Genomic DNA, 68402 nt, shown 5'->3' on the forward strand with positions numbered 1-68402 from the left:
CGTCGACACATTCCCCTGATTTATTGCCCAGGACTCTATTTCCTGATGTGCAGCGCGACCCGTCATCCCCCGCGGTCGGCTCTGAGGCATTTGCAGACTCCATTTCCCGGCGTGCCGCGCGGTTCCCTGTGCGGACCGAGGGCGGCGACGGCGGCGCGTAGGGCAGGCGGACTGCATCTCCCGGCGTGCCCCGCGGCGGGCGCTGGGCCGGAGCCGGAGCCCGAGCGGCGCGGCCTGGAAGAGGCCAGAGCCCGGGGTAGGCGGCGGCAGCGGCGGCGGCGGGGGCAGCCCGGGCAGCCCGAGCCCCGCGACCTGGGCCTGCGCTCGGCGCCATGAGCGGCGGCGCGCCTTCAGGGGGCGGCCCTGGGGGCTCGGGCCGGGCGCGGACCAGCTCGTTCGCGGAGCCAGGCGGCGGCGGAGGCGGCGGCGGCGGCGGCCCCGGGGGCTCGGCCTCCGGCCCCGGCGGCAGCGGCGGTGGGAAGGCGTCGGTCGGAGCCATGGGTGGGGGCGTGGGGGCCTCGAGTTCCGGGGGCGGACCCAGCGGCAGCGGCGGAGGCGGCAGCGGCGGCCCCGGTGCGGGCACTAGCTTCCCGCCGCCCGGAGTGAAGCTGGGCCGTGAGTATTAGCGGCGTCCGTGGGGGGTGGAGATCAGGGTTCCTGAAGCCCTTCAGACGTCGATCAGGTTCTTCCATATGCCCAGATAGGAGCTCCAGCTCACTGGGCTTCCCAAAGATGGGATCTGAGCTCTCCCCCTCGCAGAGAAAGGGATTGAGGGGTTACCATCAATTGGAGTTTAGGATTAGAATTAGTAATCCTCAAAAAACAGAGGTCACAGATTCCTGTTCTTCCAGTACCGAGGTCTTGGATCCTTGAGCCTCAAAAACAGGAATCTGATGTTGCCATCCATTAGACAACAGGACCAGGAGTCATCGTCGCTTGCAAATGGGGCTAGAGAGTTATTGTTCCCAAAAAGAATAAGATCACCATCACCCCAAAAGGAGGGGGATCTGGATTTGCTTCCCTTTAGAGGATGGGGATTTGGAATGAATATCACATAGAAACGGATTTGGGCTTACTCTGTCCCCAAAAGATAGGGTCACGGCTTCCCAAACCTGGTATCCAGGCAGTCTGTGATTTTTAAAACGCAAGACCTGTTATCATCACCCATCTATAACAGAACTGTATGCCCAATGGTAGGAATTAATGGTTGCTGCTTTTTAGAAATAAGGACAAACTGGGAATCAGTGCATCCTGCAGATCAAGTCCATAGTCACTTTTCTTTGGCTTGGGGCACCTGGCTGGTTCAGTCGGTAGAGTATGCAACTCTTGATCTTGGGGTCATGAGTTCGAGCCCCACGTTTGGGGTAGAATTTATTAAAAAACAACCAACAAAGAAACTTGTGGTGGGTCTTTTTCCACAAAAATGAAACAGAATCAGGAAGGGTCACAGTTCCCCATAGAAGATGGATCTGAGGTTAAATCCTCTTCGTTATCTGGAGATATGGTGTCACTGGCTCTGGAAGAATAGCTATAGGATGATCTTCTTCCAAAAGACGGTGACACTGACCCCTCAAAACAGATCTGGTTTATCAGTGACCCGTTTTCTTTGGGGAACTGATGAAAGGTTCCCCAAAGAAAAGGGATCACTCTTCCCCAAGAACGCCATAAAGGTTTGCTGCTGTCTAGAGAATGGAACTGGGAATTACAACTTTCCTTCAAATGCTTGAGGCCTGGATAGCCCCTTGTTAACGGAGGTCAGGTTCACCATTCCCACCACTTAGTACTTGTCCATTGGGGGTCACCCAAATACATGAAGGGGTGTGGGGTTCTGGACCACACAGATGAGGAGGTCAGGTCAGCACCTTTTCGAACCCCGAAGTATTTGGGGAAGGGCTAACTGTCCCCCAAAAGTGAGAGCCATGGCACTGGGCACTCACACTTGGAGGAGTACTTTCTGCCACCAAAACCCAGTGGCGGTTACCAGCTCTCCCAAGTAGGACTTAGAGGTCACTATCCCCCAAGCTGTCAGAAGCAAAAGTAAAAAAGCAAAAGTACCTCAGGGTTACTGCTCCGGAAAGTGGAAGAGACTGGGTCAGGCTTTCCCCAGTCAGGAGGGGGCCCCAGCAGGCAATAAGCTCAAGAGTGGATAGTGTGAGGATGCCCTGAAACCAAGAGGGACCAGTGATTTACTGCTTACTAGCGATAGAAATTACAGCTTATCAACACTTGAACAGCAAGAGGTTTACTTGTCATTGTCCCCCCACATGAGAAATGGCAGGATTTAGGGTTCCCTGAAGGGAAGAGGAGAAAGGGCGCCTGGAGGTATCCAACACCCACCTTTGCTCAAAGACCAGGAAGGGACAAGGAGGCCCCCAGTGAGCATCCTGTAGTGATTTTCCTCCCTCCCACAGCCCTGTGTGATCGGGTGGTGGCAAGAAGGGGAAGGTCAGTGGATCGTGTGTCCCCTTTGTTCCCCAGGTGACAGCGGGAAGGTGACCACAGTGGTAGCCACTCTAGGCCAAGGCCCGGAGCGCTCCCAGGAGGTGGCTTACACAGACATCAAAGTGATTGGCAATGGCTCCTTTGGGGTCGTGTACCAGGCACGGCTGGCTGAGACCAGGGAACTGGTGGCCATCAAGAAGGTTCTCCAGGACAAGAGGTTCAAGGTAGCTTGGGGCAAATGGGGACAAGGAAGTGTGACCAGGCATGATGGGCGAGAGGGCCCTAGTGAGAGTGCTGGACTTGGGTTTCCACAGGGATCTGAACATGGGCCAGAGAAGGGAAGAAGAAGAGAGTGAATTGTGTGGAAGATGGGGGTGCGGGTTCCACGAGAGCCCAGAGCTGCTGTTTATTGGGCTTTGGGTTGGTGTGAAGTGCTTTATAGGCAAGTTCATATTTAATTCACGTGAAGATTCTTTGAGGGTAGGTATTGGTGTGTTGCTAAGACTGAGACTCGGATAAGAGAATTAACTTGAGGGCAAGACTAGACTCTGGCTTGTCTGATCCTGAAGCCTCCCACCTTACCCACTAAGTTACCCTTCTGCACAGAGAGGGAAGGACGCTGGTAGAGGTGATGAGTGTTGTTTGTGAAGGTCATGCTCTGACCCAGGTGCTTGGCAAGGCAGGGTGAAATCCAGCCTGCCCTATGCTCACCAAACCATTGTGCCTTGGTGTGGGGCTGTATCTCCCTGAGGAAGGGGTGCCCTTTCCTCCTTCATACAGCTGTGCCCTGGAACCTAGTGGAAGCCCAGGGAACAAGGAGGATGGAAAAGGTGGAGGTTGAGGGCTACTTGGCGTTGTAAGGACTGGCGTTTTGGAGCGTAGGCTAGTCTGGATATAAAGGACCCGAGCCTAGGCTGGGAGGGAACCAGGTCAGGGCCTGGGTCTTGGCAGTGAGAACCCTCGGGCAGGAGGAACTCCAGAGTGTGGGTCAGAATTTGATTAGTGTTGAGTCCCAGAAGTGAGAGGGATCTGAGGGCAGGAGTTCCCGAGGCCAGAACTCAGGGGAACAGAGAATAGGGAAGAGACCAGGACCGTGTCTCGGAGAAGAGGCTGAGGCCGGACCCCCTATGGGAAGATGGAAGTCTGGAGCCTGGGACTCAGGATCCAAGTCAGGGTTCAAGGGCCCAGATGCCTCTAGGGGAAGCAATAGAGAGGAGTGGGGACCAGGGTGAATTGGGTGGCCAGTACTTGTCTTTTGTCACTCAGGCCTTGTGTGGCCATGTCATCTGATTATTCAAGACAAGCTGGAAAACTGAATTTATATGTGAAGACATTTGATTTTCAAAGGTCAGCAATAAATCGGACACTTTTGAATGGTGGGCTGAAAAAAAAAAAACCCATCTGTAGGTTGGGTTTAGCCCATAGGCCTCCAGCTTGTGTGTAAGGGGAATGGGTTGGGGTAAGGAATTAGGGGCTGCCCCAGAGGGGCCCTGGAGCTGGGATGCGAGAAGTCAGCGCCTGGCTCCGTTGGCAGGAGCGGAGGAGCAGGGCTGTGGCAAGGGGCGCCAGGGAGGGGAGGCAGGGAGAGTCGGCTGTTGTCTGAGGCGCTTTCCGTTTGCTTCCAAGAACCGAGAGCTGCAGATTATGCGTAAGCTGGACCACTGCAATATCGTGAGGCTGAGATACTTCTTCTACTCTAGTGGGGAGAAGGTGAGACCTTGGGTGTGCGGGGGAGTCCTCCACCTGTGTTCCTGCCTGCCTTTTCCTGTGACTGCCAGTCCTTCCCCCGTTACCCCCACGAGCCTTCCCTCCCCTTCCCCACCCCGTTCCTCACAGTGCCTCACACCTCTCCTTTGCACTCTGCAGAAAGACGAGCTTTATCTAAATCTGGTGCTGGAATACGTGCCCGAGACAGTGTACCGGGTGGCCCGCCATTTCACCAAGGCCAAGTTGACCATCCCTATCATCTATGTCAAGGTGGGCAGGCAGGCAGGCAGGCTGTTGGGACCCAGGCCTACAAAGCCAGGGACCCTGGATCCTCCTGTCTTCTGTGGGTTCCCTCATTCTCCAGATTTATGTTGCTGTCTGCAGACTTTGGCGTTGCCTGTCCTTGTCTCCATAACCACCATAGACGGAGCTTGCCCAGTGCTGGGCAGGCCACCCTGAGACCTGACTGAATCAGGGAGGCAGGCTGACTGGGGTCTGGGGAGACTGCAAGGGACCTGCTCGGGTCCACCGTGGGAGCCCGGCGGCACCAGTGGTGTTGGTGGAGTTAGCTCGGAATTGGGCTGGGGCCTGAGAATGCCGAGGGAGAGACACTGAGGTCCGAGTCCTGGCCTTCGGAGCCTTGGCAGAAGGGGGTGGGAAGGAGGCAGGGCTGGAGGAAAGCCTGCCTCTCCATCGTCTGTGCAGGCTCATTCCCCAGGGCCTGGTGCTGTGGCCCGGGTGTTACTCTCCTAGCTGGTGTTTGAATGAATGGGTGAATGGATCAGAGAGCCGAGGGCTGATGTGGAGAGTAGAGGCTGCGGCCGCCTTCAGCATCGGGAGGAAGTGGGTGGGTTCAGGTTTGATGAAGGTCGCTCCTCCTGCCGGCCTTAAGAACCCTGGGCCCAGGTGGGCCACAGAGCTCTACCGGTGGTTGGTGTTGGGGGACTCTGCTTCCCGGGAGGGGAGTCCTCTGGTTTGGTGAATCCCTACCATGGCTGCCTGTGTGCTGAACCCAGCACCGAGCAATTCCCGAAGCCCAGTTGACTGAGACCCAGACTTTGTTCCGGGAGAGCTCTGTTTAGCCGAGCGGACAGCTGTTGTCACAAGGAACTATAAAACGACTAGCAACTGCCATATTAGAAGGAGCACAGGGAATTCTGGAAACAGGCCCCCAGGCCTGCCTGCTTTGGGGGATAAGAAGGATCAAGGAAGGCTTCCCGGAGCTCATCAGGTGCAGGGTGAGGAAGCGGCATCTCTAGCCAAGGGCAGCGGAAAGAGAGGAGGAGGGGGGCCCGGGAAGCTGGCCTGAGCATTTACTGTGTGCTGGGCACTGGTCTAGGCCCTGGGGGACGCGGCGGCGGAGACGAACACACCAAGATCCCTGCTCTCTTGGCACTTATGTTGTAATCAGTGGGAGGGAGAGTGGCAGGAAAATCCAGCCGGAGAGAGGCTAGTCCGTGGGTGGTTTTGACTGGCAGACGAAGGAGGCTGAGCCCTTCCTATAGCCGGTGGGTTTGGAGCTGAGTGACTGACTCCCACGAGGCCTTCCTGACGTCGGGCTTCTGCTGAGGTGTGTGGCCGAGGTAGCATTCTCGAAGTGGGGAGCGGCAGCGGCCCGGATGTTGCACATGCCCCGTCCTGAACTTACGGAATCGGAAGCTCTGGGAGCGGGACCCCGGGGTCCCTGTTTTAACAAGCCCTTGCAGTGATTCCGGCACATACTAAAGCTTGAGGTCCCGGGGGCGGCAGGAGAGATTTTGAGCCAGGGAGAGGAGCACGGGAGGGCCCTGGAGGCCAGGCGGGCGGAGCTGGGCTGCAGCTGTGCTGTCCCCTGCCCCTCCCAGGTGTACATGTACCAGCTCTTCCGGAGCTTGGCCTACATCCACTCCCAGGGGGTGTGTCACCGCGACATCAAGCCCCAGAATCTGCTGGTGGACCCCGACACCGCTGTCCTCAAGCTCTGCGATTTTGGCAGGTGGGCCTGACCGGGAGTGCACTGGTTGGCCGAGGGGGCGGGGGGGGGCCCCTCCGACCCTCGCCTTCTGTTTACTCCTGCCCCCCTCTTCCCGCAGTGCAAAGCAGTTGGTCCGCGGGGAGCCCAACGTCTCGTACATCTGTTCTCGCTACTACCGGGCCCCGGAGCTGATCTTTGGAGCCACGGATTACACCTCATCCATCGGTCAGACTTACGGGAGGGCGGGGGTGGGCAGCGGCAGGCGCGGCAGCTTTTGCGTCTTCTGCGGGCTGTGGGCCGCGCTCCGTGCTACAAGCCTAGCCGCGTTCTTTCATCCAGTCCTCCCAGGCTTCGGGGGGCGATGCTGGCGTCTTGCTCGCTGCACAGACGAGCAGGCTGAGGCGGAGAGCGGTGAGGCCGCCTGCCTGCGTTTGCCCCGCTGGGGCTGGGCAGGGCCGGGCTCTGGAAGCTGACCTGACTTCAGAGTCCACTCGGGCTCTGGAACCTCCCAGTCTGCCCTCTCCTCCCGGCCTGGGGCGGACGGGCTGAGGCCCGGGGGAGGGGCTGCCGGGGACGTTGGAGCCGAGGCCTGCCAGCCAGCCCGAGGGTGGGACATGCTCATCTCACCAGGCCTCCGGGGACCGGCCCCGCTGGTGGGGATGACGGTGCTACCTGCCAGGCTTGAGGAGAGGGCGTGAGGGGGTTGGGAGAGAACACTCAGCAGCAGTGTGAACTGTGTGGTTCTTAGGGGTGAACTTGTGCCTCGGGGGGTCGAGGTACAGAGCAGGGAGGGGCCGAGAGTACCAGCCTGTATGTAGCCGTTCCCGTGGGCAGGATAGAGCCTGGGCCCAGGACTTCAGGCTGGACCTTCCCGAGGCCCAAGAACACAGAGGTCTGTGCTAGCTACATTGGGCTGGCTGGAGGCTGGAGGTAGAGCAGGGGCTTCCTGGGGTCGGGGCGGGGAGAGAGGCAACGGCAAACACTTGGATCGCAGAGCACGGCGCCGTCAGGCAGACCTGGAGGTTCAACAGCGGGCTCCCGTGTCCCTAAACCCTGCAGGACCTGGAGCAGGGTGCTGCTTCTCGGGGCCAAGTGAAAATGGGGCTCCCTCCTGGCACCCTCAGGATGACTGTGGGGGGAGAGAAGCGTTGGCGAGGGGATGGGTGGGGCAGCCCTGACCCTCCCCGCATTCCCCCTCAGATGTGTGGTCAGCTGGCTGCGTACTGGCCGAGCTCCTCCTGGGCCAGCCCATCTTCCCCGGGGACAGTGGGGTAGACCAGCTGGTGGAGATCATCAAGGTGAGGGCATGGCAGGAGTGGGCAGGGATGGGCAGGGATGGGCAGGGATGGGGCTGAGGGATAGGGGCTTTGGCTCAGACCCGTCCCTTCTTCTCCAGGTGCTGGGAACACCAACCCGGGAACAGATCCGAGAGATGAACCCCAACTACACGGAGTTCAAGTTTCCCCAGATTAAAGCTCACCCCTGGACAAAGGTGGGACGGGGCTAGGGGCTCAGGCAGCATGGCCGAGGTCCCCTTTGGAGGCCAGCTGGTCTTGGGACCTGGCTATAGAGTCAGGGCTTGGGAATGGGGCCGTTAACTCATCAGATTTCAGTTTATGGCATCTCCCATCCTCCGGAAGTTGAGGGTCCACGGTAAGTTTGAGTGCCATTTCTCTGCTGGGGAAACAGGCTCCCTGCAGGGCCTGTCCCATGACGGGACCCCCGCGAGCTGCTCACCCCAAAGAACGTGGTTTCCCCTCAGTGGTCGTGCCTCGTATGGGAAGTGGGGGTGCGGGAGTCCACAGTGCCTGGGCGGCTCACCCTCCTGACCACCCCCTAAGGTGTTCAAATCTCGAACGCCGCCGGAGGCCATCGCACTCTGCTCGAGCCTGCTGGAGTACACACCGTCCTCAAGGCTCTCCCCTCTGGAAGCCTGCGCCCACAGCTTCTTTGATGAACTGCGATGTCATGGAACCCAGCTCCCCAACAACCGCCCGCTTCCCCCCCTCTTCAATTTCAGTCCTGGAGGTGAGGGCACGGCTTGGGATGCAGGGAGCCGGAAGGGCAGGCAAAGGTTGTGGAGGAGGGCTTGGTGTTAGAGAGAGGAGCGGGATGCTGAGGGAGGGGTGCTCGCCCCCGATGCCAGAGCCCCGAAGCTGCTTCACCCGTGCTCTGCGGTCACGTGTGCCGGGCCCCTTCTGGTTTGTCATTTAAAGCGTTCAGTAGCTACACGTGTCAGCTGGCCTTGCCAAGAGCTGGGTTGCTACCTGGTGCCCCTTTCTAACCCCGACCCCGTCTCCCAACACCCCGCCTCCTGACTGGGCATGTCCAATCCTGTCTCTAGAACTCTCCATCCAACCATCTCTCAACGCCATTCTCCTCCCTCCTCACTTGAGGTCCCCAGCGGGCACTGCCTCCCTCACTCCATCCTCACAAGGTAGGTCGGGGGCCCTCTGCTTCTCAGCCTGGGAGGCCAGCCTGTGCCTACAGCCCTGGAGTTCCCCGCACGGGTGTGGAAATTGTTGACATCTGATAGCATACACGTGAACAGCCACCTTCGTCGGGTCTGATTGCCTGTATTTGTGTTTAAGTGCCAACCGGAAAACCAAAGACCTAGGTCTGGCTTGCACAAACAAACAAAACGTTAAATTTGTTGTCCACATTTAAAAATTGAGGCCACTGCATGTTACAAATCCAGATTTCCTATGTCTCTTGGGGAAGAAAATCCGACTGGGCAGCAGGGGGCCTGCCTTTCCTCAGGGCAGTGCTGTGAGTTGGGGCCAAGTTCTAGCCACCCTCTCTTCTGTGGGGCCCGGCTGTCTGGTGAGTCACTCAGTGAGCAGCCTGGCCCTTTGGCGTCCGAGTATGCAGCGCTGGACCTAGAGCGGCAGCTGTCCGTTTCTGACGTAGCATCCCCCACTGGGTTCCTGCTCTTGGGGGAGGTCTGAGAGGCAAAGGGTAACTGTCTGCTTTTTCCTCCCCCTCAGCTTTAAGTGAGGCTCAGACCGGCTCGGACTGGCAGTCACCTGACGCCACAACTCCCCTCACTAACTCTTCCTGAGGGCCCCACCAACAACTCTTCCATCTGGGAGCCCCCAGTGGGGCTGGGAAGGGGGACCATAGCCCATCAAGCTCCTGACCTGGCTGGGCCCCTAGACTAGAGGGCAGAGGTAAATGAGTCCCTGTCCCTACCTCCAGTCCCTCCCTCACCAGCCTCACCCTGTGGTGGGCTTTTTAAGAGGATTTTAACTGGTTGTGGGGAGGGAAGAGAAGGAAGGACAGGGGGTTGGGAGGCATGAGGACCTCCTACCCCCTTGGCCCCCTCCCCTCCTCCCAGGCCTACACTCCTCCAACCCCTCCTCCCTTCCTGTGTCCCTTGTAAATAGAACCAGACCAGCCCGTCTGCTCCTCTTCCCTTCCCGCCCCCCCCTTCGGGTGTAAATAGATTGTTATAATTTTTTTCTTAAAGAAAACGTCGATTCACACCGTCCAACCTGGCCCGTCCCCCTTCTACAGCTGTGTCCCCCCTCCTGTCCTCGGCCCCTAAGATCTCCTCCCTCCTCTCCCCACCCTGGAGGGCTGAGGGGGTGGGTGTGGGGGAGCTCCCCATGTCTTAGTTTCCACAGTAAGGTTTGCCTGTGTACAGACCTCCGTTCAATAAATTATTGGCATGAAAACCTGCTTCCTGTCTGGCTGCCTTGTTTCCATGGAGGTGAGGGAGGTGCCCTGAGGGGCTGTGCTGGGACAGGACCTCTCAGGCAGGGGCACCGTGGACAGTGAAGCCAGGCTGGGCTGCCGGAGGCCTGAGTCCCGGCCCTCGCTCACGTGCCCAGCCTCCCCGGGCCTCTGCTCTCCTTCACGCATGTGATGAACAGAGTCTGGCTCATCCGCTGCAGAGGCCGCGGGGGAGCCGGCCTCATGGACCCTGCCACCGTCCTCTTCTGCCTCAGGAGGGAGGCAGGCACTGTCCTCCCCAGGTGACAGTTGAGAACTGGGGATCAGGGGTCAAGGCCATAGAAAGTGGCAGAGTCAAGACTTGAACAGAGGGCTCTGTGTCCCACAGCCCGAGCTACCTGCTGCTTCACGCGACAGCAGATGACATGTAGTCACTCAGGCCAAAACAGCCTGGATGTAGACTCGTAGTGGGCACGGACATGGGCAGAGGAGCGGTCCTTAAACCCTAACAGATCTCCAAGCTTTCATTTCTGTTTCAAACAGGGCACGTACCTGGCCCCCATCTAGGGATGCTGGGAAGCGACAAGCCTGGGAAGGTTGGTGCAGAGAACTTGGCTTCTTCCCTTGCTTTGAAAACATGCTGGGGCCAGATGGTGGGGCCACGGGCAGAGGGAAATGGCATCTCTTACATGTGGTGCCAATGGTATGTGAGGGCAGGAGGCCCCGGAAGTGGAAGGAGGCCTGGGGAGGAGCAACTGATATGTCCTCCACTGGACTTCAATTGTGAAGAAAAAGGGAATGAGTTTGTCGTCGTTTTAAGTAAGCTATGTCCACTGCGGGGGGTGGGGGGCGCACTCAGCTTGAACTCACGACCCCGAGGTCAAGAGCTGCATGCTCTACTGACTGAGCCAGACAGGTGCCCCAAAAGGGGAATTCTGAACATGTCCCAAGAGTTCAGGGACTGTTCCTGTGGTACCTGGACTCTCCAGTCTGCTTAGGCCAGCCCCAGGGGTAACTATACTGCCCAGAACAATCCCTGGCCTTCCCTGCTCGATACCTTCTGGATACCACCTTGTTTGTAAGATGAATACATACAGCAAGTAGACCAGAGACGGCAGCAGGGCTGGTCCCCCTGCCTCCCTGCTGCTCACAATTGTTCAGCCACGAGGTCACTGAGGTGGTCCCTGACCCTCCCTCCCACTCCTGTGGCTTCTGCCCTAGTCTGATCCCATCCTTTCCCTCCTAGACCATCTTCGGCCTCCCCCTGGCTCCACCTTCATGCCAGGAAGCCCTAAGCCCCACTTTTGACGCTCTCTTCCCCCCTATCCCACCCTGCCCCAACTTCTGGGGCAGGCTTTCCCTGCCTTCCCAGGTCCGGGCCTGCCTCCCTCCCCAACAACTCTCAGCCATAGCCTCCCGTGCCTCAACACCTCACTCTGTAGAGGCCCGGCAGGAGCTTGCCCCAGGGACCTGCCATAAATCATCTGCTGCTGTTTAGAGAAGGAAGGACTGCCACCTTAGGTAACCTTTGAAAGGGTTGGGGATCCCCTCCTATTCCTAAGACCTTTGATCTTTCGGGGGCCCCAACAAACCCCAACTGCTCTGTGACGCCAGCTCACTTTTCCTCCAGCGGTAGCAAACCCTCCTCTGGGCGCCGCCCCCCTCCCCCCAGTCTCAGGTCACACTTACTCAGCAGTACTGCTTAGAGACATGGGCTGAACGGACCCCCTGGATTCAAATCTCCGCGACACTGCTGCCTACTGTGAGACCTTGGGTGAGTCTCATCCGTACAACAGGGCTAACGCTGAGATCACCTCACAGGCCTGCTGGGTCACAATCTGTGTACGGCGCTGACCGCGTGCCTGCCACGGCTAGGCAGCCGCGTTCGCTGTTATTGTAGCTGTGAATAACTGGACAGTCTCCAAGCAGACCAAGAACTCACCCTCCTCTGCGGTGCTGTCTGCCTATGTTCTCTTCCTCTTTCGCTACCAGATTCCTAGTGTTCCCTCAAGGACTACCTCCTTTGGGGTGGGGGGAGGGGCGGGGGGGGAGGAGGGGTTGTTCCCTGCTCTGGGATCCCACTGTCCCTGCACATCCCCATCACAGCCCTGAGGACGGCGGGGCTGAGATCTGCCTGCTCTGCAGGGGCAGGGCAGAGGCCTGACTCCTCTCCGGCCCCCAGCATCGCCCAGCACGTGCGAGGGGGGCCTGAGGACTCCAAGGCTGAATGAATCAACAAGACACACTCAAGAGAGCAAGGCCATCTGTACTTGGGTGCTCCTCCTGCCCCGCCGTGTGCCTCCTGGGGCAGCGCCTGGCTCTGAGTCATCATCCCTGGGGCTCCGGCATTTCCTTCGACATTGTCAAAAGGGAGCTTAAGGGAGCCCAGAGAACGCAAGTACCTTTCTCCACCAGGCAGAGCCAAGTCCCGGTGCCCTGGGGTCCAGGGGAGGGGAGGGCTTGGGGACGAGCGAGAGCCTGAAGAGGCATACGACGGTGCCCAGCACCGATCTGGCGCGTGGTCGGGGCTCAGGAAAGGTTACCTGACGTTGCCGGGCACCAGGGTGATGGATGCAGAGCCAAGAGTCTTGGCGAGCCCCGTTTTGCAACGCAGTGGGATGACCTGGGACGGATCGCCATCAGGCCTCAGAGCTTCAGTTTCCCCACAGGCAGAGAAAAGTGGCAAGAGACACCAGGGCAGGGCCCTTGTGAGGAGTCCGGGGGTACGAGGCCAGGGTGGATCCCGGCACCCGGTGGGTGCCGGAGCAGCTTGCCGGGGTGCGGGTGGGGGGGGCTCCCCTCGCCCCCCAGAGGGGCCCACAACGGCCATCTCACTGCTGCTCCCCAGCCGTGTCACACGAAGGCCGTGTCCAACTGCAGGAGCCCGCCCGCCTCACTGGCCCCCAGTGCCGCCTGGCACAGCTGCAGCGTGTCCTCCAGCGCCAGCGGCTGCGACGTCTCGATGATGGCGATGGTCTCCCCGAGCTCGGTGCACATGATAGTCTGCTGAGGCTCGGGCGGCGGCGGCGGGGGGGCGGGGGGCAGGGATTGCGGCGGGGGCGGCGGCGGGGGCCCGGGGCGGGCGCGGGCGTGGACGCGCTGGTGCAGCCGCAGGCCGGCCAGGGCGTGGAACCAGCGGCCGCAGGTCCCGCAGTAGTAGGGGCTCTTGCTGTACAGGCCGGGGCCGGGCAGGCGGGGCGCGCGCGCGAAGGCCACGGGCCGCAGGTGCAGCCTCCGGTGCTGCTGCAGGTTGGAGCTCTGCGTGAAGCGCTTGCCGCAGTCCAGGCACTGGTAGGGCCGCACGCCCGTGTGCGTCAGCTGGTGGCGGCTGAGGTTGGCCAGGGAAGCGAACGTCTTGCCACACGAGTGGCACTGGAAGGGCCGCTCGCCCGTGTGCGTCCGCAGGTGGTTGCGCACGTGGACCAGCTTCTTGAAGCCCTTGCCACACACGCCGCAGCGGTGCCGCCGCTCGGGGGGCCCGTGGACGGCGCGCCGGTGCCGCGAGAGCCGGGAGGCCGAGGCGAAGGACTTGGAGCACTGCGGGCAGGGCAGCTGGGCGGGCGACGGGGGGGGCGGCGGTGGCGGGGGGGCGTCGGCGGGCACCGGGGAGGCCGCCGCCGCCGCCGCCGCCGCCGCCGCCGCGGGGGGCGCCCCGCTCTTGCCGGCGTGCGTGCGCCGGTGGTAGAGGAACTTGGTCATGTTGCTGAACGTCTTGCCGCAGCGGCAGCGATGCAGCGGGTTGGCGGTGTGGGCCCGCCGGTGAGCCACCAACGTGAGCTCGGTGCCGAAGCCGCGGCCGCAGTCCACGCAGAGGTAGCGCGCTTCGCCGCGGTGCAGCCGCAGGTGCTGCTCCAGGGAGGCGGCCTTCTTGAAGACCTTGGAGCAGGTGGTACACTCGTGCGTGCCCCCGATGTGGGCCCGCCCGTGCGCCAGCAGCCGGTTGGCCGAGCTGAAGCTGCGCTGGCACTGCGTGCAGTGGAAGGGGTGGGCCGCCGATGCTGGGCCGCGGGAGGCCCGCCGGTGTCGCCGGCGCGCCTCCGCGGCCGTCCAGGGTTGGGGGCAATCCGCACAGCCCTGGGCCCGGCCGGCTGTGGACCTGTCGCCTCCCGTAGCATCCTCACCGACCTCTGCCGCCACCTCCTCTTCCTCCTCTGTGTCTTCCTCTGTGTCTTCCTCTGTGTCTTCCTCCTCCTCCTCTAGCCCGTTGCGCTCTTCTTTCTCTAGGGAGTCAAAGTGGGTGCCCTGATGCTCCAAGAACTCCTCGGGAGTGGCACAGAGGGTAGAGCACTCGGGACACTCGTAGGGCTCCATCTTAACTTCGGGTGGAGCTGGGGGTGGCGGGGGTGGCATCGGAGGGGGCATCGGGGGCGGCCCTGGTGGCTCGGTGGCTGCAGCAGAAAGGTGCCGGGCCTTGCGATGAGCCACCCACAGCTCAGGCGAGGGGAAGAGCTCCTGGCAGTCCCCGCACTGGTACTGGATCTGGCTTGCAGACTCCCGGAGGTGGGCGTCCTGGTGGGCCAGGAGCTCGCCGGGGGACAGGATGAGCTGGTTACACTCCCCACACTGGAAGGGCCCTTCCTCAGGCCCTGCCATGAGCTCGGGCTCCAGGCCAGGATCCTGGGCAGCCAGTGCCTCATCCTCGGTGACAGTGGGCACATGCTGTTCCTGGTGCGAGAGGACTTCCTCCAGCGTGTTGTAGAGACTGCCACACTCAGAGCACATGAACTGGTGATGCTGGAAGAAAAGGGACGAGGCCAGCGCCTCCCCAGGTGTCATCTCGGTCACCTCTGCTGACATCTCCCCGAACATCGGTGTTGACGTCTCCACCGCCCCTGGTGACATCTGTGTGGGCAGCTCAGCCACCTCAGCCGCCACCTCTGCCATGGTGGGGGGGGGGCAGTGCCTAGAGAAAGGAGGGGGAGCTGGTGAGACATCAGGAACCCAGGGGCGGCGGGGGCAGGGGAGGCGGCTCAGGAGCTTCCCCGCTCGTCCCCTCACTCACCAGACTATCAATCAGCAAGCCTGGATCCAGTGCTGGTACCTCAGTTTTCAATGAACATGTGACTCCGAAGCGGATGCACGCCCCATGGTGCCAGACATCTGTAAGACAGCGACAGCCCCCTTCTGTCTGGCCCCTGATGCTACCGTCCCTCCTTACCCGGAGGGCCACCCGCACCCTTGAGAGAGAGAGAGAATGAGAGACAGAGAGCACGGGAGGGAGGAGGGTCAGAGGGAGAAGCAGACTCCCCGCCGAGCAGGGAGCCCGATGCGGGACTCGATCCCGGGACTCCAGGATCATGACCTGAGCCGAAGGCAGTCGCTTAACCAACTGAGCCACCCAGGCGCCCCACCTGCACCCTTTCTAAGAACACGTGTCTCTTTATGCCTCTTGACCTTTGCCTGGATGGTTTCCTCACTGGGCACCACCTTTCCTCCTGCCATATGGACACATACAGAGCAGCAAAGAGTTCAAGAGCACAGGCTTCTGGACCAGACTGCCCTTGGCTTGAATCTGAGCTCCAGCACATTATTAACTTTCTCTCTCTGATGCTGTTTTGTCACCTGTGAAAGGGCGTAAAAGTAGTGCTGACCACAAAGGCCCTGGTGCCCGAGAAAGGTCAGACAGAACCATGACTTGTGGTTCTCCAGAACTGTTGTTCCTGAACCTGAAGTCTTTCCTGTTGCTATTCCTTCTGCCGAGAAAGTTCTCTCCTTTTCTGGTCTAGCAAAACCGTGCCCAGCATTTCCTTTGTGAAGCCTTTTCTGACATCTCTACATCCTCAGGGGGATGTCCACTCCTTTTTTTTTTTTTTTTTAAAGATTTTATTTATTTAACAGAGAGAGACACAGTGAGAGAAGGAACACAAGCAGAGGGAGTGGGTAAGGGAGAAGCAGGCTTCCCGCCAAGCAGGGAGCCCGATGTGGGGCTCGATCCCAGGACCCTGAGATCCTGACCTGAGCCGAAGGCAGACGCTTAACGACTGAGCCACCCAGGCGCCCAGGGGGATGTCCACTCCTGCCTCCTTGGGGTTCCTGTGGTAATCTGTGCCACCTCTAGCAAAGCCAATATCACGAGCCCGGGATACAGTCTGTGCTCCTCTTCAGACTGAGCATGCAGGCATGGCAGGTCTGATTCACTGTAGGTGCTGATGTTACCAACAAAACCACGGACCTGGGACGGGGATCTTTAACTCCTGAACTTCCCTCTACATGCCCCCATCTCCCTTTCTACATGTGTGGGCTCAACACAACCCAGGCCTCTGAGCCACTTGAGCAAATGACTGTGCCCCTTACAACCTAGTTTCTGAATCCAACCTCCACTGTCTCCATCTCTTCTTTAACTCATCTGTTAGTGCCAGAGGGCAGGTGGAGCTCAGCTCACAGCCAGGCAGGCAAAGATGCTCATATTAAGCTCCCAGAGAGCAGGGAAGTTAGTTTTTTCATCACTGATATATTTCCAGCACCAAGAACAATGATTAGCCCACAACAGGTACTCAGTAGATATTCTGTGAATGAAAAATGCTCCCTCCAGGAAGTGAGGCCATGAGAGTCTAACTCTCCCTGTGCCCATCCCACTTCTCCCAACAGACCAACTTTCCCCATGGACCATGAACTCCCACAATAACACAGCCGAGCACATGACCCTGTTTTCAGTTGATGCCCAATACATGCTACCTGAATAAATGATTCACTAAAAGCCCAGGACTTACTTTTTCCTAACTACCTATTCCAACTCCCTCACTAATATTTGAATTGCACACAACAGCCACCCAATAAAGGATCTTCCTGGAAGATCCTTCCTGGAAGGAGTCAGCCGGATCCCCAGAGTTCAGTTTTTCCTTGTTTACAGCCGCACTCCAAACAGAACTCCCATCAGGCGAGGCCCAAGGCCTGGTGTAAGGCTTACACACAAAGTAGGCACCCAGTACATGTCCCTCTGGAAGGTGGCCCAAGCAACCTAAAATTTGGACTTTTTGTCTACATTCCTCCTTTCCCAATTGTGGGATTGTGTACTATTGGTGGTGGAGAGGAGATAGGGACTTTTTACACGGTAGACCAGTAAGTCCTTCCAGGAAAGAACCCACCAGGGGCCTGGAAGTTCAACTTTTCCGCTACACGTCCCTTTTCACCGACCAGACTTATCAACTCCGCTGCACGAGAGCGCCCTGCAGGGGTGGGGGCGGCGGGCTCCAGGGTAGGGTCCTGCACGCCGCACGAGTGGAATCAATGCTCTAGGGCACATAGGAAGGAGCGCTCTCCTTCCACTCCACGCCGCTCCCGCCCTAGCGCAGGCCCCAAGGCTCTTCGTCCCCCGGTGTCCCCTTCGTTCTACCTCCGCCCTCTCCCTACGCCCAGCGAACTCTTCCCCCGCCCGCCCCGCGGCGCCCTCACCAGTCTCTCTCGCCTCCTGCAGCCCCCGCCGCTCTTGACACAGACCCTCTCTGCTCCAGGCGTGCGGGACCCCTCACTATCCACGCCTCCCATTGGGAGGTGCCCTTACCCGTGGCAGCCAATCAGAGCCGTCAGCGAAGGGCACGCGCCCTTGCGCCTGCGTGTTGACGTTCAGGCGGGGCTCGACGAGTTTCTCCACGCACACAACTGTTCCCTGTGGGCGGAGCTTGGGGGGGTTGGCTCAGGCAAGCGCCTGCGCAGTTCTTCTGGGCTGCCCTGCCAAAAATCAGTTAAGTGGTGAGAAGTGGGCATCATTGGAAAGCGAGGAGTGAACTGGGTGGCCGGAGACCTTGACAGAGGTGTTATTTTGTAGCTGAAGAGGCTGAGCATCTCTGAGAGCATAGCTTTGGAGCCAGACACACTTGGGGTACTTCTCTCAGGGCCTCTCTTTTATTCTGTGTAAAATGGGCTTGAATCACATCCACCTCAAAGGCTGTTGAGGGGTTGAATGAAATCAGACACGTAAAAGCGCTCAGCACTGATACACTGTGGATGCTCACTATAACCCATCTAACATGGACGTAGTCCTTCCCAGTTTGTAAAATTGCTTTCCCTTCCCTCCCACTCTTCACTTGATTTAACGATAGTCACTTATCGGGCGCCTACTGTGTCTGGCCCAGGAGTAGGCCTCAATAGGTGACAGTTGACATTAGAGATAGGGACTCTTCCAAGGTCACTGCTGCAGCCCAAGCAGAGCCAGTGCTGAGGCAGTGCCAGGCAGGACCTAGGTCCCCTGCCTTTCAAGGGGAGATAATTCAGGGGTGGGAACCACTCCGGGGAGACTTGTTTCAAGGTATGTGCGAGCCCTGACCTTGAGTCACCTAAGTGTGTGTGTGTGTTGGGGGTGTGGCCACCATGCCCAAGGCTCCGCCTCAGGGGAGCTGCTCAGACATGCAGCCTGGACTCCAGTTCTCTTGATAGGGACCTGCCCTCGCAAGAGTGCAACTTGTAGGTGCAGGTTAGAGAGGGGGTATTGGGAGGCTCCTTGACCTTGGAGGGCAGAGATTGGAAAGGGTTGTTGGGTGGGTGGGGGGCATTTGAGACAGGAAGAGGCTGTAATAGGGGACTGTGATGGATGCCATCAGGAAGGGAACAGTCAGGATGGAGGGGCCTGTTGCAATCGGGAAGGAGGTATTGGTTCCTAACATGAGATGGGGGAGCTTCCTTGTCTTGATCAGGGGAAGGAACTTAGAGATGGGGCTTCTGTTGGGTGAAAGGAGATTCCATTTGGGGTCATGAGATGGCACGGTTGTGACGTAGGTTCCTGGTTGCCATTAGGAGTAAGGGGCAGGCTGATAAGAGGAGCGTCCAAGTCCAGATCATAAGGGGTCTGGCAGCTATTTGAAGCCAGGACGGTTGCTATTGTGGTCCTTTGCCTTGGGCAGCTGGGAGCAGTGGTAATGTGGGCGTCTAAATCATGTTTAGGATGGGGCTGTAGTCCATGAGATGAGTATTTCCAACAGGGCTTGACGTGGGGCAACAAGGACCCAGCGGCTTAAGTCACGGGCGGACAGAAGCAACCCTGCACGCAACCAGGTACCAGATCCAACTCAGACGCGGACAGCACTCTCGCTTTGCGCAGGCGCAGCACTGGCGGGCAAGACGCTACGGATGGGGGCGGGCCCGGAGGGGTGGGGCTTGGAAGCTTCACTCTGCGCTTGCGCCTAAGGGGCGTGGCGGTCGCACCTGCGCGAGTTGGGGGAAGGAGGAGGAGCGAGGTGACGCAGGCGTAATAATAGAGAAGGTGCCAGAAAGATCCAAAACAAGTGGCTGCGGCCGTCGCCCGGGAGTCGTCAGACGCCGGAATCCGGTGAGGATCCAGAGAGGCCCGAGGGCGGCTAGTGGCGGGTAGACGGAACCACTTGTGTGTTGGGGGGAGGGCGGTACCGCCCTAACAGGGCGAGGGGGTCGGGATCGGAGAGCACCACCTGTGTGGGGCGACGGGCTGCTTTGGTCGGTTCCACTTGTGGGGGGCAGAGGGTTACTCTCGGACGCTACCATTTGGGTGGAGCCGCGGCGCTGATCGGACAGTACCAGTGGACGGAGCCAAGGGGCTCGTCCGGGCAGTGCTGCCCAGAGTCAAAGGGCAGTTGGAAGGGTTCCCCGGGATGGGCCCCCACGCTGGTTCGGACCGAATCACTTGGTCGGGTCCGGAGGCTGGTTCGGGGCATACCACCTGGGGAGGGGCGTTCGGGCTGGGCCGGCCCAACTGGTGGGAGGACGAGCGGGGTCTAGCGTCTCGACCTGTTACTAGGGGACCTCGGGCGGTACCATTCCTTTCTGAGGGAAGGGGAGCGGCAGAGAAGACAGGGGTGCGAAGGTGGCCCTGCCCGGCAGGACGGGGCGGGGGAGACGCACCGGCGGGGGCGGGGTCCGGGTCCCCGCGTCGCTGACCATTGCCCCCTCCCCACTGTGTGGGTTCTAGGCCCTGGTTCAGAGCTTGTGCCGCCCCCCCTCCCCCGGGTATGGCGCTGTCCGGGTTGACCCCGGCCCCGAGCTGGGAGGAGGATGAATGCCTGGACTACTACGGGATGCTGTCGCTTCACCGTATGTTCGAGGTGGTGGGCGGGCAGCTGACCGAGTGCGAGCTGGAGCTGCTGGCCTTCCTGCTCGACGAGGCCCCCGGCGCGGCCGGCGGTCTGGCTCGCGCGCGAAGCGGCCTGGAGCTGCTGCTGGAGCTGGAGCGCCGCGGGCAGTGCGACGAGAGCAACCTTCGGCTGCTGGGGCAACTCCTGCGCGTGCTGGCACGCCACGACCTGCTGCCGCACCTGGCGCGCAAGAGGCGCCGGCCAGGTATGGTTGAATGGGAGAGAGACAGACTTCCGGTGGGGACGGGGCCTTGTCCTGGCTGGGTCTCCATGGTGGCCTGATACGGACAGCACCGTATCAGCCTGTGTCCCAACTCGCTCCTCCCCTTCTCTCAGTATCAATGAGGAACACAGCAGGGAGGAGGCATGGCTTTGGGAGAGGTGAGTTTGTGGAATTTGGCCACATCAGTGATGTTTGTGGCCACTGTTTATGGAGGGCTTATTTCATGCGAGGCACAGTGGTAAGCCCTTCGTGTGAACTGTCGCCTTATATCCTCCTAGTAATCCCATGAGGAAGTCCTGTTAGTGTCCTCGTCTTACAGGGAAAAGAACAGGGTTAAGAGAAGTTAAGCAGCTTGCCCACATATAAGAATTGAATCCTGCGTGTTGAGCACAGGAAGTACAAGGTGTTGGGACTGACAGAGTGTTCGTTCCATGAAGCTTATGTTTAGTGGGGGGGGGAAGTAGCCATTAAGGCAGATAGTTTATTTTTGTATAGGGTTATAGAAAGACTAAAGGAAAGTTAAGAGAATACAGAGAGGGGTGCCTGGGTGGCTCAGTTGGTTAAGCGACTGCCTTCGGCTCAGGTCATGATCCTGGAGTCCGTGGATCGAGTCCCGCATCGGGCTCCCTGCTCGGCGGGGAGTCTGCTTCGTCCTCTGACCCTATCCCCTCTCATGTGTTCTCTCTCTTTCATTCTCTCTCTCTCAAATAAATAAATAAAATCTTTAAAAAAAAAAAAAGGAGAATACAGAGAGTAGGGAGTGCTTCATAGTGAAGGGAGCCCCCCTCCCCCAGATTGGATAACCAGTCAAAACCTTTCTGAAAAAGCGATGTTTAAATGGAGGTTCTACTCCTGCTGTGCGTAGATCTCAGAGGAGAAAATGCCAGGCAGAGGGAAAGACAAGCTTTTCAAGCCCTGAGTCAGTAATGAGTTTGGTATCGAGACCAGCGTGGCAGGAGCAGGGGAGACCGACAAAGCAAGAGCAGAGAGGGAAGTAAGAAGCCACTTCACACAGGGGCTTGCAGATGACACAGGTAGAAAGTTTGGCTCCGAGTTGATGCCCCTAGTCCTGTGAGGGAAGTACTCCTGGAGGAGCAGTTCTGAGGTGAGGAACCCAAGGGTTTAAGGGACAGGAGTCCTGTGTGTGCGAAGGCTTCGAGCTGTTGAGGCCTTGGCTGGGTCATTAGCGGTGCAGTGGCTAGTTCCGGAGGGGGATTCCGAACTTCCCTTGCCCAGAGGAAGCCCTTGGGAATTGTATAACCAGGAGAAGGGCATCACTAGAGAAGAACCGACCGTGTTTTTGGAAGAATATATGTGGAGGTTAGGCTATGGAAGAGAGGTTTTGGGGAGCCTGCTTACTCCTTGGAGGCTCGGAGTGTTGGGGGCAGTTCGAGGCGGCCGGGGGTGGGGGGCGGGCAACATTGCAGGGATCCTGATCATGACTCGGCTTACAGAATCCAACCCTGACAGTTGGAGCTGCTGTAGACATGGTTTGGACAGCCCCAGGAGGTCACGAGTTCGCCTCTCTCTGTAGGCATACAACAACCACTGGGCAGGAAGTGTTTGAGAGGGAGCAGCTATCTGGGCTCTGGGCTCTGGGGGACTCGAGCACCTAGTGGGGCAGGAGTCCCATCTCCAGCTGGGAATTGAGGCTGGGCTGGGGAGGGGCTGGAGGCTGGGAATATTTTTTTCGTTTTTCTCCTTCTGAAGTGTCTCCGGAACGCTACAACTACGGCATCTCCAGCTCTTCTTCCAAAAGGACTGAAGGCAGTCGCCGCCGCCGCCGCCGGCAGTCAAGCGGTACTTCAGACGCCCAGCAGGGTCAGTGGGAGACAGGTGAGCCTCGCTGGTGGGCGTGATGGCAGCGTCATTTTCTTCCTCCTGAGCCCTGATGAACCCTCTCCATCCCGGCCCATCAAGGAAGGGGCCCGAGGGGTCCTTCTGTCTCCACACTCCTTTATGTGTGGTGTTTATTCTACAAAAGCATGTGTCCGGAAGCAACGAATGCAATTGTTTGTGGTGGTTTTATAGGGCATCTGAATGACATCACGCGGTGGGTAGTCTTCACGTGGCTGGCTTTGCTGGACACATTTCTGAGATTTATTCACGTTAGGTACCTTTAATTTGTTTCTTTTAATTTCCCTGCCAGTTCATTTAGGCTGTTTCCTCTTCCCTAGGTCCTAAATTAATCAAGCATAATTTCAAACATACAGAGCAGTTGAAAGATGAGTGCAGTGAGCATGCTCCTATTTTCCATCTCGATTCAGTAATTTTAACATTTGCCACTTTTGCTTTACTGTGTATATATGTAAGGATGGATTTTTGGTTGTTACGTGTGTATATATATGTAACAATGGATTTTCGGTTGAACTCTTTGAAAGTAAGTTACACCCATCAGGATACTTTATTCCTTTTTTTTTTTTTTTTTAAAGATTTTATTTATTTATTTGAGAGAGAGAATGAGAGAGAGCACATGAGAGGGGGGAGGGTCAGAGGGAGAAGCAGACTCCCTGCCGAGCAGGGAGCCCGATGCGGGACTCGATCCCGGGACTCCGGGACCATGACCTGAGCCGAAGGCAGTCGCTTAACCGACTGAGCCACCCAGGCGCCCGGGATACTTTATTCCTAAATCAGCAGGCATTTCCTGAGAATGAGGAGATTCTCCTAGATCACCTCCAGACCATTATCATACTTAAGAAAATAAATACTAATCCTTTGATATCCTAATGTTTTATTTTCATGTCTCCCCAAGATGGTCTCCACTCTCAGGACCCACTCATAGTTGAGTTTCTCTGCGTCTTGGTGTTTTTAAAAGATTTTATTTATTTATTTGAGAGAGAGAGCACAAGCAGGGGAAGTGGCAGGCAGAGGGAGAGGGAGAAGCGGGCTCCCCGCCTAGCAAGGAGTCCAACGTGGGACTTGATCCCAGGATCCTGGGATCATGACCTGAGCCGAAGGCAGATGCTTAACCGACTGAGCCACCCAGCCATTCCTGTGTTCATTTATTATGTCTCCTTAATCTCTTACTTGAGAACCCAAACTCCTCCCCTGCCCCAGATTTGTTTATTTTCTTCCCATGACGTTGACTTATTGACTTTGTTGGGCCACTTGTTTTGTAGAATGTCACGATTGTTTTGGAAGTGTCCGATCATTTCCTCGTGGGGTCCCGGAACTGGTGTATCTCCCGTGAAGTGGGGAGCCCCCACACCCTCACCCCAGGAGACAAGCACGGTAGCAGCCACTGGGCGTTGTTTCTAATTTATGACTTGAAACTTGAAAACCCTGTAAACGTGTGGCCAGAAGAGTAGAGGGTAATTTCCAGGACTGAGAGTTGAGTGAAGTAAAGTAAGGTGCAATAAAAAGTGGGTCAGGAGGTTTGATGAGATTCAGGTTACATGTTTTGGCAGGAATGTTCCTTGGTTGATGCTGCGTGCTTCGCTTTGGAGTGCATCAAGAGGCTGACGGTCTCGTTTTCTTGCTGTGAGTGGGCAAGTTTGAACACTTGGTTAAGGTGGTGTCTGCCATATTTGTCCTCCGTAAAGGGACATTTCCCCCTTTAATGGTTAGTCAATCTGTGGGGTGACACTTTGGCACATCCTGTTCCCCAGTAGCATCCCCAGTGGGTTTAGCAGGCATCGGTCATCTCTTCCCGAACCAGTGATGACATTGGTGATCACAAAATGGTGATTTTCTTATTTTTTTCCAATGTCTATTAGCTGGCATTCTTTCGAGACGTTTCCCTTTTTTCTCTCTCTTTCCTTGGGCGGAGGGGGAGCAGCACTGTGGATTTCTGTATAATTATTTATTTACTGTGTTAGAATCCATTAGTCATTCTTCCTGAGGTTCAAATTGACTAGCTCCTACTGTCTTTTTGATGTGGCTCCATCATTCCTTGAACTTCCTGCTCTGGGGCACTGCAAGATGTCCTGCATTCAACTTGTACTTTTCCTTCCCCAGCCCTGGAATCAGCTATTTCCAGAAGAAGCCTGGTTTCTTTTAGAGGCACTGGCATTTAGAGACCAGGATCTGGGTGCTGAGTGTGTGTGTTGTTTCTGGGCTCTTTTAGTGAACAGAGCTAGAAATTGCTTTAAAAAATTCCTATTAGTTTTTTGGGGTCCCTGGGTGGCTCAGTCGGTTAAGTGTCCAACTCTTGATTTCAGCTTAGGTCGTAATCTCATTGTGCCCCATCTTTCTCATCTCATGATCTCAGATCAAGCCCCGGGTCAGGCTCTGCGCTGGGCGTGGAGCTTGCTTGAGATTCTCTCGCTCCTTCTCCCTCTGTCCTTCCTGCTCTTGGGCGCACACGCTCTATCCCACCCCCCCCAAAAAAATTCGTCTTAATGTTTTCTTTTAATGAGAGAGAGAGAGAGAGCACATGAGAGGGGGGAGGGTCGGAGGGAGAAGCAGACTCCCCGCTGAGCCGGGAGCCCGATGCGGGACTCGATCCAGGGACTCCAGGATCATGACCTGAGCCGAAGGCAGTCGCTTAACCAACTGAGCCACCCAGGCGCCCCCGTCTTAATGTTTTCAAAATTAATATACAAAGACTTGTTTCTTGTACGCTAAAAATGTTGTTTATTACAAGTTTTGAGGTAACAGATTTATTTGCCTCGTTTTACTACAGTTGTAGCTTCGAAAGTACGGCAGTACTGCTGCTGACTACATCTACTGAATGAAGCGTACCGTTTATTTGTGGTTCTTCCTGTCCTGGGAGTATATCCCACCGAGGATTTACAGTCAAAATGATCTTCCAAGTTACTTGAAATAATTCTTCTCTAGTTCGCGTTACCAATTTTATATACAGCTAGGTTCGCTTCTTTCTGTTTAATTTTATGGTTGGTGTGTTTTTTCGTCTCTAATTTTTTGAGTATGTAAAGCAGTTTTATGACTCAAAAGTCAAAACTACCATATGTAAGAAGGATGTTCTTAGAATCATTTCCACTGGTCCCCAACCCCTAGTGAGTAGGTAACTAATTTCATTCGTTTCCTATTTGTCTTTACAGTGTTTTGTCTTGCAAAAATAGCAAGCTTGTATATATTCTTATTTTTTTTAATGCAACACATAACAAATTGTAGACACTTGTTTTTTTTTTTGTTTGTTTGTTTTTTTTTTAATTTTTTTATTCTTATGTTAATCCCCTTACATTACAACATTAGTTTTAGATGAAGTGTTCCATGATTCATTGTTTGTGCACAACACCCAGTGCTCCATGCAGAATGTGCCCTCCTCAATACCCACCACCAGGCTAACCCATCCTCCCACCCCCCTTGTAGACACTTGTTTTGCACCTTGCTTTTACTTCACTAAACAGTCTACTGAGGGAATTACCCTGCGTACTGCTTGCTAGATGTTTACATTGTGTTCACATTTAGAGAGTTATGAGCAATGCCCCAGTGGTCTGTTGTCACGCTTGTTTCCTGGCGTGGCTTGCAGGGCTTTCTTCAGGGTCAAACCTGGGAGTGGGACTGCTGGGTGGTGGGGTGTGCTCTTCTAGATGACACTAGGTTCTACTCACTGCTCATCCTATGGACCGGGCCACTGAGGCCCAGGAAGCAGAGGGGCTCACCCAGGGTCTCATGGCATGGAGACCAGCCTTGAGCTCTCCTGTAGGCCCCTGCCTCCGTGCTCTACCTGTTATCCTGGTCCTCAGTGTGTCCCATCTTTCTCTCCTCAGGTTCCCCACCGACCAAGCGGCAGCGGCGAAGTCGGGGCCGGCCCAGTGGTGGTGCCCGACGGCGGCGGAGAGGGGCCCCCGCCGCCCCCCAGCAGCCGCAGGAGCCAGCCAGACCTGCCTCAGAAGGCAAAGTGACCTGTGGTAGGTGTCTGTGGGCCTCGGCGAATGCTGGATGGTGCCCGCGGCCGGCTGCTGAGCCCGAGGGGGTCAGACGCGGACACTCGTGCGGAGTGTGGCACACCCAGTGGGGAGGCGGCGGCTTCCGTTCATCATCCTCTCTTGCTTGTCTCCGTCCTGCGTGTCGTGGAAGGATCACGTGTGCGACCTCCTCCAGGAAGCTTTTCCTGCTGACCCCTTGCTCTCAGTTTCGTCTGTTTTTTCAGTAAACGTTTTTATAGGTTTCCTTACTCTGTAGTGGAGTAACATGTGGGTAAAAATTGAGGATCCTGGGCCAGGCTGCCAGATTCGCCCCTTAGCCTTGGCATTTAGATAGGTGTCTGACCTTGGGCAGGTGGCTGAACCCTTCTGTGTAAAAGGAGGCTGATAGGGTGCTTCCCACCTGGGGTTGTTGAGAGAGAAAACGAATTAGCCTGATAATAGGTTTGCCCCAGTGCCTGGCCTGGGGCCCCGTGCTAGGCGCTGCGTACCGGTTGGTGCGTCTTCTTGCTGTTACTGTGCAGTGTGCTTGGGACAGGAACAGCAGTGGGGGCCCTGCCCTTGGGGAGGCGACCTTCTAGTAGGGTGACAGATCAGTGAAACTGAAGCTTGCTTTTAGATAGTGCCATGAACAGAGGGTGGGGAGTGGGTGGAGAAGCCCGGCAGGAGCCAAGCTACTGGGCCTGGCAGACCTTGGAGTGGATGGGAGTGTGGATTTTATTCCACACGGCAGGTGTTACCTTGGGTTTTCAGCAGGGGAGCGAGGTTGATCTGACACCTGCTTTTGATGGAATTCTGACTTTATCTGGAAAATTAGTTAACGAATGATTTATAAAGTACGTAGAACTGCATTAGGCATATGTATTTATGTGTATATATATATATATATATATATATACATACATATGTATGTGTGTGTGTGTATATATATATATATGTGTGTGTGTGTGTGGTGCCGTGCCTGGTGTGTGTTTAAATTAAACACAAAGGAAGCAGGGAACAGAGTGAAGAGGCTGGACAGCCTGAACAGGAGAGGCTGGAGGTCTGGCCCGGGAAAGGTCTGGCGGGAACTAACAGGGCTGCCTGGGCCTGCACATGTGGTAGGCCAGGTGGGTTGTGGGCTCTGCTTTAGAGATTCGTGCTTTGACCTTGCCTTCGGGAAATTCCACGTGGCCCTGAGGGTCGTAGACGGGCACGGGTGGGTGCACTCTCACTCAGCCCACACCTCTTTGGCTCCCTCTCCTCTGAGTGTCCCATCCACTCCACCGATGAGGCTGCAGATAGCCGTGCTCGGTGCTGCCGGGAGGAACAGACCAACAGAGCCAGCCGATGTCCTCTGACAACCCTCAGCTGCCCGGTGTGACTCTCCCCCGAGGCAGGCAGTCCTGAGCAGAGCCACGGGGCTGGCTGGGCAGCAGAGGGAATCCCTGCCTCCCTAAGGAGCCTGCTGAGCTGAGGCTGGGGAGGGGTCTTGTTGCCTGTGGAGGCTTCAGGTCTCTTCCCCAAGGGCAGGGCTGTGGCAGGGAGGTTGTTACGCAGGGTGTGGCTGGGTCTTGCTGGGAGGACTGTAAGCAGGTCTGACTGCTGACTCACTAGGCAGGGTGGGGCTGGAGGGAGGCTCTCCCCAGTAGGGCCCTGGTGGTTCCCCCTGAAAGCCAGGATGCCTCACCTTTAATGAGGCCCAAGATCAGGGGTGGAAGGAGGCTCCTTCAGACCGGAGTGACCTGCCATTTTTGCCCCCTAGTTTGTGATAGCTGTGGGGCTTAATCCCTAGTCAACTGCCCTCCCCAGAGGGGAAGAATTGGACCAAACTCTGGGTTTCTGAAGGGGAAGGGTGTCTGGAGTACCCTGGGTTTGGCCTCTTGAGTTTCCACACCCCTTTCAGGGCCATCCACCGGGCCCTGTGCTGGGCACGCTACTCGCCTGGCCCAGAGTTTTCAAGACGGCCCTGAGGTAGGGGTGACAGCCCCCACTGTGCAGAGTGGCAGGCTTGCTTCATGCTGTTACTCCACGCGTGTCCTTAGAGCGCTTACTATGCGCTAGGCACAGCAGGGATGGGAGACGCTTGTCCTCACGGAGCACGTGTTTTGGTGGGAGGAGAAAGTGGACAGAAACTTCAGAGGGCAGCTGAGAAGAGAAGGCAGGGCAAGGGGGGAGGGAGTGATGGAAAATGCAGTTTTAGATGTATCTTCAAGGTAGAGTGGTCTCAGAAGCTCTCTTGGAAGAGACAGCGAGTGTGTGGATGGCTGGGGAAGAGTGTTCTAGATCTGGGGACAGCAGCTGCCAAAGTCAAGTGGGAGTGAGCCAGTGGTGATGAAGGGCTGGTGAGGAATCTGGCCGAGCAAGGGGGCTGCTGGGAGGTGAGCGCAGGAGAGGTGGGGGGCCCGTCTTGCGGGCCAGGGGGCCAGGCCTTTCACTGCTTTACGTGACGGAAAGCAGCCAGAGGATTTGAGTGACAGGATGAGCTTTGCTTTTCTCCCTGTTTCTCCGGAGGAGGGACAGGTAGGCACACCAGCGTGATGACCTGGTACCCCCTTTGTTGTGCCTCAGCCCTTGGCAGCTCATGGGTGAGCCTGTTGGACCATCCACGGTGTCTTGGAGTCACTTTTAGGGGTCCTGTTACGTCGTCTGTGGGTTTTTCACTGTGTACCTCTAAAAGATCAGAATTCTTGGAAAAATTATTGCACCGAAAACATTAAGTTCCGTACTATCAAATGTCCAGTCAGTGCTCTTATGTTGTCCCATTGTCTCAGAAGTGCTGACTCTCTATGGGGCGCCTGGGTGGCTCAGTCAGTTAAGCATCTGCCTTCGGCTCAGGGCATGATCCCTGGGTCCTGGGATCGGTCAGGCTCTCTGCTCCTCGGGGAGCCTGCTTCTCCCTCTCCCTCTGCCTGCCGCTCCTCCTGCTTGTGCGCGCTCTCTCTTTCTCTCTGTGTCAAATAAATAAATAAAATCTTAAAAAAAAAAAGAATAAAAAAGTTAACTTAAAAAAAAAGTGCTGGCTCTCTCTTTTTAAATTTAATTTCTTTGAGAGGGAGAGAGAGTGCACGAGCAGGGGGAGGGGCAAAGGAACAAGCCGACTCTCCGCTGAGTAAGGAGCTCAATGCTGGGCTTGATCCCGGGGTCCTGGGATCATGACCTGAGCGGAAGTCTGACACTTAACTGACTGAGCCACCCAGGTGCCCTAGTGCTGGCTCTCGTAAGTCTCCTGGTCTCTGAGATTTCCCCCGCCATGTCGGCTCTCTTTCCCCCCATCCCTCTAGCTTTGTATTTGTTGAAAGTAGTTGTCCTGTAGGTTTTTTTTTTTTTTAAGATTTTATTTATTTATTTGACAGAGGGAGACACAGCGAGAGCGGGAACACAAGCAGGGGGAGTGGGAGAGGGGGAAGCAGGCTTCCCGTGGAGCAGGGAGCCCCATGTGAGACTCGATCCCAGACTCCAGGATCATGACCTGAGCCGAAGGCAGACGCTTAACGACTGAGCCACCCAGGTGCCCCATGTAGTGTTTCCTAAAGACTGAATTTTGCCAATTGCATCCTGCAGTCGAGTTGATTGATATGGTCCCCTATTGTCCATGTTTCCTGAAAATCGGTGGTTGGCTTGGAGAGGCTTGATCAGATTCTGGTATGATGTTTTATTTTCAAGCTCATTTCCCAGGTGGTATTGTGGCCTTCCATCGGGAAGCAGGTAGTGAGTGGCTGCTTATCTTTCTCTGATGTTGGTGGCAGCGTTTCCTCTTTGCCTCGATCTTTTAGTTCAGTCAAACCTTATATCTGACATGACGACGCTGGCCACGTCCCGGGGAAGAGACTAAAGCAGGGGATGGGTGCCGCTGTTGTCCAGAGGAGGGTGGTACTGGCCCTGGAGGGGCAGGGGTCTTTCCATCAGAGCACTCTGGCTGCTTCTCTCCCCCTTGTGCCTGTCCCTGTCCCTTCCCTGACCCCCCACTGGGAATCCCTGCCCATTTCCCTCTGCATCTCATTCTGCCCTAGAAGAGAGAGGGATGAGGTGTGGGGTTGGGGGACAAGAGGATGCTGGGGCCGAACTGCATGCAGGAACAAGAGCAGCTGTCCTCACTAGGAAGGCATCGCCAGACCCTGTGTCCTGGGGACAGGGAGCCTTTCTGCACAGCTGCCCAAGTGGAGGAGGGACTGTTGCTAAATGCTTGGTGTTCCTGGCCAGAGGAAGCAGTTCAGCCAGCCCCCAGCCCAGGTCACACGGGGGCCAGACGCTCTTCCCACCTTGCTCCTCACGGACACACGTGGCCCAGTCCGTCCACTTGTCTCCATGTCTGCTGCATCTGTCCTGGCCCCTTAGCCTTCCCTGACCCCTGCCCTGGCTCTGTTCCTGCCGCCTTACCGCTTCCGCAGTGCAGCCCGAGTCATCTCGGCGTGAGCTCACGTCCTTCCTGAGGCCCTCGGAGGGCTCGTTATATGCCAGGCACTGGCCTCTGCTCTTTACTTGCAGCCAGTGGTGTAATCCCCAAAGTGACCCCTCGAGAGCAGGTGCTGGGTGAGGTTTTACGAGGGAGGCCATTGAGGTGCGGGGGGGGGTGTGCTTGCCTCGTGAGGCCCCGTCCCTCCAGTCATCCCCTGATGCCCTTCTCCTCCACGTGGTCCAGCCACCCCGGCCCCTTGCCTGTGAATGCCTCAAGTTCATTTTCTGCTTCTGGACTTTGATGCAGGCTGTTCTCTTTTCTGGCAAAGCTGCTCTTCCTTCTCCTTGTTTTTCTCTCTCGACCTACTTCTTCACATTTTACTTCCAGTGTCATTCCTAGAGAGGTTCTGTCTGATCATTGCAATCTAAATTACACCTCGCTCTCTCTAATTTTCTCTTGTGGCCCTTGGGGTGTCTTTTAATTATAGGTTTCTGTGTGTCATTGTGTGAGAGGCAGCAAACAGGACAGGGGGAGTTACGAGCTCAGGCTCTGGAGCCAGGCACCCCGGCTGGAATTCCAGCTCTGCCATTTCCTGCCTCTGTGCCCTTGGGCAGGTGACTCATCCTCTGTGCCTCAGTTTCCCCATCTGCAGAAAGGAGGTAATAGCATCGCCTTAGAAGGTTGCAGGGAGAATCAAGGGGTCAATAAATGTGACGTGTTGCCAGTCTGCAGTAAATACTCTATACACGTCACCTATTGTTCCTTGGTCATTTTGTTGAGGACTAAAGGAGAGATGGGGCTTGGTGCCCCTGATTCCTGGCCAGGGGTGGCGGGGTGGCTTCAGGTAACACAGGTCTTCCCCTCTTCCCTCGTGGAGTCGCCTTGTCCTCTTTCTGTGTATGCCACCCTGTTGTGTTCCAGACCCGAGGTTGGACTGTGGTCTGGGGAAGGTGTTCCTCATTTGTCAATGGGGATAAGGAAAGTGCTGTGGGGATTTAGGGCCGGAGATCGGGAGAGCCCTTGGGTAGGGCCTGGCCCGTGAGAGGTGTTCCCTAACTGGGGTTCCACATATTGCAGGCCCACTGGTGGTGGGGCATGCATGTCACCCCACATTCCTGGCACTTCGTAAATAGATCTGTTGGATGGAAGAATGGATGGGACACACACTAGTCCGTCCTGGTCCTTTCGTCCTTCCACCCCCCACGTTGGGGGTAGGCTCTGAACGGTTTCTGCCACAGGTTGAATACCGACCTGTGCTGAGGAGAAAGGCGATCTGGGAGGGTTTCACCCGCTCGGGATGTGTGGTCCTGGGAGCTGGGCCTTGGTGAGTGAGTGGAGCTGTTGTGGACAGAAGAGGTGGACAGGTCATCGTGTGAGTAAGGCTTGTGCTGGGGGCACTGCCCTTGTGACTGGAGGCAGGGCAGGGGAGAACGCAGCCGGGACTGAGGGAGGAGGTTGACTCAGGGGCCCAAGTGAGAGAGGGTCAGGCCTGGGCAGGGGCCATGGGGTAGAGAGATGGGTGTCTAAATCGCAGCTCCTGTTTCTGGGTGCCTTCGGTGTCCTAGGACTTGGCGAGTGTTTCATGAGTTGCTTTTTTGAATTCTCATGACCGCACCATGCAGCAGGGACCTCTTGTTTGTCTGTTTATGTTTTTCAGATGGGGAAACTGAGGCTCAGGTGAGGTCACATGCCCAAGGCCCCACAGCTAGAGAGTGGCAGAGCCGGGACTCGCCTCAAGGTCTGTCGGACTCCGCCACCTGGCTCTGTGCCTCTGCCACTGAGCTGCCCCGTGTGGCCTTGGACAGGTGCTGCCCCTCCCAATCCCCTGCTCCCTGGTCTACACCACTTGAGGGCATGGTCAGACACTCAGGGGAGTCCAGGCTGTGGGCCTGAAGGTCTTGTGTAGTTCCTAACATGGAGGGAGCCAGGCCTGAGTGCCGTGGGAAGTCCTGGGCCCCAAGGCCAGGTTGGGTTCCCTGGGCCTCGAGCGGAGAGGGTGATGTTCCCTCGCAGAAAGAGGAAGGGTTTGGGGTGGGAGGAGGAAGTGGGTGGTACTGAGAAGTCATCTGGAGGAGTGGGGACCTGCCTTCCACCTTGTGCTCTGCTGCTGACACCGTGTGTGGAAGGCGAAGGAAGTCAGGCACTTGGCACTTCCCTTTCCCGAGCTTGTTTCCTCATCTGTCCGCTGGGTTGCTTGTGGCCCCCGCCCCACAGGGCCGGTCCGGCTGAATGGCGGGGGTGAGGCATTTGGCACATCGGAGCTGTTGGCGGCTGCCCTTCTCGGAGCACCCGTTGGGCGCTGTTTGCACTGCTAGCCACTTTTCCATCCATTGCTCTCACTTTAATCCTTTCAACGGCCTTTCAGAGTGGAATTCCCAGGTTCCAGCAAGAACCTGGGCTCAGAGAGGTGCTGACTTGTGCCAGGTCACGCAGCAGTGCCCGAAGACTCCTGGGTTAGAATCGTCTCCACTGGCCCAAAGCTGCCCTCTGGGGCACAGGACGCTCAGTGACGTCTGTGGAGCCCCTCCACGCCCTGGCCGCGCGACCTTGGGCAGATTCCTTCCCTTCTCTTTGCCCCCGTTTGCTCACCTGTAAATTGGGGTGACAGTAGGGCCTGTCTGACGGGGCAGTCGTGGATTAAATGAGTTCGTATGTGGGTAGTGCCTGTTGTCCTTTCCAGCTTGTAGCTGACCCTCGCAGCCGGTGTGGTGTCGAGAGGGGGTTCTGTTAGGAGCCTGAGTCACGGGTGGAGCTTTAGTAATCCCACACGGAGGTGATCCGCCTGAGGTCACACTTACAGGGACAGTCTAGGAAATCCTGGGTCCTGTGCCCTGCGCAGAGCTGCCCCCTTATTTGGGCAGGTGTGGGCAGGGTCGTAAGTAGCAGAAACTCAGCTCAGACTGGTCTGAGCAAAAAGGGAATTGATCTTGGCTGAGAATCTGGGAGTTCCAGGGCTTGCGTGAGGAACTTCGTTTTTTTCCTCTCTGTCGTGACCCCGGCTAGGCCTCACGCTCTCCCCTCCTGGTGGCCAAGGGCCCCCAGCAGCTCCGGGCTTAGGGCCCATCGTCTTAGCGGCCTCTGAGGGAAGAGGGCGCCTGCTGCCAGCAGAGCTCGCCCGGTCCCAGCCTTGAGACCCCTGGGCGGCGCTCGCGTGCTGAGTGTGGGGGCCCCACAGGAGTCTCACTGAGGGCAGGACGGGGTGAGCCTGGTTGCCAGGCAAGTCCATCAGTCCAGGCATGGGTTCTTGCACAAATATATATCGAGCGCCTACTGTGTGCCACAGGGCTACACCAGTGAATAAAACAGTCCCTTCAGGGGGCTCACCCAGGGAGACAGGTGATAAGCCTGACAGTATAAGGGAAAGCACTGAGATTAGAAGGTGGTAAGTGCTTTGGGAAGAAAGGGAGCAGGGTCTGGGGGACTGGGAGTGCCGGGGGCCGGGGTGGTGGTGGTGAAGTTTTAAATCGGGAGGTTAGGGGAGGCCTCATTAGGAAGGTGGCATTTGGAGGAAGTGAGGGAGCAAGTGCTGCGGGGCGGGCCAGAGCATCCCCAGCTGAAGGAGAGGCAGGGCTGAGCAGAACCTGCCTGGTGGGTAGGGGTGCAGCAGGGTGCTGAGGCTGGAGTGCGGCACGTGCGGGGAGAGGAGGTCGCCGAGGTCACTGGGACAGGAGGTAACAGAGGCCAGGCCCCAGGAGAGAAGCCAGGGGACGGTGTCACTGTACTTGGGTGTGGTTACCACAAGGGGGAAGGATGTGGGTAGGTGCAGTGCAACCCATGGGGCAGTGGGAGGAGCCTGTGGGAGGAGGCTCGGGGTGGGAGGAAGGGGTTGTGGGGCCTGGTCTTTTGAGCTGGTCCCTTGCACCGCCCTGTGTGGAGCGTTGGCCCCTCCCTGACCAGTCCCTCCTTCTCCGCAGACATCCGGCTCAGGGTGCGAGCAGAGTACTGTGAGCACGGGCCTGCCTTGGAGCAGGGTGTGGCCTCCCGGCGGCCCCAGGCGCTGGCCCGGCAGCTGGACGTGTTTGGGCAGGCCACAGCGGTGCTGCGCTCCCGGGACCTGGGCTCCGTGGTGTGCGACATCAAGTTCTCCGAGCTCTCCTATCTGGACGCCTTCTGGGGCGACTACCTGAGTGGCGCCCTGCTGCAGGCCCTGCGGGGCGTGTTCCTGACTGAGGCCCTTCGCGAGGCCGTGGGCCGGGAGGCTGTCCGCCTGCTGGTCAGTGTGGACGAGGCCGACTACGAGGCTGGCCGGCGCCGCCTGCTGCTGATGGAGGAGGAGGGAGGACGGCGCCCAACTGAGGCCTCCTGATCCTGGACCTGGCAGGACTGAACCCACCTCCTAGCCTCCGGGCCACTTTCTCCCCCGGAGGACATCCATCCCTGCCCCTAGAGGACTGTCACTCCAGCAGCCCTGAGGACTGGGACAGATGGCCTGGCCCCTTGACAGACTCTCCCACAGGATGTGGGCTCTGAGGCCGAAACCACTTCCACCTGAGTTTCCTTCCCAGCCTCCTCCCAACCCTACCCTCTGGTGTGTTCCCTCAGCTTCAGGAGGCCAGGGACTCAGGCATGCAGATCAGAACGGGAGGGAGGCATAGCTACACATTCACCAAAGGCCCCCTGCACACCGTGTTCCTGACTGTGGGCTGCGTGCACGCATGCACACGGCTCCCTCTGGAATCTCCCCTGGGCTCCTGCCTTGGCCTGCTCCACACATGTCTTTGGCCTAAGGGCTTCTCTCTCAGGATCTCTGATTTTACTTCCCCCAACCCTGGACCTCAGCCACGCTGGGCACTGGGGCTAGGGTGCACACGGGGCCTGCTCACCTTGCCCACACATCTCTCTAGCCAGCCAGGGCTCTCTGCCCTGCTTCCATACACAGACCTGGCTCTCCACATTCTCCTGCTCGCCACAGTTGGACGCAGACTTGCACAAGGACCTGCACCCGGAGTGTCACACGTGCATTGCAGCAGCATCAGACCAAGTGTGTTGTTGCCCATGGGGCCAGGATCAGAAACCAACTTCCTTCTCCGAAAGGGAAGGCAAAGGCTTGGGGCTGATGAGAAAGGCCTTTTATAAATGGCGCCAATAAAACGGCCCTGGATTGGGGCTTAGGGTGGGCATCAAGGCTCCCTAGGACTCTTTCTTTATGGGCTGGAGGAAGGAGCTGATGAGGACCTGGGCCTATTACCAGCCCTGGGGTTCTGGCCCAGTATCTGGCTAGAGGAAGGGCAGGATGCTGGAGCGTCATCTGCTGCTGCTACCACAGGCCTGCCCTCCTCTCTGGGCCTCAGTTTCCTCATCTGTCAAAGGAAATACTGCCTTGGAGTCATAACCTGTCCCAGCCCCATTTGCATATGCTTTGCTCTTGTTAGGTTCTTGGGAGTACTAGTGTTTTTATTTTATTCCCTGAGGTGCCAGCTATCTAGTCCAAAGCTTTGGAAACCAAGCCTTTCATGAGCTACAGTTCTCTGCCTGGAATCCCTCCCCAGATGGCTCCTCATGCTTTCTGGACAGTCACCTCTTAAATCTGGACCTACATTCTTCCTCCCGAGCCCAACACTGCTTCCTGCTGCCTTGTGGCTACCGGAGGTTGTGGCCCCTTTCCCCACCCCTTGTTTAAGGGCTTAGGAACTCAGGTTTCTTACACAATAACCAAGGTTTTCCTTCCTGTGGGGGAAGGGAACCGGGCTGGGGAATGGGAGTGGGTGAGAGGGGGTGGGCAGGGACTGCTGGCCTTTCTGGGGAAGAGGTGCTCCTGCCCACATCTGGGAACCTAGACCCCCGGCCTGTGTTGGTGTAGAGGGACACTGTGGCAAGTCTAGGGGTGGAGTCCTGACCTGCAGTCAAGACCTGGTCTAGCTAGTTGCTTTTGACTTCAGACTATACCTTTACTCTCTGGAAGGGAGCTAAGGTCTGCTGGGCACCTCCTCAAGATCTATTTAATGCTTAGCTTGTGTGAAGTAGGGATTCTACCTCCATTTTTGACAGGAAATGGGCTTCAGAGCGGGGGAGGTGACTTTCCTGGGGGATAGAGAAGCACTGAGCTCCAGAGGCTCTCCCCCCTAGTGGACGCAGGTTGGGGAGGCAGGTGGGGGGTTTCCACGCCCCTTCTCTTCCGGTTGGGGGACTGTCCTTGGTCTGGGCGGGAGTAGGTTTTCTCTTCAAGGTTTGGGGCTTTCCGTACTTGGGGGTGGGAGCTGCTGCTGGTCCTGCCTCGGCTGGGCTGAATTGCGGAGTCGGCCTCATCATTGGGCTTTGCGGCTTGTCTCTCCGCCCCTTATGAATGAGGGGCCCAGCCCCCTTGCGGGGAGAGATTCAGGCCCTGTCCACGCGTCAGTTGCGTGACATGGGCCCCGCCCATGGCCCGCCCTCCCCCATTCTCGAGGCCCGCCCGCCCCGCCCTCTTCAGCCGGGGGTCCGCCTCTCTCGCCGGCACGCGCGTGCCGGAAGTAGAGACGCCTAACCGCGAGGCCGCGGGAGGCCGCGCAGGCGCGGTGCGTGCCAGGAGTCGGCGGTGGCGGGAACCTTGAGGAGGTGTCTCTCGCCTCCAGAGCTTACGTGAGCGCCTGCGCTGTGGAGCTGGCCTGGACTTGCCAGAGCCCGCGCCGGACACCGGGGTGACCGACACACCCCTGAGGCCCAGAAGTGGGTCAGACCCAGGCCATGAGGACAAGCCAGGGAGATCCAAGAGCTTCAGGAGTCGATGAAGGATTCTGTGGGGCAGGGCATGGACAGGCTGCGGCCAGGCGAACTAGGGGCCTGTGGGAGCTCAGAGGGAGGCAGGTTTCACAGAGGAGAGGAGCCCCGAGCTGGCTCTTGAAGGATGAGTAGGAGTTCAACAGAGTGACAGAGAGGGGCCTTCCAGCAGAGAGAACAGCTCCCGGGAAGGCCTTAGGGAACGTGCCCGAACGGGGTGCAGAGAGACGGATGGACAGGCAGAGTCAGAGGTAAGTGGCGGTGCGGAGTCAGCCACCCCCTCGTTGGCACAGCGGCCATCCGCCCCATCGGGCTGGCCACGATGACAGTGACAGTACGATTACGCTAGAAGGTGGTAGATGAGGCGGGCCCCGTGTGGCTCCGCAGCTCCTGTGCTGGCGGGCGAGCCACGCCGGGCCCCCGGGCCCCCGCGGGTCACAGCCCAGGGTGGGCGGTGACTGAATAAGCAGCAGAGGCTGGGGGAGCCCAGAGGACATGAGTGGAGGTCCCCAGGAAGGCCTCGTGGATCGGAGCCCTGTTCATTCTGTTTAGAATCAACACCACCATCATATGTTTCAACTGCGAAATAGAACATTCCGAAAAGTTCGGACAACGGATAGATGGTGTTAGTGCATTGTAAAACACCTGTGCCTCCCACATTAAGAAATACCGTACCCCCAGGGGCGCCTGGGTGGCTCAGTCGGTTAAGCGTCTGCCTTCGGCTGGGGTCGTGATCTCGGGGTCCTGGGATCCAGCCCCGCATCGGGCTCCCTGCTCGGCGGGAAGCCTGCTTCTCCCTCTCGCACTCCCCCTGCTTGTGTTCCCTCTCTCGCTGTCTCTGTCAAGTAAATAAATAAAATCTTAAAAAAAAAAAGGAATACCTTACCACACGCCAGAAGCCCCTCACCACCCCACACCTGGCTGTCATGTGCTCCCTCTTGACCACATCCCCCCCCCCCACCACTTCCCCTAGCTGGGAACACGATCCCACCTTTCACAGTAATAATTCCTTGCCTTTTTTTTTTTTTTTTGCTAGTTTTATGTTCCTCGATGATGTAGTTCATTTTATCTCGCACTTGATATAAATGGAATCGTACAATATATCTTCTGTTGTGTCTGCTTTCTTTTGCTCGGTGGTGTGTTTGTGAGGTTCCTCCATGTGTCTGTTAGTAGTTAACTCATTTTTATGAACATCCCCCAAGTACTTCATGCATTGCACTGTTGGTGGACATTTAGGTTGTTTCCAGTTTGGGGCTGTTATAAATAAGGCTGCTGCGAACATTGTTGTGCATGGTTTTTGGTGAATGAATGCCTACATTTCTGTTGGGATATACCGGGAAATGAAACTGGTGGACATGCATATGTTCAGGTAGATACTGCCTATGTTAGTTTCCTATGGCTGATGTAATAAATTACCACAAATTTGATGGCTTAATACAAAAGAAACGTATTCTCTGTACTTCTGAAGGCCAGAAGTCTAAAATGTTCACTGGGCTAGAATCAAGGTGTCAGCAGACCCATACTCCCTCCAGAGGCTCTAGGGAAGAATTTGCTTTTTGCCTCTTCCAACTTCTGGTGGCTGCCAGCATCCCTTGGCTTGCGGCCACATCCCTCCAATCTCTGCCTCTGTGATCACATTGCCTCCTCTTCTGTCTGAGTCACATCTCCCTAGACCTCCCTCTTATAAGGATGCCTGTGATGGCATTTAGGGACCACCTGAATAATCAGGATAATCTCCTCATCTCAAAATCCTTACTTTAACCACATCTGCAGAGATTTTTTTTGCCATCCATGATCACATTCACAGATTCCAGGGATTAAGCCGTAGACACCTTTTGGGGGACATTTTGCAGACTGCCACATTGCCAAACTATTTTTCTGAAGTGTACCAGGTTACTCTCCCACCAGCACTGAATGAGAATTCTTTTTGCATCCTCTCTTTACACATCGTCATCAACACTTGGTATTGTCAGATACTTTAATTTTGCCAATCTAATGAACGTGTGGTATCATTGTGGTTTATTTTTCTTCTCCCTGATGATTAGTTTCTGCTCATTCTTGAATGACAAGTAGGAAGTCTTTGGTGGATAGAATGGGCAAGGGTATTACAGATAGGTGGAATAGAATGTATGAGATCTCAGGGAACATTTGTCTTTTTTTTTTTTTAATATTTTATTTATTTATTTATTTGATAGAGACACAGCGAGAGAGAGAGAGCACAAGTGGGGGGGTGGGAGAGGGAGAAGCAGGCTCCCCACTGAGCAGGTAGCTCGATGTGGGGCTCAATCCCAGGACCCTGGGACCATGACCTGAGCCGAAGGCAGACACTTAATGACTGAGCCACCCAGGCACCCCTTGTCTTCTTTTCTTTTTGTTTCTTTTCTTTTCTTTTTTGAGAGAGCGAGTGAGGGGTGGAGGCAAAGAGAGAGGGGAGACACCCAGTGTGGAGCCCGATGTGGGGCTTAATCTTGACCCTGAGATCATGACCTGAGCCGAAATCAAGAGTTGGATGCTCAACCGACTGAGCCACCCAGGTGCCCCTCAGGGAACATTTGTTTAAATTGAATAAGAGGTCTTTTTTAAGGCACTAGGTTATTAAAAGAGAATGCAGAGAGATAAATGGGACAAAGTCAAACTTAAATAAGATGGTCCAGTATGAGGCTCTGGCTGGGCAGGGAAGGGAGAGAAGCCAGGAGGGGTCTGGCCAACTGGCCCCAAACAGAGAGATCACGGGAGTGGAGCTCTCTGTGAGCTAATCTACAGGTGTGATGGCAGTGGGGGCCTGGGGGCCTGGAATGCAGGTGCTGGGATTAGAGCTCAAGATACTGGATTTTGAGCTCACAAAACAGTAATGGGTTGTGGTTAAAACCAGGGCTTTTTGATTTGGGACCCAGAGAGTCCTGCATTAGCATCCTGGCCCTACCACTTTACTAAATGTCACCCAGAACTGTGCTCCTTTCCTGACCCCCCAAATCATTCAACAATCATTTGCCCATCGTCTGTTCTGGCTACTACAGGATGGGTCAGATCCAACCCCTCCCTTGACAGGCTCTGGCTTAGTGGGGGACATGATCACTGGGGGCATCTCAAAGGGACATACAAGGAGCTGTGGAAGCTCAGAAGGGGCACACACTGACTCTAATCTGGCTTCACGGAACTTGGGCTTCCTTGAGGCTTATGTCTTCAGGTTCTACCACCCTCCATGCCACTTCCTCATTGACATCTGTTGACTCTGGTCACTTGCCCTCATTCCTGAAGACTCTAGCACCTCCTCACAGACTGTATCTCTACCCCATGCCACAGTCCTACTGGAATACTTAACCTCCCTGGTTGGAGGGAGGTTGATGACTCAATCTTCCAATTATCTAGCCTCTTGGTCTCCTTCCACCTCATCTCTGCTGACCTTCATCCCACTCCAGCCATTCATTCCCGTGACCACACCTTGGACTTAGTCATTACTTGGAAGTGCAGCGCACATAGCAAACATTTGCTGAGCATTCATACCACATGTCAGGCATAGTGCCAAGTGGTTTACATGTGTTTACCCTCACAAAAACCTGCAAGGTTGGTATTAGTAGCCTCATTTTAAAGGTGAGGATGCACACTAAGGAAGGTGACGTCACTTCCCTGGCTGATGCATAGTGAAGTGGCAGGGCTAGGATGCTACACAGGATTCTCTGGGTCTCACATTAAAAAGCCCTGGTTTTAGGGGTTCCTGGCTGGCTCAGTTGGTAGAACATGTGACTCTTGATCTTGGGGTTGTAAGTTCAAGCCCCACGGTTGGGTGTGGAGATTACTTAAAAACAAATAAAATCTTTAAAACAAAACAAAAAAAGCCCTTGTTTTAACCATAACCCATTACTATTTCCATGCCTGAAATCCAGTATCTTGCACTCTGATCCCAGCACCTGCCTTCCAGGCCCCCAGGCCCCCACTGCCATCACACCTGTAGATTAGCTCACAGAGAGCTCCACTCCCGTGATCTCTCTGTTTGGGGCCAGTTGGCCAGACCCCTCCTGGCTTCTCTCCCTTCCCTGCCCAGCCAGAGCTTCATATTAGACTATCTGATCTTTCTCGCTAGCTCTCTAATAGTTAGGGTCCCAGCAGGAAACAGAGGGCATCACAGCTGGGATTTCAAAGATAATTTAATGAAGGAACTATTTGCAGAAGTGTGGGCAGGGTTGAGGGAACCAACAAGGGAGGTGAAAGCAACAGGAAGCTGTGACCACCCTTAGGTCTGCAGGGGTGAGGAAAGGAAATGGTACTACTGGAGCCCAGCAAGAGCCATGGGACATGCCTGAGAGGCGCTGAAATGAAAGGTACAGCCATGGCCAGAACCACGGTACTGACACAGAACTGGGAGTAGGAGAAGAAATATCCAGAACGGTGCTTTCTTCTCCCACTCTAACATCCTGCTGGTGCCTCTGTGGAGGTCCCAGCTAGATGTCAGATGGCAAGGGAGCCCAGGGGATGTTGTCCATATGGGTAGAGAAGGGTGGAGAGTGGACCTGGAAGGGCAAAGGGAAAATGACCAGCACACTCTTGATTGCTTTACGTTGGGGGCCTTCTGCCTCATCTAGCAGCATATCCCTAGCCTCAGTCCAGGTGGTTGTGACCTGTTCAGAGAAGGATGGTGGCAAAGTAGTCCAACTTCTTGGCCAGCCTCTCTCTGTCACCACTCTCCCACAATTAACCCCTGACACTACCCTTTCAGTCTCAACAAATACAGTTAAGGCGAATCAGTTGTGATTTCTTTCAGCTTCTTATTCAAACCTATAGGTATCCACACCCAGATTTCCTTCACTTCTCCAGACTGTGTTGCAGGCAGCCTCTCCACCCTTGCATTACCCAGCCCATCATGACTCCCAGAGCATCACTCCGTCATCCTTCCCTTCTCTGTTTCGATAGTCCTTCCTGCTCTCTCTCCCCTCTTAGCCTATACATATGTCCAAGTTTCTACTGCCTTAAAAACTAACAAAGAGCCTCTACCTCCTTCTACCTCTAGTGCTTGTCCTTTTTCTCCTCCTCATCCCATCCAAAATTCTTGAAAAGATATGTATGAGTTAGGGTTCTTTGGCTGCAAGCAACAGAGACTGACTTGTGAGCTTAAGCAAGAAAGAAATTGATTAGAAGGAAATGAGGGTGGCACACAAGATGGAGGGAGAGACTGAAGAGCCCCGCTTCTGAAAGGACTTGAACCAGGGCAGTGGCAGGGATGGAGACAGCAGGAAGGAATAACAGTTTCCTCAGGGCCCTGGCTGCCGCATGAATCAGCTCCAACCAGGTTCCAGCAGCAGGTCACGTAAGCTCACGATTCAAATTCCAGGGAGAGCCTCTGATTGGTGCGGCTTGAGTCACGTGGCCTCCTCTTGGCCTGTGGACAGCTGGGCATCCTGACGGACAGTCTCATGGAATCGTATCTGGTAGGCCAAGGGTGGTTACTCAGAGAAAAATCCGGGAGCTGTCATAGACGAGGGGGAAATGGATGCTGGGCAGGCAGAAACAATGGATGTCTGCGACGAGGAGCACTCCTGCTCACCAGCCCAGCCTTCATCTCCTATCTGAGCCTCAACTCACTGAAACCATTTGCACTGAGCTTGTGGGTGACCTTCTCTTGCCAAATCCAAGGACATTTTTCAGTCTTTATCTGATTCCATTGACCAGTACCTCTCTCTTGGAAAATCTTTCCTCCCTTGGCTTCTGCGTAACAAATCGATCTGCAAAACTTTCAGAATGACAGACATTTATTATCTCATAGTTTCTATGAGTCCGGAATCCATGAGCGGCTTAGCGGAGGGGTTGTGATCTTGTCTGAAGGCTCGGGTTGCGTGTGTGGGGGATATAGCATGCTATAGTTTCCTCAGCGTGGGTGATCCAACAAAGGGATCAGGGAAGGGAAGGAGAGAGAGGAGAGAAGGGAAAAAAGATGTGCAAGCACGCACAGAAGTTGTGGTCTTTTTATAACCTAATCTTGGAAGTTACAACCCATCACTTCTGCTATAGTCTGTTCATGAGAAGTGAGTCACTAAGTCCAGGCCTCACTCATGGGGAGGGCATAACACAAGGCAGGAGGCAGGGGTCACTGGGTGCCTCTTAGAGGCTGCCTACCACAGCTTCCATGACCTAGCATATTCATTGTTCTTCTTCCTCCCTGACTGCTTCTTCTCTGGTCCATATAGGGACTCCTCTTCCTCTGCACATCTTTGAAATGTGGCTCTTCCCCAGGCTCCTTTCTTGGCCCATAGCTCTTCTCATTCTGCATGGTCTTCCTGAGAGACATCATCCACCCACATGATTTTAGCTATCACCAGTATGCTGATGATGTCCAAAACTTCAGCCCAGACTCTCTCCGTGATACTGCACATGAATATATCCTAATATTGACTGCAGAGCCAATATAGACTGCTGGATCCAGCACATGTCCCATGGGCACCTCAGACATCAGAGGTTCCGAAAGGAACCTCTTTGAATAAGCTCTGTGCCTCCTCGTATTTTCTCCTGTCTCAATGAATGGCACCTCCATCCACCCAGTCATCCAGGGGAGAAACATGGCCATCACCCTTGACACGACCCTCTCCCTCCCCCTCACATCCAAACATAAAGCCTTGCTGACTTGATTTACCTCAAGGTTTTTCAAACCAGTCACCTGCTCTGTATGGCTAATAAAAATGTCACAATATCAGCCTTTAGCTCCTCTTGCTTGGGTTATTGCAACAGCTTCCTGATTTTTCTTGCCTCTACTCTTGCCCTCTCAGAAACACAGAGCTGCCCTTGATGAAAACCCCCATGGCCTCTGAGATCAAAAGATTCTTAATGATAGGGCCCATCCAGCCTTTCCAGCAGCATCTTTCTGTCACAGTTTATACGGTAGCAAACCCACTGCCTGCCTGCATACCACCTGCTCTTCCTCACATGCATACTTTTGCTCATACTGTCCTCTCTGATTTTAATGCCCCTCCAACTTCAGGAGAACTATTTCCCCTTTAAGACTCAAGAAAAATTTCCCAGGCTGGTATTGTGTCCCAGCACACCACATTGTTTTGATTTATTGATGTGCTTGGTCTCTCCTACTGGACCATGAACTCTTGAGGGCAGGAATTGTATTCTCTCCCTCTTGGCATCCCTAGCACCTTCCATGGAGGTCATACTTATATTGGTCCTCCAGCTGTGCATATTAAATGCATGAATGTATAAACGGGAGATTTATGATAGCCTAGGATTTATGAAATGGTTCTTTCTTAAAAAAAAAAAAAGCTTTATTTTTTTCAAGTAATCTGTACACCCAACGTGAGGCTTGAACTCGGAGATCAAGAGTTGCATGCTCTACCGACTGAGCCAGCCAGGCGCCGCCTATGAAATGGTTCTTGAAGTCAAATTGAAGTTAGCCAGGGGGAGAAGAGGGGGAAGGACATTCCAGTTATAGAGAACTGAATGTGCAAAGGGTAGGAAGTTGGAGGAAGCCAATTCAAGGAAGTGGTGCTGGTCTGGTTTGGTTGGTGTATACAGTGCGTAGTGGGTGCTGACTGGAGCAGGAGGGGAGCCCTGAAAAACTGGCTAAGGAAGGTTTTGGCTTTCATCCTGTTGGCAACAGGGAGCCCTGAAAGAGTTTGAAGCAGGGAGTGATTTCATCAAAGCCATGTTGTAGAAAGATCGCCCCAGTGGCCAGTTGTGGAGGATGGACTAGAAAGGGCAGGACTGGAGGCTGGGAGGCCAGGTGGGAAGCAGGTGCATCAGGCCTAGGAGGAGGCGTGGAGGCCTGAATGAGGACCTGAAGGCGGGGGTCACTGGAAGAGAAGAGGGGATAGATTTGAGAAATAGGTTGAAACCTATGAAATTGCTGTTTTGTAAGAAAAAGCCGGTGTTGACTACTGGCAATTTTTATATGGCTCATCTTAATATTAAGAAGGTAAATGAACTGGATGGGACTTTGAGTCTGACTTGGAGGTGAATGTGACAAAGAGGCTGTCAAGGCTAGGGACCATTTTTCTGACTTGACTGCTGGATCGGATGGAGGTGCAAGTATGGGGAGAGGAAACCCACATGAGGTTGGGGGTGGGGCATGGTGGGGAAGGCTGTGTGTTCAGGTTGGACATTTTGATTTTGAGGTGCCTTTGAGACCTCCAGGAGGTGGCTGGATATCTGGGTCTGAAGCTTAGGCGAGAGGGATAAGATGGAGAAATATCTGGGTTTACCAGCTTAGAGAAGGCATTTGTGGAAGGGGAAAATTCACCCTGAGAGAGCAGCTGAGACAGAGCAGGAGAACCAAGAGAGTGAGCTTTCTTAGATGCAAAGAGGATTTTTAAAAGATGGTTGTGCCCATGTGCTGTGGACAAGGCAAGTCACATAGGACTGAGAAGCGCCTGTTGGATTTACTAAGGAGGCAGTCAGGGCAGGGGACAGTGAAGGGAGTGGATGGGAGTGGGCTGGATGGGCCCTGGAGGGGCAGAGACTAGGCCTGGCTTTGGGACTGTCCCTTCATCCTCAGTAATGCATGGCTCTAGCCACCAGGGGGCAGTGGCCACACGGAATCCCGGTTGGAGCGATTTACTGTGACCAGGCAGCTTGTGGGGTTGTTGTGGGCTGTGGCATAGATTAGGGGGTTGACCCATTGCAGAGGCTGTTTCCTAGGGGGAGGGAGGTCCTGACGTGAAGGGAGTAGGGAAGAAGTTCTAGAAGGGCAGAGGAAGGAAGTCCTTTTTGTGAGGTAGACCGGCAGATTCACAATCCCCAGTCCTGTGTTGCAGTTTCCCTCTTGTGGGCCTTTGGGGCTGCAGGGGTCTTATTCAACAAGGTACTCCCAACAGTCGTGGGGTTTGTATTTTGGACCTCAATTTTCTCTACTCTCATTAGTTCCACTTTGCATTGGGCTTGAAGACACACTGAACTTTTGGAGGTCCTGGCTGGCTCAGTCGGTGGAGCGCGTGATTCTCGAACACCGGGTTGTGAGTTTGAGCCCCACGTCGGGTGTAGAGATTACTTAAAAATAGAATCTTAAAGGGGCACCTGGGTGGCTCAGTCGTTAAGCGTCTGCCTTCGGCTCAGGTCATGATCCCAGAGTCCTGGGATCGAGCCCCGCATCGGGCTCCCTGCTCAGCTGGGAGTCTGCTTCTCCCTCTCCCTCTCCCCCTGCTTGTGTTCCCTCTCACGCTGTGTCTCTCTCTGTCAGGTAAATAAATAAAAATTAAAAAAAAAATAGAATCTTAAAAAAAAAAAAAGACATACTGAACTTTTTCCAGTTCTCACCTGTTTCCATGTGAAAGTCCCTCCTCCATGGAATATCTCGCCACTCACTGCTATCCTTCAGGTCGTATCTCAGGCATCACCTCCTCCTGGAAGCCCTCTCTCACTGTCCCCTCTACCTTCTCTTGGTTCCTACAGAGTACTGAGTGTTCCCTATCTTGAGTCTTAATGTTCTGGCTTATAATTGCTTATTTATTTACTTATTTTTGGTCAGTTTTATTGCGGTATAATTTAAATACAGCACTTACTAGTTCTGCGTGTATGATGAGCACCACCCCCCCGCCGCCCAACACACACACACACACACACACAGACTTATGTAGCCACCACCACAATCATGATGCAAAACTGCCCATTACCCCACAAGTCCCCTCCTACTCGCAGCATTTCCAACCACTGATCTGCTTTTTGGTTGCTATAGTTTTGCTCTGGGTAGAATTTCCTGTAAATGGGATCCTACAGTATGTAGTCTTCTGTGTCCAGCTTCTCTCCCTTTGCTCTGGGATTTATCTGTGTTGCTGCCTCTGTTGTCTATCTCCCCCCAGACCAGGTCTCTGTGAGGGCAGAGTTGTGCCTTGGTCATCTTTGTGTCTTCAACTCACAGCAAAGTACTAGGACACACTAGCACTCGGTAGATGTTTTCTTAAATGGAACTGAATTGAATGTTCTGGGAGAGACCACCTAGGAGAGCCTCTGGACCTTGGATGCGCATAAGGCAGGGCTCATCTGCCAGGTGCCTGTGGCCTTCACGTCTTCAAGTCGCCCTCCAGCTGCTCCTCCACTTGCCCTGGACTTTTCTAGTCTATAAGTCCTTGCTCCTCTGCCCCTTGCTTCGTGCCTCCACCTGGTCCTCTGTCCCCCTCTCCTGCCCACCCCAGCTTTCTTCTGGCCTTTGGAAGTCTCCACCATTGAGCCCTGGCCTCCCTGAGTCTGCCAGTCCCTCAGCTCTCCTCCCACCTCCTGTGGGACCCACCCCCTTCAGATGCCTCTAAGCCTTGGCCTGACGTGTTCTGTGTACCTCTTTCTCTGGGCCTCAGGGGCCCCTCTCTCCTGAGCGCCTTTTAGGATGCTGGTGGCAGCTGGCTGTCCCATTCTGGGGAGCTACATTATGGTTTCTCTTCCCTTTTCTCCTCTGTTTCCTGCCATTCCCCTCATCCCCCACTCAGACACCTTCCCTGAGAGACCCTTGGGGGAATCTCTAAATTTTGTACAGACCAGAAAAACCTCTCTCTCTCTTATTTCCTTCCCTTGCCTCCCTCCCTCCATCCCTGGGCCCCTTCCTTTTCTTGGCACCTTCCTCCGTATTCTTGTTTCTCCAGTGGGTCTTACTCACCTCCCCTCTCCTGCCAGCCTCCCTCTTCCTCCCAACCCATTCTCCTCCTTCCTCACATACCCTCTCCCACTGCTTCCATCCTTGGGCCCCTTTCCTCGTTCCCTAGGCCCCATTCCAGTGCTGAGTCTTTTTTTCTTTCCCTCTTCTTGTCCACTTCCCTCCTCCTTCTCCCAGTCTGCTCCTCCCCCTCTGTGTGCCTCAATTTCCCTTACCTTACCCCTTTATCCTCAGGTTGTAAGGGAGATGCAAGACTGGGGACCCAGACACAAAGATGTCTACACACGCAAACTGACACAGAGAGGTGGCCACAGATGCATGGACAGACACATTGCATGAGTGAACATGTGCATCCATCTAGACGTGCATTCAGATGTACACACACGATTAAGAGTATCCATAGCTTACAATATATTTTTTAAGATTTTATTTGAGAGTGAGAGAAGGAAGGAACAGCTGCAGAGGGAGAGGGAGAAGCAAGCTCCCCGCTGAGCAGGGAGCCCGACGTGGGTCTCCATCCCAGGACCCCACGATCATGACCTGTGCCGAAGGCAGACGCTTAACGGATGGAGCCACCCAGGCGCCCCGATAGCTTACAATATATTGCACTTATTATACACCAGGTACTGTTATTTGTACACCTGCTGCACACCCATCCCCAGATGTGGCCTCACCTAGACCCGCATGCCCGCACGCTCCTCACAGGAATCCAGTACTTCTGGAATTGGGGCTCCTTCAGAAGCAGGGGGAACACGCACGTTCTCCCCGTGTTGTGTGCAGTATACTGTGTACATCTTTGTGTTGCTTGGTGGCTGTCTCAAGCCTTGTGGGGTCCTGACTCAGGGCTGCGTGTGGAGCCCTTGAGAGCAGTTAGGGCAACCTGCCCCCACGGCTCGCTTGAGACTCCTTCTGGATCTGCCTGTGGTGTGTCAGCGGCGTAAGCCTCTGCTTCACAGGGGTATTCCGGATAATTAAAAGGCGCCTTTCATATGTCAGCAGCAGACACCACCGCTCAGCATACTGTCCAGTAAGCGTCTGATAAGGACTTCGCATGTATCCAGTCAACGTTTTTGGATCATTAACCTCAGTACTTGAGTGCTTAATGTGAATTCATCATATATATAATTATTGCCTACTTGCTCATTCTTGGAGGGGAGAAGCTCCCACCATGTCCGGGTCCTTGTAGGTGCTGGGGGTGAGCTAGAGAACGGGAGCTCCTTGGCCTTAGTCCTGGCCCGGAGCTTCCCTTCTAACAGGCGTCAGGGTGTTGGTGCGCACACAATGGGGTGCTCCGGACTCTGTTGGGTACACTCATCGCAGGCTCCACTGGTCCTTCTTGGTCCTTCCATGGCGGGCTGCTCCTGTGTTATCATTACACACACGCCTTTTGAGTTCCCTCCTCATTAGTGGGACCCCTGTGCCTTTGTAGGCAAACAGGGTGGGTATTTGTTATATTTATTTGTGTACTATGCACTCTGTGGGTCTCCAGAACCTGCTCATGGTGTCTGTCATGTTCACACCAGGGAGGTCCTAATATTTAGGTGTGCACCTACTTTCTAGGCACGAGCCATAGGGTACTTCCTGCGTTTATTTACGTGGTGCACACACAGTGTGGGTCCCGGGCAGCTGCTTGATAGGTGGTTCCGTGTCCCTTATGTTCATGCCCTATAGGTCCTGTGTGCCTAGTTTGTGTGCAGGCGGGACAGGCGTTTCCTGTATTGATTTGTGTTGTGCACAAGCATGTGGAGTCTGGGGCTCTGCTCTGTATGGGGGTATTATTAAGTGGTTCCACGGCTCATGCATGTGCTGCCTAAATCCCCGTACCTACTTTGTATGCACACGGGATAGGTATTTCTTGCATTTACCTGTGTTGTGCACACAGTGTGGGTCCCAAGAGGCTGCGGAGTATGGGGGTTAGGAGGTAGTTCCGAGTCTGTTCTGCGCCGCACATGTCCCGTGTACTTACTTTGTACGCCCGCGGGGTAGGTGTTTCCTGTATTTATTTCTGATCCGCGCTTGCAGTGTAGGTCCCTGGAGCCTTCTCTGTACACGTGGGCAGTCGGTGATTCTCGTGTTTCTCTCACACACATGTCACCAGGGTCCCGCGTGCCCACGCAGTCCTTGCGGGGCAGCAGCGGGGTGGGTAACAAAGCGGCGTCGGGCAGCTGCGGCCGCGGAGCCGAGACTCCGCGATGCTCCTCCTCCTCCCTCCCCCAAGCCCCGTCAGGTCTGGGTACCACTCGCAGCCCCATCCTCCTCCCCGCGGCGCAGCGCCCCCCTCTGACTTGGGGCGGGAGCCACGTGCCCTCCCCAGACCCAGAGCCGACCTTCCCTTGCCCAGGGTTCCTTCCCCCTCAGTCCCCCTTTCCTTCCTCTCCCTCTGGGCCTTACTGTGCCTGGCACAGGGCTGGTGCTCACTGAGCGGATACTCCCCTCCTTCCTCCCCTCCCCTCCTTATCCCTGGTGTTCTCATGGGTTTTTTTCCCCCCCACCTGCTCTCTCCCTGTGGGTGCTCCCCTAGACCCAGTTGTCACTCTCCTGGTCTGCTCTCCCCCCAGCCTGCCCCGTTCTGCCTTCCCTAGGCTCTGTCTCTTTGTCCCCCCTCCTCTTCCAAGTCTTAGTTTCAATTTCTGATTCTTCATTTGTCTCTTGCTGTCTCTGTCTTGTATCTCCCCATGGGTCTCTGTCCACCAGAGAGCCTCTTCTGGTGTCTGTCTGTCTCCGTCTCACCATTTCTCTGTCTCCTTTGGTGTCTCCTTCCCTGTCTCCTGCAGTCTCTGTCCCTGTCTCTGTGTTTCTCTGCTCAGCACTTTGACTCTCAAGATCTCTGTCTTTGCTTTCTGTCTCTCATTTTCTCTGTCTCTTTTTCTGTCTTGGTCTCTGTGTCTCTCCGTGTCTCTTTTTGCACATTTCCTTCTTTCTTTCTGTTTCTTAGTTTCTCTTTCAAAATCCCTATTTCTCTGTGTTTCTGTCTACCTCTCACTAATATGTCTCCTTGTCTGCCTCTGTCTCTCTGTCTCTCTCTCTCTCTGTGCCTTCTTCCCTGCCTCTATCCCTGTATCTTTTGGTCTCTGCCCATGTCTTTCTGGCTTTGCTCCCCGCCCCCCCGCCAGCGGCTCTTTTTTCATACTCCCTGATTCTGCATGTCTCTCTTATCTCCATGTCTATCTCTCTGTGCCTGTCTCTCTGTCTCTGTCTTCCTGTTTCTGTATCTCTCCAACTCTGAATGTAGCTCTTTCTCCTATCTCTGATTCTTGCATGTCTATGTCTCTTATTCCTGCATCTATCTCTTTGACTCTCTCTTTCTTTATATGTCTGTATCTATAGATATAGATATATAACTCTATCTCCTGTCTGTGTGTCTGCTTCTCTGTGGCTGTCTTTCTGGTCCTTCATCTCTTTTCTCTCTGCATGGACCTCTTCTCCTTATCTCTTTGTCTCTGAGTGTCTCTGTAATTCTTGGTGCCTCTCTGCTTTTGTGCCCCCATTTGCTGCTCCCCACCTCTCTTTCTCACCCCCTGCACCGAGCCTGTGTTTATGTTTCCGCGTATCTCTGACATCTCTCTGCCTCTGTTAGTCTCTCCCTGCCTCCGTGTCTCCTGTACCACTGTTTCTCCCCTCTCGCTTTCCTCCCTGTCTCTGTGTCTCCTGTGTCTCTTTGGGGTCTCTTTGAGGTCTCTCCCTGCCTTTGAGTGTCTCTCTGTTCCGCACCCCTCTCTCTCTGTCCCTGGGTCTATATGTTTCTGTGTGTCTCTGTGTATCTCTGTGTCTCTGTCTCTGGGCATCTCTTTGTCTCTCTGAGTCTTTCCCTGCCTCTGTGTCCTCTGTGCTCCTGGCCCTCTCCCCTCTCCCTTTTCTCTCTGTCTCTGGATGTCTCTCTATCCGTGGGTGTCTCTGTGCCTCAGGGTCTCTCTCTGCCTTTGAGTCCCCCTCTGCCCCCCGCCTTCTCCCTTTCCGCTCTGTCTCTTTCTGTGTCTCTGTGTCTCTTTGTGTCTCTGTGTATCTCTGTGCGTCTCTGGGCTTCTCCTTGTCTCGGTGTCCCCCTCTACTCCCCGCCCGTCTCCCCTCTCTCTGTCACTGCGTCTCTGTCTGTCTCAGCCCATCTCTGCGTATCTCTGAGTCGCTCCGTCTCTGCGTGTCTCTGTGTCTCTGTGGGTCTCGGGCCTCTCCCTGCCTCCGTGTCCCCTGCGCTCCCCGCCCTCTCCCTCTCCCTCTCTCCCCCCTCGCTCTCTCGCTCGCGCTCTCTCTCTGAGCATCCTTGGGCCCGGGGTTGCCATGGGGACAAGGTGGGAGCCGGGGATGGCGCGCGCCTGGGCTCGCGCCGGCAGCTCAGGCGAGGAGCAGCGGCCAGAGCAGCGCCAGCAGCAGGCAGCGAGCGGGCGCGGGAGCGGGAGCGGGAGCGGGGGTAGCGTTGGCGGCGGCGGCTCCTCCTCGGCCATCCCCTCGGAGCCGTGCAGCTGACGCGCATGGCGAAGACAGCGGCGCCTACCGATGGGAGCAGCGGTAAGGCAAGACGGCGCGGCGCAGCCGGGCGGGCGGGCGGGCGGGCGGCGGGCAGCCTCCTCCTCTCCCCAGCTCGCCTGCGCGCCCGCCCGCCCGCCCTCCCTTCCTCCCTCTCCCCTCGCAGCCCCTGCCCGCCCGCCCGCGCCGCGCTCGCCCTTCCATTTAAAAATCTTTAAAACTTTGCATATTAATATCTGCGCTTTGCATAATCTGACCCGCGCTTTATTGATTGCAAGAAGCTTAATGCAGCCGGCTCGGCCTATTGCAGAGAGCTCTCCGGGCGGGAGCCAGGCGGGCGCCGCTCGCTCCGCACCGCGCTCGGGCTGCCCGCCGCCGCTGCGGCCCCGGCCCTCTCGCCTCCCTCCGGGCGCCCGGCGTCGGGGCTTTGCCCCCGGCTGGATATTTTTATTATTTGGGGGCGAGGGGGGTGGCTTGCTGTCGGTGGCGACGAGGGATCCAAAGGAGATGTGCGTGGTTGGTGGTGGGGGGAGGGATGGGAAGAAATGGGGACGGAGAGGAGGTGAAGAGGGAGAGAAAAAGGGGAGAAGGGGCAAGAAGGATGGGGAAAGGAGAGGCGTGGGGCGGGAGGCCGTAGAGAGGAGAGAGCCAAGTGACTGAGGACGGAGCCGAGAGGACGCAGGAGCGAGCGGAGATAGAGAAGAGAAAGGAGGGAGGCGAGAGCAGCGCCGAGAGAGAAAGAGCCGACGGCCGGGAGCTGGCGACGGAGACCAGGCGGGGGGCGCTTCGTCGCCGCCGCCTCCAGGCAAAAAATAAAGAAAAAGAGAAAAACACTAATACCAATAAAAAGCCGATGAAAATAAAACACATCGCAGCTGGGGCCATCGTATACAAAAAGGAGCGAGTGCGGAGAAGAGAGGCGAGGTGGCATCCGCTCCCGGCTGGCTTGGGCGCTTTGGAGAGGCTCCCGGGGCTGGGCGGGATCCCCATTTTTGACCCTGCATTTGGGGAAGGGGCGACTGTGGAGAAAATGAGGCGAGAGGGGGTCAGGGCTGGTGGTGGTGCCGCCTGCTTTTTTTTCTTTTCTTTTCTTTTTTTTTTTTTTCTTTCCTGGGGGTGTGGGGGCCGGTTTAGTGTGATGATGGTGAGGATATTGGTTGCTGATGCTGTCTGAAGCTCCGAAGCAAGCAGGGTGCATGGGGGGGAGAGGTAAGAGGGCATGGGGGACCAGAACGGCCTGGGGGTGTAAATGAGGGGCAAGAGAAAGAAACGGGGTGCTCTGGACTGCCGGCAGGGTGGAAGATGGGAGAGGGAGCAGCTGGGATGGGGCGCGGAGAGGCGGCGGCGTTTCTGGTAGGAGGAGAGGTGGGAGCGGAGCTCCAGGGCCTGGGAGTGATGTTGGGGAGCTGGGGTGCACCCCTCAGCTCTCTGGGCAAAGTCTGTAACTTGGGGAACCCCTCTGGCGGCCTCCTCCTGCCTCTGTGCCCCCTTCTCTTTTCTTCCTCTCCTGTCCTCTCTCTGCCTGCTTTTCCTCCATCCCCTTGCCGGTTCTCTTTCTCCCTGTTTTCCAGTTTGTCTCTTCCTCCTCTCAATAAAAGCTTTCTCCTCCCCACTCAGTTTTTCTTTTTTCCCTATCTTCTTTCTCTCCACCCCTTCCTTTCTTTTTCTCTCCTTTTTCCCTCCCCCCTTTCCCCTTTTCTTTCATTCTTCCTCCCTGCCACTCATTTTCCCTGTTGCCCTGTCGTTTCTATCCCCTCCCTCAGTTTCATTTATGCATCACTTTGGTAGCATTGGCCTTGAGCAGGGTGCCAGAGAGAGGGGCTCTGTGCAAAGACAATCCCCCGCGTTCCCACCACAGTCTAACCCCATTCCATACCCCCCAAGTATTTCTCCTGTCTTTTTTCCCTGCTGGGGGCCTGGGTCTGCCCTGGGGTTCTAGCGCCACCCCCTATTTCCTCTGGCTTCCTAGAGAAGTCCCGCTGGATGCTCACTGGGGCCATCGGAGGGGGAGGGGAATACCTTAAGTGAGGGCTCATGGCTGTGGACTCAGCCCCACTGAGAGAGAAGGGTGTGGACAGAGAAGAAAATGACACGGATGGCTAGTGGGAAGTGAAAAGGGGAGAAAATTGAGGGGGGGTGGTCCATCTGAGAGGGTCCTTAGAGCTTCTGAGTCCCAAGTAAAAGGTCCTAAGAGAAAGCCTCTGGCCTGCTGACCACTCCCCACTTTCTCCCTAGCTCCTGGGGCCTGCGGAGTTGGGGAGCAAGTCTTAGATTTAGAGAAAAACCCCATAAGCTGCTTAACTCCATAGATTTTAGTCTCTTGCCATCTTGTCTGGTGAATTTGCCCCCCTCCCCCAGGGCGTGAGACTATAGCGTCATTGAGCAGTGGGGGGCTGGTGTGTATGGACTCAGACCATGGTGGCTGCGTGTGTGTGTGTGTGTGTGTGTGTGTACAAGGCCCGTGTGCGTTGCAAGAGGTGTTCAGGATGGACTGACTATGTGCAGGGCTCGGGAGCCTGGGCAGAGCGAGGAGCCAAAGGTGTAGAACCACGACATGTGTGTTCAGCAGGGGGCTGGGTACCGGGGGTCCCCACTGTCGGCATTACATGCATTTATCCTCGTTCTTCCCTTGTCTAGACATTCAGGGGCCCCTCGCTGAGTGTGCACTTGGGAGGCACTCGCTGGCTCTGTGCATGGCAGCCATCCACGCGTGTGCAGCTCTGTGTGCCAAGTCTGCCATCGGCAGTGGGTGCGTCAGCGCGTACGTGCAGCGTGGTTGGAGTAGAGGTTCTGCGTGTGTGTACTAGGTCTGAAGGTGGTGCGTGCACACGAGGATCTGTGTTAAATAAAGTCACATGTGAAAGTACCGTTGCTGGACAGAGCTGTTATTATTACTGTTGTTTTTGTTAGGTGTCTCTGTGGGTCCTGGGTCAGGGAGAGGGTGGGCTTACGAAGCAGGGTCTGGGTACAGTGATGAAAGATGCGTGCAAAGGTCACAGGCGTATGGGTGGGCTTGGCATGCTTGCACGGCAACCTTGAAGCTGGGTTCAAGAAAACAAAACAAGAAAAGATGCCCCCTCCCCGAAGTCAGCCAGCCCACAGAAATCTTCCCTGGCTCTTCCCTGGTAACAAAGCGTCCCGTGTCAGGGGGTGGCAGGCAGGCCAGGAGGGAAGCAGATCAGGGCTGCAGTCTGCATCTCTGGTTGCTGCTAATGCAGTTCTGTGTCTACTTCCTGATTTCTGGGTGATGCTGGACAGAGGCCCATTTGTGCCCATCGAGAGGTCCGGATCCCCATCCTCATTTCCCCCGAGCCACTGGCCAACCCTCTGGTTGGTTGCAGTGCTGTTCTTGAGGGCCTCGGTTACCCTCACTACCCTCTGTCAGCCTTTGCAGGGAAAATGGAGGGTGTCTGCAACAGGGGCCGTGGTAGGGAAAGAACTTGGCCACAGTGTGTGTGTGTGTGTGTGTGTGTGTGTGGTGTGCGTGCATGCCCACACCCATGCTGTGTGTGTCATAGAGGTTACCTGTATATCCTAGACAGCATGCTGGCCAGATTTATTTTCCAGCGGATCCATCAATGGCCACCCCAGGCCACCTCCATTCAGGCTCATACACAGTAGCGCCTTATGCGTAGGGGCCACAGGCCAGAACCCCTTCTCCTACTAGTGTGACAGCCAAGCTAGGGGCCTCAAATTCAGCTCCCCACTGGCTAGGGCTTGTCAGAGCCCAAGCTTATAATCCTAATGTGGGGGGCATGATGCAGGCCTGGGGGGACAGATGGCCACGCCAGGGGCTGCTTGGACCTCAGTGGGGGAAAGGGAGCAGTTTCCGTGTCTGATGTGTTGGTTAATTTCCAGGATTTCTTTTCAGGATTGAAATGCTTGAGAAACCCGGGTATGGAGAATTGTTCAAAGAGAGAGTGAGTGTGGGGTCTCCTCGGACTGGGGTCTGTTCTTTCTTCTAAATATATATATCACTCATCATTTTCCCCTTGGGCTCAACACCTTCTGATCTAATGATGATGATGATGATGATGATGATGATATGCCTCTTACATCCACCTAGCTCTTATAGCAGCCCTGGTGGTGCCCCTTTCACAGGTGAGGGTTTGAGGTCCATACCATCCTCCTAGTTTGTAAGGTACCAAGAATGCTAGCACCGAGGCCTTTGGACTCCTGGTACCAAACCTGGTCTGTCCTTAGAGGTCTGTCCCCCTCCCTTTAGCTGTCCCAGCACCATGTCCTTTCTTGGGCTCAGCCCCTTCCCCGCTTACTCCCTGCCCCCTGAGACGTCCATCCACAGACCTGTCTCCCAGGACCTGTCAGGTGGATAGATGCCTTACGTGGCTCAGTGAGGGCGTCGAGGACCTGGGTCTTGCTTTGTATCCTGAAGGGAAAGTTGGCAAATGAGCGAGGTCAAGAGCCCATTCTGTTGGTGACAGTTTGGGGCTGGGCCTGGGTACAGATGAGCTTACCTGCCCCCTGAACCCCCTCTGGTGAGCCTCAGGCTGCACAGTTTCCTTCCCAGTGCACATGGTGGCCTTGCAAGGCAGGTGCACCTTCCCTCACTTGCCCACAGCCCCACTTTCATTAGAGGCTCGGAGCAGGCAGCTTTTCCAGCTCTGACACAGTCAGAAGGAGGCTGGAGGTGGTGGCCCCACATACTAGGTCCCCTCATTCGATGGGTATTTATTGAGCAGTGTGGGTCACTGAGAAAATGAAGTACAGTTCCCTGGGGTATTCAGGTGATGGTGGCACCATCATTCCTTCCCTGCAAACAATTATTGGACACCAACCATAGACTCCGAAGTGGACCCCATCCCAGCCTCAGACAAGATTCTGGTGCCTGGATTGTGAGATCAGAGGGAGTTTCCAGGTCACTGGGAATCTGGACAAGGAGGGAGGCATGGGTTTAATCAGGGAGTTGGGTCTTTGAGGATGCTCAGGCACGAAGGAAGTGGGAAAGGTGGGAGGACAGAAAGCTGGCCGAGGGGACCTGGGAGGACGCAGCCCAGGTTGGGCGTGTGGCCCAAGGACCAGAGGTTGACACAAGCATTGCAGGACCCCTCTGTGGAGGCTCTGGGAAGTTTGGACTTGATCTGGCCAGCCGTGAAGAGCTAGCACTAGTGTGATCACGGGCACACGTGTGTGCCTCGCGACAATGTGCCTTGGACAACATGGACTAGTATGTGAGCATGAGCGCAGGCGCCTGCACACACACGCAGAGCCCTTCGCCCTGGCATCCATGGAGGCACAGTCTCCTTGCAGCAACCAACTTTAGCCCTTTTTCCCAGGATCCTATACTGTCCAGGGCTGTGGCCACACATCTGCGCGGAAGAGCAGGCTGGGGACCCTCCCCCACTGGGGTGCGGACTCATGTGGCATTCACAGACTTAATCCGCCGCAGTGAGGCCAGGGAGACAGCATCTGTCACTTTCACAAACACAGGCAACGGAGTCTGGGAGAGACATACTCCACTTGCTCCCAAGCACTTGAGAGGCAGACCCCTGTGCTGGGCTGCCCCCCGTGCCCAAGACAGCCCCTCTTGGCCCCCCATGCCAAGGCTAGCCCTATCCACGGAGTCACTCCCTGCATTAAAGCACACACCCCTGCACACATGCGTGTACACACACGTGAAGCCTGGCCCCTGACGTCCCAACTCCCCATATGCACAACCACACTCAGACACTCTTTGACTTTAAGCACAGCTGCTGGTATCCTAACCCCTTACTCACACACTCACACACTCACGCACGCACGCACACACACTCCTTTTGACCTAAAGCACAGCTGTAGCCATCCCATCACCCATACACACATGCCTGCAAGCGGACTCTCACACACACACTCAAACACACAGCCTCCCGATCCACCAGAACCACCGTGGCCAGCGGTCATTGAAGAATGACAGCCTGAGCAGTGTGCCGAGGGGGGGGTCGCGCTGAGCCAGGGGCCGTGGGTCACACAACAGGGACCTCAGCCTCCCTTGAGGAAAGGGTCAGGGAGACCACCCTGGAAGGGCTCCATTGGTCTGAACGGGTCTGCCAGGTAAGGGAGATTCAACACATTCGGGCCAGAGGCGGGAGCCGGCTAATGGCCGAGGCCGCTGATGGCCGAGATGGCTGGTCAGCGAGGAGGGGACGCTCGACAATTGATGTGATCGGGGCTGGACAAATGACGGCGCATTTGGCTGGAGCTGGCCAGGGGGCCAGAGACCCGAGACCAGGCGGCCATTCTCACCTCAGTGGGGAAAGGGCCAATGCGGGCTGTGCCGCAGCAGGGTGGGTTTCCCAGCCTGGCTTCACTACGCGTCCTGCCTGGTGTGTGGGTTTTGGGGTCTTTGTATGTGTGTGTGCGCACGTGTGCGTGTGCTTGTGGATGTGTGTGTGTGCGCACGCGCGTTTATCTGCGATTGTCAGTGTGCATCTACCTGCGTAGAACTTCGCGTCTTCAGGACTCTTGGTATGCATTTGTGTGCGCACCTTTGTGTGTCCACCTGCTTGTGTGTGTACATGCACACCCACAAAGTGTCCGGGCACCTTTCTCGTTGGGCCCTGTGCGCCTTTGTGTTCAAGTGTGCGTGTGTTGGTTGAGTGCATAGGGACCTTTCTTACTGTGAGATGCTCTGCACTCTTGTGGGCTTGTATTTTTTTGGCGTTGGGGTGAAGGGTTGGTGAGGAAGAAAGGCTGTGGGTCTGGCTCTGGGCTCCCAGCTGTCTGTGTATCTGGTAGCTCACGAGGCTGTCTTTGTGCATCCGCTCGAGCCTCTGCCTGGGTATGGGCGGGCGTGGGCTTGTGTGCTTGCCTGCTCCAGAGTTGGAATATCTGTGTGTCCACAACAGCATCTCCCACTGAGCATGGCTGTGGGTGGGGTAGGCCAGATCAGGATGAGGGGGGCATCTCCCTGAATCTCATCATCCCTCTGGAGGTGATCACGCACAACCCACACTGGGCCTGGGCCGGGACCCAGCAGCACGGCACAGTGCGGACCACCCCTCCTCCTCCTTCTCCCCCCCATGACCTTTGAGCACAGCAGCCCCAAATACATATTTATCAGAGGGGCTGTGGGGACCAGCCCCTCCCCCACCACTCCCCTCAGGGCCCAGCCTGCCTGGCTGCGGAGAAATTAACCTTATGACACAGGAGCTCGCTGACACCCCGGCCCCCTCCCCATCCGCACCGCACACATGAGCGTGGATGGGTGTGAGGGAGAGAGATAGAGAATAGGTACTCATCCAGCCTGGGGAGGCGGCAGCCTCCAGGGGAAGAGAGACACACAGGTATTCAAATGTCTGTGTCACCCCTGACACACACACACAACACACATACACATACATTCTCTCTCTCTCCAAACTACAGAGGCTACATAAGTCTTGAATGGATGCACACGCAAATTTTGAAGTAGATACACATATGTGGTGGTGCTGAGACGGACATGCACATAGATTCTCAGACACATGCTGGCCATGTACACCTGTGGGTCCTGAGACCCAGGCGCATAGACCCTTGGCCAGAGATTCTCTTAGAAAACGCATAGGTTCTAAAGCCTACAGATCCACATAGACATTTGCGCATACATATCTGGAGAGGCTGAAATGGACATGCCAGATTTGAAAAGGGGAGGCACATACACACAGGTAGGAAAGCCCAGATGTTCGTGCATGCACGTATATACCGAGACACCACAGAGCAAGACATATCCAAACACCAGGGTGCCTCCCCTAGAGAAGGTTTTTTTTTCAACAGAAAAGGTACAAACATGGATACCAAAACATGGTAGCATCCCAGCCCTCATGCCGGTGGGTGCACGTAGGCCACGTTCAGAGGTCCCACGGGGAAAACACTCATGGTGAGTGGAAGGGTCATGTTCTGAGTTATAGAAATAAACATCCCCCACTTTAGACTCATCCCCTTCAAGCTAAATGAAAATGGGTAGATGCTTAAGTCTGAAAATATTCATGGAGTAAATCCACTCATCATGTAGGAACTGAGCCCTACGTGAGCCAGGCCCTGTCTTAGAAGCTGGGAAACAATGATTTACAAGACAGACCTGGGCCTTGCTCTCCAAGAGCTCTGAGCCAACAGGATGGGCACTGATCGGACCTCAGTGTATAGTTAGTTATAAGCGGTGATAACATCTGGGAAGGAAAGAAACAAGAGGCTGTGGGAGGGGTCATGGGAGAGCCTGGTTTAGATTGGTGGGTCAGGTGGAACACCTCTGAGGAAGTGACATTTAAGCTGAGCGTTAGACACAACACACAGATTCTAAATGTGCACATGCATCCCTCCCGAAACTCACCAAGACCACACAGGCATAAACAATGTAGGACACAGATTCACCCACCACCACCACTCCGCTGTGCCTCATTGCCCCCTCTAGAAAACTTCTCTGGTGGGAAATGGGCTCTCCCCTACTGGCTAGGGCCATGCTGAGCAGGAGGGCAAGCTGCCTGGGAGGGTCTGGTGGCTTCCCCGGAAGAGGTGACATGGGAAATGGTGGGTGGGGTCTAGAGAAAAAGGGGAGGCAGAGGGCTTTCCAAATGGAGGCATTCCCTGTGCACAGGTACAGAGGTGTGAGCCAGTGTGGGAAGTCACTGGATTAGCAGGGTATGCAGGGAGGGGGGAGCGACGAGGCTTGACATCACTGGGAAGGTCTCTAAGACTCGGGATTTATTCCAGGTGAACCACATAGCCCGGAAGCATTTTGAGGAGAGACTCCACAGGATGTGAGCTGGGAACTAAGTCAGGGATCTCTTGGAGGATCCCCTGGTGTGGAGGAGGGACAGGACAAGGATGACGAGACCTGGAGAGAGGGACCTCCTGCCCTGCCCAACCACTCTGGGATCGCTGGACAAGGCCTGGCCAGCGAAGTGACACAGACTATCTTCCCCTTGCTCCCAGCACCATCTCTTGGCCTCTGGGCAGAGTTGAACACTTCTCCCACACGGAGATTTGCTGGGAGCTGGAGGTCAAGGGTTACAGTCCCTCTCAGTGACTGCCTGTAGGCTACTGTTTTCTGAGGCCTCCGGTGGCCAGGCCTGAGCTGCATGCCAGGGCACAAGGAGGAGCCAGACCCTTCCCTGCTCCAGGGGAGTCCCTAGTCCCCTAACAAAGCCATGTCAGCAACTCCACAGATTTATTGAAGGCCTCTTGAGCTTGTTCTTAGAGAGTGAATGGGTCAGAAGGCCCCAAAGGGTATATGGGAAAAGGGTGAGGATGGAGCCTGGTTTTTGAATGTGAGACCAACCCTCATCTGCCACAGTGAGAAAGCTTGTCATTCCCCCTCTCCACTTAGAACATCTTCCTTAGCCTAGAAGTCCCCTATGAGCTGACGCCTGCCTGCCTATTCAATTTCCACTCCTTTCTTTTTTTCTTTTTCCCCCCACATGATTATCATTCTTTTTTATTTATTTATTCATTTATTTGAGATAGCGAGAGCAAGAGAGAAAGAGAGAGCACAAGCGGGGGCGGGGGGGAGGGCAAAGGGAGAGGGAGAGAGAAAAGCAGGCTCTCTAATGAGCAGGGAACCCAACACGGAGCTTGATCCCAGGACCCTGAGATCATGCCATGAGCCGAAGGCAGACCTTTAACCGACTGAGCCACCCAGGTGTCCCTCTACTCCTTTCTTCCTGCCCGCAGAAGCTCAGGCCACTCTGGCCTTGTTTGTGTTCCTCAAACACACCAACATTGGTCCTGCCTCAGGGCCTTTGCACCTGCTGTTTCCTTTGCCAGGAGAGCTCCTACCCCACACTTTATTTGGGCTGTTACTCAAAACCTACCTTCCCCCACAGGCCTTTCTTGACCTCTCAGTCTAAAGAAACATTCTCTTGTAATCTGTGCCTTCACCTGTTTTATTTTCCTTCTTAGCTCTTAGGTATGTATTCTTGCCTATTGTATCTCTCCCTCCACTAGAAGGTCAATGCTGTGAGGGCAGGGACTTTGTCTTGTTTGAAGGTGTATCCCCAGTGCCTAAAATGGTGCCCAGCACACTGTAAATGCCCAGTGGATGCTTATCAGATGATAAGGAGCAAGTCCTCTGTCATCCTAGTTGCCAGCTATAACGCATGGAGGAGGTGGGCGTCTGCTGTGCTGGGGAAGGGTGGAAGGAGCTCACCTTCCTGGGGGTGTGTGTGTGGGGGGGCTGCACCTACCTGGGTGCCGGCAAGTGAGGCCCCTGCCTGCCTGAACCCCAAAGCAGCCAGACTCCAGACCTGTCACCCTGGGCCTGTACACTCTACTCTGTCTCCCTCACCATGTTCCGCACACCCCAGCCAACTCATCCTTGTCCCCCCTCATCTCACCTGCTCACCCCCACTCCCCACCTGCCTCCCTTCTTCTTCCTTTCTACCTAGCACTCACCCTGGCGGCCCTGCCCCCTAGCGTCTGGAGGGGACCCCAGACTGTGGGGTCCACACGCCCTGCTTCCAGTCCCATCCCAGGCCAAGGGCAAATCACATCATGCTTTTCAAGCCTCAACTTTCCTCCTCAGCAAAATAAGGTTTTTGTAGGGATGAAGAGTGAGCGCACCCGTGTGATGATGGTACTAATAATAGCTGCTATTTATCCAGTACCTGCCAGGTGTTAGGCATTGTGCTAGGTGCTTTGAACCTTTTTTTTTCATTAGAAAAAAACGGAGGAAAAAAAAAAGCCCTGAGCGTGGTGTGTCCCCAGAGTGTCAGGCCCCGTGCACGGTGCTGGGAATCACAAAGGTGAACATAACCCTTCTGCACAGAGCTTACTATTCTAATGTGCACGCACATGCACACGCCCGAAGTGCCGCATCGGTCAGGCGGTGGGGTCTTGTGCTCCTGGACTCGGCCCCCTCGCAGCAGAAGCCCCACAGGGATAGTCCGGAGGCCACCGAGGCAGCAACTCTCAGAGGAGAGACCAGCCCCAGCCGTCCCTAATTCCCCTTCCCTAACCTAGTGGGAGCTTCCATTGTTTGGATCTGGATTGTAGGGCCTGGTACAGGGTCTGGCCTAGAACTGGCCTCAGGAAATGCTTACTGAATGAATGAGTGAATGAACAAAGGAACACATTTAGGCAGGTGCCTTCACTGAATCTGCTCACCCCAAGAGAGAGTGCCAGGACACACCCTCTCCCTTCCCCTCCTCCCCCCGCCCAGCCCCTTCCACCTGCTGCACACCCTACTCATGTATGTCAGTGGCGGCTGGTGATCCCAGTATCATTTCCACCACTCCCTTGACCTTTCTGTGTCAGGTTCTCTGCTGAGTTTGTTGTAAGCCTGGCCTTGTTGACTTCTCACACCAACATCGTGAGACAGATGTTATTATTATTGTTATTGTATGTTTGAGCAAACTCAGAGAGGTGAAGTGACTTGCCCAGGGTCACACAGCAGGGCGGCGGCAGAGCTGTTTTTGGCCACCATGCTCTTCTGCTTTCTTGAGAGCCCTCTGACCTGCATGAACAATTTTTCTTACGATTGTCCCCCTCCCAGCAGTGGGAGGGCATGACCCAGGAGTCAGGAGCCCCAGCTTTGGTCCCAGCACTGTCCCAACCAGTTCCGTGACTTTGGGAAGATTCTTTCCTCCCCTCTGGGCTGTAGCTTCCCCTCCAGCTGTCCCTCCTATCTATAAGCCCTTGGCCAGTTTCCCGATGAGGACACAAGGCACAGAATTTGGCTTGGGCCTACCCTGCCTTCTCTGATAGAGGAGAAAGAGGAGCAAGCGCTTCTCTGCTCAGTAGGCTTTAGATTCATTCACCTTTCGTGGGGCGCTGGACTCTGCTGGGCCTGGATGCAGTGGGAAATAAGAGCAGCCTGGCCAGGAGAGCGAAGAGGGCCAGAGAAACTGCGCTCACTGTGAGCACACTGAGCAGCTCGCCACAGTCCTGCCAAGGCAGGGTTAATTAGCCCCACTTTAAAAAAAAAAAGATTTTATTTATTTATTTGAGAGAGCAAGAGAGCAAGAGAAAGCATAAGCAGGGGTAAGAGGGAGAAGCAGTCTCCCCGCTGAGCAGGGAGCCCGATGCGGGGCTCGATCCCAGGACCCCGGGATCATGACCTGAGCCAAAGGCAGGCGCTTAACCGACTGAGCCACCCAGGCTTCAGCCCCACTTTTTGCAATTACAGATGTTAACTGATGTGACACACGCTCATTGTAGAAAAAAAGAGAAAATGCAGATGTTCAGAGAGTTGAGAGGAAAACCCACCGTGATAATCTAGTTAAATGAGAAAAAAATTAACTTCCCGATGCCTGTCTTTCTGGATTATTTTTTCCTCAAACAGGAGCATCCCTACGAGTTTACCCAAAGAACTTATTCAAATTCAGATGCCTGGGACCAAACTCAGAATTCTGACTTTTGTTCTGAACCTCTTTCTTTGAGGGGCGGGAGGGAAGTGTATGTGTATGTGTTTCATACAAAGGAGATCTTATGTGACATACCAGTTTATAACCTGCCTTTTTCTTCCTAACAATGGACTATGAGCCTCGCTCCCTTGTCAATGGATTTATTTTGAGCATATTTTCTACAAGCCTGCGATCCTCCGCTCTGTGGCAGCTGTACTGGGGTTTATCATTCCGGTCCCTGGTCATAGGACATTTAGGTTGTTTCCTGGCATTCCCTATTATAATTATCCCCAGTTAACAGGTGAGGACATCGAGGCTTGGAGAAGTCCCTCCCACGGATGAAAAGCTAAGGCACTATCCAAGAAGAGCTGGGGGTGTCCTGGGTGCTGGGGATGGTTCCCAGTCTCATTCAGGGCAGGGCTGAGGGGCCCTGAGCGGAGGAAGCAGCTTGGGTGGAAGCCCCCAGACAGAAAACATGTGAGCTGTCAGAGGGGAGGTGGTGGGGGCACTTGAGGAGGAGACCACCCTCTTCCAGGCCCCCAGACCCAGGCACGCTATAGGCCTGAGCCCTGCCCCATCGGGCTCCCCCTAGCCCTCTCACTGCCTCCCGCCCTGAGCCCACTCACTGCCTGCTCCATCCTTGCCAGCTTATCAATAGGTTAAGTGGTCAGGTCAGCGATATTGACCATTTGATTAGGACCTTGTCAGATCAATCCCTGGCTCATCTCATGGGCCTCCTCCCCTATCCCCTGCCCACACCACGCCCCCCCCCGCCCCCCCCGCCCTGCTCTTCCGCGCCAGGGAGCAGGCAGCGGCAGAAGTCTCTGCCCTCCCCTATGCAGCACCCCAGGACCAGGAGCCCTTTTGCAAGTTCGGAGAAGGTGAGAGCCAGCCTTGGCCTCACCATCTCCCATCGTGGTCCTGCCAGTTCGGAGCCCAGAGTGCCATCTCCGGTTCTGCCCCTGCCTTGCCTCCCCCGCCCTATGGGGGCCCCTCCAGGTCCTCGGTTATGGTGCTAGGTTCCTGCACCCTCTGTTTACATCACATTCTCTTGTTTGCTGTTGGGAGATCTTGTTTGCTTGATGTCCTGTGTCTCTCAGAGTCCAGTCAGGTGGAGCTGCCCCCTCTTGGCTGTGTGACCTTGGGAAAGGGACTTCACCTCTCTGAGCCTCCACCTCCTCATCTGTATCTTGGGGATGATCCTCACCAAACAGGTCGTGAGGATTCTGTGAGATCACCTCCACAGAGCAACTAAGCGTGCGCAGCAGCCTGGCCTGTAGCTGGCGCTCAGGAAACACCAGTTGTTCTCAGGAGGGCCACTCAACTGAACCCATGGAGCTGCTTTGTTTGTGGGGGTCAGTGGCTCCGCCCATCGGGTCCCTTGGTGGGAGTGTAGGTGGGCAGTCTGTGCCTGGGGCCAAGGGGCACTGGCATCCTCAGGCCTGTCCCCAGCTCCAGAGTGGGGCCATACCCTGTCCTGGGTAGTGCTGGGGAGCCCCAGAGGAGCCAGGCCCCAACCTACCCTCCCAGAGCTCACACTTGGGCAGGCAGGTGGCAGACGGACTCGAGGCCACACAAACTTTGATACTGGCTTTGAGGAGAGCTGAGCGCTTTCTCTCCTTCTCTGGTGAATAGCAGAACCCTCCCCTTCTCTGTGGCTGCAGCTAGCTACAAAGAATATAGTCTATGGAGTCAGAGGATTTGGGATTCAAGGCCCAGTTCCTCTGCTTCCTGTGCCAGGTCACTACGGACTGGCTGCTTCCCCTCCCTGTCCCTCAGAGTCCCCATCTGTGAAATGGGGAGAAGGCATCTTCTAAATAGCTCCTGCCATCTTCCAGTCCCCAAGCGTTGCTGGGCAGGTGGCTCCCAGCTCCCACAGGGCTGTCTGACGCACAGGGGAGATGTTATCTACTGGGCAGAGGGGCCTGTCAGAGGACATATGGGGGCATGGGGGCTGGGAGATGAGATGAGGAGGACAGGCCAGGGGTAGTGCTGCCCACAAGCCTTGGGCATCGCAGCTGAGGGTGGCAGCGTGCGGAGGGGAGAGCTGGTGTGGGGCACTGCCCCAGGGAAGACCCCAGCCCTCGGGCACTGTCTGACTCGGGGCCCCTCAGAGGCCCAGGGATTCCCCCGCCCGCCCACCATCACTTACACCAATATTGACGGTTAATGCCGTGTCGCCACCGTGTTCAACACTCAGCGCGGCTAATTGTTTTGACTGGGAATCGGCAAGGCGATTAAACGCCATCGATTTTGCCCTGCGCGCTGCATCGATTTTTAAATTTCCTATTGATCCCAGCCCTAAATCTCCTTAACCAAGACCTCACCGTGGAGATGACAGCCGCTGATTAGCTCCAAGCAGGGGTGGGGGGGGTGGGGGGAGCAGCTCTTGAGTGGGGAGAAACCCCAGCTCCTCCCTCTCCCCCGGGGAACAGGGGTCCTGGTCCCCTCCCACCCCTGAAGATGGAGCCCCAATAGAGAGAGGGGGAGTGGGGGGTGGAGTGGGGCAGACTCGTTGCTCCTTTTACCCTTTTTTCTTTCTCCTTTGGGCTTTTCTCTGGTCTCTGCCTGTGGCTCCCTCCACTCCTCCTCTCTCTGTCTCCCCATTTCTTCTCTTCTCTTTCCTATCCATCTCTCCGTCTGTCCGTCCATCTATCCATCCATCCATCATCTTTCTCTCTACTGTCTCAGCCCGTCTTTTTCTCTTTCTCTTCTCTCCTTCTCAACTCCTGTCCAGCCTCCACTAATTCTTTGTGTCCTTGGCTGGTCCTGGGCCTCAGTCTTCCCATCTGTGCAGCATATTTGCCACGAGATAGGAAAGTCGTGTGCCAAACTTCCAGGTCCGTGGCCATCCTGCCTGTCGCCCTGTTGTCTCCCGTCTCGGGACGGCACCCACAGGGCAACAAAGGTGTGAGACAGCCGTGGGCTCCCCGGCTTCGTTAACTCCCTTCACAGGGGTGCTTGTCACTGTGAACTCATCGGCACCCTCCTGGTGGGAAGGTCTCCCTGACATCCTGTCTCCTCTGGGAAGTCTCTCCCTAGCCTACAGTCCCCACACCTTCTCTGAGAGCGCACAACAAGCAGGGGCAAAGGGTCTCTGCGTGGCTTCCTTTTGCAGGAAGACCATGTTCCCAGAAGGCAGGAAACCAGGTTTCAGGAGGAGGCACACAGCCCTCACTCTCTAACCAGCTCCGCAGGACCCTGGGAAAGTCACATCTCTCAGCCTCATCTGCCGCATCTGTAAAGTGGGGCTGATACCAGCTGTCACTGCCCCCTTGCAGGGCCACAGGGGGTGGGGTGGGGCTCAGCAAACACTCTTTGGGGACAGGTCTCCTCATGTCCTCTCCATTTTCTGCACAGCACATGGAGGGACCTCCCTAAAGACAAAGTGGAGCGTGTCCCTCCCCCTAGCTGCCTGGCCCAGGCCCTATGGGGTGCAGCCCCTGCTGTCTCTTCAGCCTCCTCTTTTCCCACTTCCTCCTTGTCCCCTGGGCAGGTAGAGGCCTGACATTGCTCGTCCCTCCCACCGGCCCTCTGCCTGACTAAAGTTTATTTGTCTGCTGGGCTTGGCTCGGGGGTGGCACCCTCCTTAGGTCTTCCCTGACCTCCCCTGGGATTCCTGCAGCACCCTCTGCTTGCCCCAGCATGTTGGCCTTGGGTCTTTATCAGCACCCCCCCCCAAATTGGCTGTGAGCCCTCTGGCAGACAGGGCAGGGGCCTTGTCTGATCCACCTATGTACCCCCACACTTGGTCCAGAGCCCAGCTGAGATACACTTCAGTATCTGCTGATTAACCCAGCGAATAAATGAATGAACAAATACACAAGTCAGAAATACCATCTTTTCTGGACTTTTATTTCCATCTCCTTGTAGCACACAGGTACCCAGTAATGAGGAACTCTTTCAGATGTCTTTCTCATCTGATCCTCCCAGCCGTCCTCTGAGATATATAGTTTGTGAGTTAGTTAATCCCTCCGTCCATCCACCCATTCACTCCTCACCCTCATTGACTTATTGAGCCCCCTGCATTTTGCAGGGCCCTCTGCCAATGGCCAATGCCGTAAGACACAGCCCCTGCCCTTTCAGGGGCTTCCAGTCTGATGGGAAAAACAGATGT

The 68402-nt window shown here is 55.6% G+C and overlaps 3 protein-coding genes across 4 annotated transcripts; 2 read left to right on the forward strand and 1 right to left on the reverse strand.

Annotated features, from left to right (window-relative positions):
* Positions 1 to 218: 218 nt before the first annotated feature.
* GSK3A (glycogen synthase kinase 3 alpha) lies at positions 219 to 9784 on the forward strand. The gene is made up of 11 exons (XM_034986598.1): positions 219 to 615; positions 2479 to 2666; positions 4069 to 4152; positions 4309 to 4419; positions 5994 to 6124; positions 6222 to 6328; positions 7304 to 7401; positions 7500 to 7595; positions 7945 to 8131; positions 8448 to 8540; positions 9091 to 9784. The coding sequence occupies exons 1-11, from the start codon at positions 333 to 335 to the stop codon at positions 9162 to 9164; spliced, it is 1452 nt and encodes a 483-aa protein (XP_034842489.1). The 5' UTR covers positions 219 to 332; the 3' UTR covers positions 9165 to 9784.
* Positions 9785 to 11438: 1654 nt separating this feature from the next.
* Positions 11439 to 17269, reverse strand: ZNF526 (zinc finger protein 526). Of its 2 annotated transcripts, XM_034986596.1 has the most exons (3): positions 17171 to 17269; positions 14781 to 14878; positions 11439 to 14681 (listed from the first exon to the last, which is right to left on the reverse strand). In XM_034986596.1, the coding sequence occupies exon 3, from the start codon at positions 14660 to 14662 to the stop codon at positions 12632 to 12634; it is 2031 nt and encodes a 676-aa protein (XP_034842487.1). In that variant the 5' UTR covers positions 14663 to 14681; positions 14781 to 14878; positions 17171 to 17269; the 3' UTR covers positions 11439 to 12631. The 2 variants fall into 2 exon arrangements, with proteins under 2 accessions (XP_034842487.1, XP_034842488.1); XM_034986597.1 differs by lacking the exon at positions 14781 to 14878 and having other exon boundaries at positions 17171 to 17260.
* Positions 17270 to 18906: 1637 nt separating this feature from the next.
* Positions 18907 to 35370, forward strand: DEDD2 (death effector domain containing 2). Its single transcript, XM_034986599.1, has 5 exons — positions 18907 to 19040; positions 19656 to 20023; positions 21752 to 21877; positions 25717 to 25857; positions 34165 to 35370. The coding sequence occupies exons 2-5, from the start codon at positions 19696 to 19698 to the stop codon at positions 34554 to 34556; spliced, it is 987 nt and encodes a 328-aa protein (XP_034842490.1). The 5' UTR covers positions 18907 to 19040; positions 19656 to 19695; the 3' UTR covers positions 34557 to 35370.
* Positions 35371 to 68402: the final 33032 nt, after the last annotated feature.

The sequence above is a fragment of the Mirounga leonina genome, unplaced genomic scaffold, assembly GCF_011800145.1.
Source record: "Mirounga leonina isolate KUSES-001 unplaced genomic scaffold, KU_Mleo_1.0 Mir_376, whole genome shotgun sequence".
In the NCBI taxonomy this organism is placed as follows: Eukaryota; Metazoa; Chordata; class Mammalia; order Carnivora; family Phocidae; genus Mirounga; species Mirounga leonina.

What these genes read in the sequence shown, in the direction of transcription:
- ZNF526 (XM_034986596.1), bottom strand. Translation starts at nt 14,662, where the DNA reads ATGGCAGAGGTGGCGGCTGAGGTGGCTGAGCTGCCCACACAGATGTCA.
- GSK3A (XM_034986598.1), top strand. Translation starts at nt 333, where the DNA reads ATGAGCGGCGGCGCGCCTTCAGGGGGCGGCCCTGGGGGCTCGGGCCGG. An exon ending in GGATTACACCTCATCCATCG is followed by an intron (nt 6,329 to 7,303) that starts GTCAGACTTACG and finishes ATTCCCCCTCAG; the next exon opens with ATGTGTGGTCAGCTGGCTGC. An exon ending in AAGCTCACCCCTGGACAAAG is followed by an intron (nt 7,596 to 7,944) that starts GTGGGACGGGGC and finishes CCACCCCCTAAG; the next exon opens with GTGTTCAAATCTCGAACGCC.
- DEDD2 (XM_034986599.1), top strand. Translation starts at nt 19,696, where the DNA reads ATGGCGCTGTCCGGGTTGACCCCGGCCCCGAGCTGGGAGGAGGATGAA. An exon ending in GCGCAAGAGGCGCCGGCCAG is followed by an intron (nt 20,024 to 21,751) that starts GTATGGTTGAAT and finishes CTCCTTCTGAAG; the next exon opens with TGTCTCCGGAACGCTACAAC. An exon ending in AGAAGGCAAAGTGACCTGTG is followed by an intron (nt 25,858 to 34,164) that starts GTAGGTGTCTGT and finishes CCTTCTCCGCAG; the next exon opens with ACATCCGGCTCAGGGTGCGA.